At 42.3% G+C, this 72,089-nt stretch overlaps 3 protein-coding genes across 3 annotated transcripts in view; 1 reads left to right on the top strand and 2 right to left on the bottom strand.

Annotated features, from left to right (window-relative positions):
* The first annotated feature begins 43,312 nt into the window (after window positions 1-43,312).
* On the top strand, window positions 43,313-47,611 carry LOC306938190 (zinc finger protein 706). Its single transcript, XM_079522249.1, has 4 exons — window positions 43,313-43,413; window positions 44,307-44,442; window positions 44,737-44,864; window positions 45,088-47,611. The coding sequence occupies exons 2-3, from the start codon at window positions 44,308-44,310 to the stop codon at window positions 44,830-44,832; spliced, it is 231 nt and encodes a 76-aa protein (XP_079378375.1). The 5' UTR covers window positions 43,313-43,413; window position 44,307; the 3' UTR covers window positions 44,833-44,864; window positions 45,088-47,611.
* Window positions 47,612-47,920: 309 nt separating this feature from the next.
* On the bottom strand, window positions 47,921-63,680 carry bmp8a (bone morphogenetic protein 8a). The gene is made up of 7 exons (XM_079522248.1): window positions 61,884-63,680; window positions 54,885-55,077; window positions 53,249-53,397; window positions 51,337-51,516; window positions 50,835-50,914; window positions 50,461-50,571; window positions 47,921-49,249 (listed from the first exon to the last, which is right to left on the bottom strand). The coding sequence occupies exons 1-7, from the start codon at window positions 62,470-62,472 to the stop codon at window positions 49,100-49,102; spliced, it is 1,452 nt and encodes a 483-aa protein (XP_079378374.1). The 5' UTR covers window positions 62,473-63,680; the 3' UTR covers window positions 47,921-49,099.
* Window positions 63,681-68,258: 4,578 nt separating this feature from the next.
* macf1a (microtubule actin crosslinking factor 1a) overlaps window positions 68,259-72,089 on the bottom strand; it is a 270,236-nt gene continuing 266,405 nt past the window's right edge. The window contains 2 exon segments of the mRNA XM_079522797.1: window positions 68,259-71,096; window positions 71,334-71,436. Of these exon segments, the coding sequence (XP_079378923.1) occupies window positions 70,849-71,096; window positions 71,334-71,436 (351 nt within the window). The 3' untranslated portion in view covers window positions 68,259-70,848.

Here is a 72,089-nt window from a genome sequence, read left to right as displayed (position 1 = left end):
ATGATGAAAAACGGGATGCTATAGTAAGCCGTCCGAGGCCATGGGCTATAGCCCATGGTCTCGGAGGGTTTTTCATAATTTTTGAGGATTTGAAAAAAAGACGAAAATCACTCCGAGACCATGGGCTATAGTCCATTGTCTCGGAGTGATTTTCGTCTTTTTTTCAAATCCTCAAGAATTATGAAAAACGGCATGCTATAGTATGCCGTCCGAGGCCATGGGCTATAGCCCATGGTCTCGGAGTGTTTTTCATCATTTTCGAGGATTTGAAAAAAAGACGAAAATCACTCCGAGACCATGGGCTATAGTCCATTGTCTCGGAGTGATTTTCGTCTTTTTTTCAAATCCTCAAAAATGATGAAAAACGACATGCTATAGTATGCCGTCCGAGGCCATGGGCTATAGCCCATGGTCTCGGAGTGTTTTTCATCATTTTTGAGGATTTGAAAAAAAGACGAAAATCACTCCGAGACCATGGGCTATAGTCCATTGTCTCGGAGTGATTTTCGTCTTTTTTTCAAATCCTCAAAAATGGCATGCTATAGTATGCCGTCTGAGGCCATGGGCTGAACTTGAACCCACAACCTGTGGTTCACATAGACAGCAGCTTATCACAGAGGCCACCATGCTCTCTGAGAATCTCCTCAGCTTTCCATCTCTTTCCAGTTCTCTTCTGGATGTTATTCTCCAAAACATGCTGCAAAGTGAAATTAGCAGGAACTCAGCTGGATTTGAACTCACAACCTCTGCCTCACATGGACATCATCTTAACAAGGGTGCCACTGAGCTCTCGGAGATTTTTAGGTTGTAAGTTGTTCTTCTTGGTGTTACTTTTCAAATGGGGCCTTGGGATCATGTACAGAGCATTTGAATGGTGCTGTGCATCAAAGGTGTCTTTAGTGCTTTTAAGTGTTATCGTGGATGTTAATCAGATAATACAGAGGAGAAACCATGACAGGACACAGACAGCCTCCCCATTGGTGGATGTGATCCTGGCAGCCAGCCCAGGTGTGTTCTGGTCCTGTTGATTGAGCTGAGAAAAACTATATGGGCTATAGTCCATTGTCTCGGAGTGATTTTCATCTTTTTTTCAAATCCTCAAAAATGATGAAAAACGGCATGCTATAGTATGCCGTCCGAGGCCATGGGCTATAGCCCATGGTCTCGGAGTGTTTTTCATCATTTTTGAGGATTTGAAAAAAAGACGAAAATCACTCCGAGACCATGGGCTATAGTCCATTGTCTCGGAGTGATTTTCGTCTTTTTTTCAAATCCTCAAAAATGATGAAAAACGGCATGCTATAGTAAGCCGTTTGAGGCCATGGGCTATAGCCCATGGTCTCGGAGGGTTTTTCATCATTTTTGAGGATTTGAAAAAAAGACGAAAATCACTCCGAGACCATGGGCTATAGTCCATTGTCTCGGAGTGATTTTCGTCTTTTTTTCAAATCCTCAAAAATGATGAAAAACGACATGCTATAGTATGCCGTCCGAGGCCATGGGCTATAGCCCATGGTCTCGGAGTGTTTTTCATCATTTTTGAGGATTTGAAAAAAAGACGAAAATCACTCCGAGACCATGGGCTATAGTCCATTGTCTCGGAGTGATTTTCATCTTTTTTCCAAATCCTCAAAAATGATGAAAAACGGCATGCTATAGTATGCCGTCCGAGGCCATGGGCTATATAGCCCATGGTCTCGGAGTGTTTTTCATCATTTTTGAGGATTTGAAAAAAATACGAAAATCACTCCGAGACCATGGGCTATAGTCCATTGTCTCGGAGTGATATTTGTCATTTTTTTCAAATCCTCAAAAATGATGAAAAACGGCATGCTATAGTAAGCTGTTTGAGGCCATGGGCTATAGCCCATGGTCTCGGAGGGTTTTTCATCATTTTTGAGGATTTGAAAAAAAGACGAAAATCACTCCGAGACCATGGGCTATAGTCCATTGTCTCGGAGTGATTTTCATCTTTTTTTCAAATCCTCAAAAATGATGCCGTCCGAGGCCATGGGCTATAGCCCATGGTCTCGGAGTGTTTTTCATCATTTTTGAGGATTTGAAAAAAAGACGAAAATCACTCCGAGACCATGGGCTATAGTCCATTGTCTCGGAGTGATTTTCGTCTTTTTTTCAAATCCTCAAAAATGATGAAAAACGACATGCTATAGTATGCCGTCCGAGGCCATGGGCTATAGCCCATGGTCTCGGAGTGTTTTTCATCATTTTTGAGGATTTGAAAAAAAGACGAAAATCACTCCGAGACCATGGGCTATAGTCCATTGTCTCGGAGTGATTTTCGTCTTTTTTTCAAATCCTCAAAAATGATGAAAAACGGGATGCTATAGTAAGCCGTCCGAGGCCATGGGCTATAGCCCATGGTCTCGGAGGGTTTTTCATAATTTTTGAGGATTTGAAAAAAAGACGAAAATCACTCCGAGACCATGGGCTATAGTCCATTGTCTCGGAGTGATTTTCGTCTTTTTTTCAAATCCTCAAGAATTATGAAAAACGGCATGCTATAGTATGCCGTCCGAGGCCATGGGCTATAGCCCATGGTCTCGGAGTGTTTTTCATCATTTTTGAGGATTTGAAAAAAAGACGAAAATCACTCCGAGACCATGGGCTATAGTCCATTGTCTCGGAGTGATTTTCGTCTTTTTTTCAAATCCTCAAAAATGATGAAAAACGACATGCTATAGTATGCCGTCCGAGGCCATGGGCTATAGCCCATGGTCTCGGAGTGTTTTTCATCATTTTTGAGGATTTGAAAAAAAGACGAAAATCACTCCGAGACCATGGGCTATAGTCCATTGTCTCGGAGTGATTTTCGTCTTTTTTTCAAATCCTCAAAAATGATGAAAAACGGGATGCTATAGTAAGCCGTCCGAGGCCATGGGCTATAGCCCATGGTCTCGGAGGGTTTTTCATAATTTTTGAGGATTTGAAAAAAAGACGAAAATCACTCCGAGACCATGGGCTATAGTCCATTGTCTCGGAGTGATTTTCGTCTTTTTTTCAAATCCTCAAAAATGATGAAAAACGGCATGCTATAGTAAGCTGTCCGAGGCCATGGGCTATAGCCCATGGTCTCGGAGGGTTTTTCATCATTTTTGAGGATTTGAAAAAAAGACGAAAATCACTCCGAGACCATGGGCTATAGTCCATTGTCTCGGAGTGATTTTCGTCTTTTTTTCAAATCCTCAAAAATGATGAAAAACGGCATGCTATAGTAAGCTGTCCGAGGCCATGGGCTATAGCCCATGGTCTCGGAGTGTTTTTCATCATTTTTGAGGATTTGAAAAAAAGACGAAAATCACTCCGAGACCATGGGCTATAGTCCATTGTCTCGGAGTGATTTTCGTCTTTTTTTCAAATCCTCAAAAATGGCATGCTATAGTATGCCGTCTGAGGCCATGGGCTGAACTTGAACCCACAACCTGTGGTTCACATAGACAGCAGCTTATCACAGAGGCCACCATGCTCTCTGAGAATCTCCTCAGCTTTCCATCTCTTTCCAGTTCTCTTCTGGATGTTATTCTCCAAAACATGCTGCAAAGTGAAATTAGCAGGAACTCAGCTGGATTTGAACTCACAACCTCTGCCTCACATGGACATCATCTTAACAAGGGTGCCACTGAGCTCTCGGAGATTTTTAGGTTGTAAGTTGTTCTTCTTGGTGTTACTTTTCAAATGGGGCCTTGGGATCATGTACAGAGCATTTGAATGGTGCTGTGCATCAAAGGTGTCTTTAGTGCTTTTAAGTGTTATCGTGGATGTTAATCAGATAATACAGAGGAGAAACCATGACAGGACACAGACAGCCTCCCCATTGGTGGATGTGATCCTGGCAGCCAGCCCAGGTGTGTTCTGGTCCTGTTGATTGAGCTGAGAAAAACTATATGGGCTATAGTCCATTGTCTCGGAGTGATTTTCATCTTTTTTTCAAATCCTCAAAAATGATGAAAAACGGCATGCTATAGTATGCCGTCCGAGGCCATGGGCTATAGCCCATGGTCTCGGAGTGTTTTTCATCATTTTTGAGGATTTGAAAAAAAGACGAAAATCACTCCGAGACCATGGGCTATAGTCCATTGTCTCGGAGTGATTTTCGTCTTTTTTTCAAATGCAAGGTCATGGGCTATAGCCCATGGTCTCGGAGGGTTTTTCATCATTTTTGAGGATTTGAAAAAAAGACGAAAATCACTCCGAGACCATGGGCTATAGTCCATTGTCTCGGAGTGATTTTCATCTTTTTTCCAAATCCTCAAAAATGATGAAAAACGGCATGCTATAGTATGCCGTCCGAGGCCATGGGCTATAGCCCATGGTCTCGGAGTGTTTTTCATCATTTTTGAGGATTTGAAAAAAATACGAAAATCACTCCGAGACCATGGGCTATAGTCCATTGTCTCGGAGTGATATTTGTCATTTTTTTCAAATCCTCAAAAATGATGAAAAACGGCATGCTATAGTAAGCCGTTTGAGGCCATGGGCTATAGCCCATGGTCTCGGAGGGTTTTTCATCATTTTTGAGGATTTGAAAAAAAGACGAAAATCACTCCGAGACCATGGGCTATAGTCCATTGTCTCGGAGTGATTTTCATCTTTTTTTCAAATCCTCAAAAATGATGCCGTCCGAGGCCATGGGCTATAGCCCATGGTCTCGGAGTGTTTTTCATCATTTTTGAGGATTTGAAAAAAAGACGAAAATCACTCCGAGACCATGGGCTATAGTCCATTGTCTCGGAGTGATTTTCGTCTTTTTTTCAAATCCTCAAAAATGATGAAAAACGGCATGCTATAGTAAGCCGTCCGAGGCCATGGGCTATAGCCCATGGTCTCGGAGGGTTTTTCATCATTTTTGAGGATTTGAAAAAAAGACGAAAATCACTCCGAGACCATGGGCTATAGTCCATTGTCTCGGAGTGATTTTCGTCTTTTTTTCAAATCCTCAAAAATGATGAAAAACGGCATGCTATAGTAAGCCGTCCGAGGCCATGGGCTATAGCCCATGGTCTCGGAGGGTTTTTCATCATTTTTGAGGATTTGAAAAAAATACGAAAATCACTCCGAGACCATGGGCTATAGCCCATTGTCTCGGAGTGATTTTCATATTTTTTTCAAATCCTCAAAAATGTTGAAAAACGGCATGCTATAGTATGCCGTCCGAGGCCATGGGCTATAGCCCATGGTCTCGGAGTGTTTTTCATCATTTTTGAGGATATGAAAAAAAGACGAAAATCACTCCGAGACCATGGGCTATAGTCCATTGTCTCGGAGTGATTTTCGTCTTTTTTTCAAATCCTCAAAAATGATGAAAAACGGCATGCTATAGTAAGCCGTTTGAGGCCATGGGCTATAGCCCATGGTCTCGGAGGGTTTTTCATCATTTTTGAGGATTTGAAAAAAAGACGAAAATCACTCCGAGACCATGGGCTATAGTCCATTGTCTCGGAGTGATTTTCATCTTTTTTTCAAATCCTCAAAAATGATGCCGTCCGAGGCCATGGGCTATAGCCCATGGTCTCGGAGTGTTTTTCATCATTTTTGAGGATTTGAAAAAAAGACGAAAATCACTCCGAGACCATGGGCTATAGTCCATTGTCTCGGAGTGATTTTCGTCTTTTTTTCAAATCCTCAAAAATGATGAAAAACGGCATGCTATAGTAAGCCGTCCGAGGCCATGGGCTATAGCCCATGGTCTCGGAGTGTTTTTCATCATTTTTGAGGATTTGAAAAAAAGACGAAAATCACTCCGAGACCATGGGCTATAGTCCATTGTCTCGGAGTGATTTTCGTCTTTTTTTCAAATCCTCAAAAATGATGAAAAACGGCATGCTATAGTAAGCCGTCCGAGGCCATGGGCTATAGCCCATGGTCTCGGAGGGTTTTTCATCATTTTTGAGGATTTGAAAAAAATACGAAAATCACTCCGAGACCATGGGCTATAGCCCATTGTCTCGGAGTGATTTTCATCTTTTTTTCAAATCCTCAAAAATGTTGAAAAACGGCATGCTATAGTATGCCGTCCGAGGCCATGGGCTATAGCCCATGGTCTCGGAGTGTTTTTCATCATTTTTGAGAATATGAAAAAAAGACGAAAATCACTCCGAGACCATGGGCTATAGTCCATTGTCTCGGAGTGATTTTCGTCTTTTTTTCAAATCCTCAAAAATGATGAAAAACGGCATGCTATAGTAAGCCGTTTGAGGCCATGGGCTATAGCCCATGGTCTCGGAGGGTTTTTCATCATTTTTGAGGATTTGAAAAAAAGACGAAAATCACTCCGAGACCATGGGCTATAGTCCATTGTCTCGGAGTGATTTTCATCTTTTTTTCAAATCCTCAAAAATGATGCCGTCCGAGGCCATGGGCTATAGCCCATGGTCTCGGAGTGTTTTTCATCATTTTTGAGGATTTGAAAAAAAGACGAAAATCACTCCGAGACCATGGGCTATAGTCCATTGTCTCGGAGTGATTTTCGTCTTTTTTTCAAATCCTCAAAAATGATGAAAAACGACATGCTATAGTATGCCGTCCGAGGCCATGGGCTATAGCCCATGGTCTCGGAGTGTTTTTCATCATTTTTGAGGATTTGAAAAAAAGACGAAAATCACTCCGAGACCATGGGCTATAGTCCATTGTCTCGGAGTGATTTTCGTCTTTTTTTCAAATCCTCAAAAATGATGAAAAACGGGATGCTATAGTAAGCCGTCCGAGGCCATGGGCTATAGCCCATGGTCTCGGAGGGTTTTTCATAATTTTTGAGGATTTGAAAAAAAGACGAAAATCACTCCGAGACCATGGGCTATAGTCCATTGTCTCGGAGTGATTTTCGTCTTTTTTTCAAATCCTCAAAAATGATGAAAAACGGCATGCTATAGTAAGCTGTCCGAGGCCATGGGCTATAGCCCATGGTCTCGGAGGGTTTTTCATCATTTTTGAGGATTTGAAAAAAAGACGAAAATCACTCCGAGACCATGGGCTATAGTCCATTGTCTCGGAGTGATTTTCGTCTTTTTTTCAAATCCTCAAAAATGATGAAAAACGGCATGCTATAGTAAGCTGTCCGAGGCCATGGGCTATAGCCCATGGTCTCGGAGTGTTTTTCATCATTTTTGAGGATTTGAAAAAAAGACGAAAATCACTCCGAGACCATGGGCTATAGTCCATTGTCTCGGAGTGATTTTCGTCTTTTTTTCAAATCCTCAAAAATGGCATGCTATAGTATGCCGTCTGAGGCCATGGGCTGAACTTGAACCCACAACCTGTGGTTCACATAGACAGCAGCTTATCACAGAGGCCACCATGCTCTCTGAGAATCTCCTCAGCTTTCCATCTCTTTCCAGTTCTCTTCTGGATGTTATTCTCCAAAACATGCTGCAAAGTGAAATTAGCAGGAACTCAGCTGGATTTGAACTCACAACCTCTGCCTCACATGGACATCATCTTAACAAGGGTGCCACTGAGCTCTCGGAGATTTTTAGGTTGTAAGTTGTTCTTCTTGGTGTTACTTTTCAAATGGGGCCTTGGGATCATGTACAGAGCATTTGAATGGTGCTGTGCATCAAAGGTGTCTTTAGTGCTTTTAAGTGTTATCGTGGATGTTAATCAGATAATACAGAGGAGAAACCATGACAGGACACAGACAGCCTCCCCATTGGTGGATGTGATCCTGGCAGCCAGCCCAGGTGTGTTCTGGTCCTGTTGATTGAGCTGAGAAAAACTATATGGGCTATAGTCCATTGTCTCGGAGTGATTTTCATCTTTTTTTCAAATCCTCAAAAATGATGAAAAACGGCATGCTATAGTATGCCGTCCGAGGCCATGGGCTATAGCCCATGGTCTCGGAGTGTTTTTCATCATTTTTGAGGATTTGAAAAAAAGACGAAAATCACTCCGAGACCATGGGCTATAGTCCATTGTCTCGGAGTGATTTTCGTCTTTTTTTCAAATGCAAGGTCATGGGCTATAGCCCATGGTCTCGGAGGGTTTTTCATCATTTTTGAGGATTTGAAAAAAAGACGAAAATCACTCCGAGACCATGGGCTATAGTCCATTGTCTCGGAGTGATTTTCATCTTTTTTCCAAATCCTCAAAAATGATGAAAAACGGCATGCTATAGTATGCCGTCCGAGGCCATGGGCTATAGCCCATGGTCTCGGAGTGTTTTTCATCATTTTTGAGGATTTGAAAAAAATACGAAAATCACTCCGAGACCATGGGCTATAGTCCATTGTCTCGGAGTGATATTTGTCATTTTTTTCAAATCCTCAAAAATGATGAAAAACGGCATGCTATAGTAAGCCGTTTGAGGCCATGGGCTATAGCCCATGGTCTCGGAGGGTTTTTCATCATTTTTGAGGATTTGAAAAAAAGACGAAAATCACTCCGAGACCATGGGCTATAGTCCATTGTCTCGGAGTGATTTTCATCTTTTTTTCAAATCCTCAAAAATGATGCCGTCCGAGGCCATGGGCTATAGCCCATGGTCTCGGAGTGTTTTTCATCATTTTTGAGGATTTGAAAAAAAGACGAAAATCACTCCGAGACCATGGGCTATAGTCCATTGTCTCGGAGTGATTTTCGTCTTTTTTTCAAATCCTCAAAAATGATGAAAAACGGCATGCTATAGTAAGCCGTCCGAGGCCATGGGCTATAGCCCATGGTCTCGGAGGGTTTTTCATCATTTTTGAGGATTTGAAAAAAAGACGAAAATCACTCCGAGACCATGGGCTATAGTCCATTGTCTCGGAGTGATTTTCGTCTTTTTTTCAAATCCTCAAAAATGATGAAAAACGGCATGCTATAGTAAGCCGTCCGAGGCCATGGGCTATAGCCCATGGTCTCGGAGGGTTTTTCATCATTTTTGAGGATTTGAAAAAAATACGAAAATCACTCCGAGACCATGGGCTATAGCCCATTGTCTCGGAGTGATTTTCATCTTTTTTTCAAATCCTCAAAAATGTTGAAAAACGGCATGCTATAGTATGCCGTCCGAGGCCATGGGCTATAGCCCATGGTCTCGGAGTGTTTTTCATCATTTTTGAGGATATGAAAAAAAGACGAAAATCACTCCGAGACCATGGGCTATAGTCCATTGTCTCGGAGTGATTTTCGTCTTTTTTTCAAATCCTCAAAAATGATGAAAAACGGCATGCTATAGTAAGCCGTTTGAGGCCATGGGCTATAGCCCATGGTCTCGGAGGGTTTTTCATCATTTTTGAGGATTTGAAAAAAAGACGAAAATCACTCCGAGACCATGGGCTATAGTCCATTGTCTCGGAGTGATTTTCATCTTTTTTTCAAATCCTCAAAAATGATGCCGTCCGAGGCCATGGGCTATAGCCCATGGTCTCGGAGTGTTTTTCATCATTTTTGAGGATTTGAAAAAAAGACGAAAATCACTCCGAGACCATGGGCTATAGTCCATTGTCTCGGAGTGATTTTCGTCTTTTTTTCAAATCCTCAAAAATGATGAAAAACGGCATGCTATAGTAAGCCGTCCGAGGCCATGGGCTATAGCCCATGGTCTCGGAGTGTTTTTCATCATTTTTGAGGATTTGAAAAAAAGACGAAAATCACTCCGAGACCATGGGCTATAGTCCATTGTCTCGGAGTGATTTTCGTCTTTTTTTCAAATCCTCAAAAATGATGAAAAACGGCATGCTATAGTAAGCCGTCCGAGGCCATGGGCTATAGCCCATGGTCTCGGAGGGTTTTTCATCATTTTTGAGGATTTGAAAAAAATACGAAAATCACTCCGAGACCATGGGCTATAGCCCATTGTCTCGGAGTGATTTTCATCTTTTTTTCAAATCCTCAAAAATGTTGAAAAACGGCATGCTATAGTATGCCGTCCGAGGCCATGGGCTATAGCCCATGGTCTCGGAGTGTTTTTCATCATTTTTGAGGATATGAAAAAAAGACGAAAATCACTCCGAGACCATGGGCTATAGTCCATTGTCTCGGAGTGATTTTCGTCTTTTTTTCAAATCCTCAAAAATGATGAAAAACGGCATGCTATAGTAAGCCGTTTGAGGCCATGGGCTATAGCCCATGGTCTCGGAGGGTTTTTCATCATTTTTGAGGATTTGAAAAAAAGACGAAAATCACTCCGAGACCATGGGCTATAGTCCATTGTCTCGGAGTGATTTTCATCTTTTTTTCAAATCCTCAAAAATGATGCCGTCCGAGGCCATGGGCTATAGCCCATGGTCTCGGAGTGTTTTTCATCATTTTTGAGGATTTGAAAAAAAGACGAAAATCACTCCGAGACCATGGGCTATAGTCCATTGTCTCGGAGTGATTTTCATCTTTTTTTCAAATCCTCAAAAATGATGAAAAACGGCATGCTATAGTATGCCGTCCGAGGCCATGGGCTATAGCCCATGGTCTCGGAGTGTTTTTCATCATTTTTGAGGATTTGAAAAAAATACGAAAATCACTCCGAGACCATGGGCTATAGTCCATTGTCTCGGAGTGATATTTGTCATTTTTTTCAAATCCTCAAAAATGATGAAAAACGGCATGCTATAGTAAGCCGTTTGAGGCCATGGGCTATAGCCCATGGTCTCGGAGGGTTTTTCATCATTTTTGAGGATTTGAAAAAAAGACGAAAATCACTCCGAGACCATGGGCTATAGTCCATTGTCTCGGAGTGATTTTCATCTTTTTTTCAAATCCTCAAAAATGATGCCGTCCGAGGCCATGGGCTATAGCCCATGGTCTCGGAGTGTTTTTCATCATTTTTGAGGATTTGAAAAAAAGACGAAAATCACTCCGAGACCATGGGCTATAGTCCATTGTCTCGGAGTGATTTTCGTCTTTTTTTCAAATCCTCAAAAATGATGAAAAACGGCATGCTATAGTATGCCGTCCGAGGCCATGGGCTATAGCCCATGGTCTCGGAGTGTTTTTCATCATTTTTGAGGATTTGAAAAAAAGACGAAAATCACTCCGAGACCATGGGCTATAGTCCATTGTCTCGGAGTGATTTTCGTCTTTTTTTCAAATCCTCAAAAATGATGAAAAACGGCATGCTATAGTATGCCGTCCGAGGCCATGGGCTATAGCCCATGGTCTCGGAGGGTTTTTCATCATTTTTGAGGATTTGAAAAAAAGACGAAAATCACTCCGAGACCATGGGCTATAGTCCATTGTCTCGGAGTGATTTTCGTCTTTTTTTCAAATCCTCAAAAATGATGAAAAACGGCATGCTATAGTAAGCCGTTTGAGGCCATGGGCTATAGCCCATGGTCTCGGAGGGTTTTTCATCATTTTTGAGGATTTGAAAAAAAGACGAAAATCACTCCGAGACCATGGGCTATAGTCCATTGTCTCGGAGTGATTTTCATCTTTTTTTCAAATCCTCAAAAATGATGCCGTCCGAGGCCATGGGCTATAGCCCATGGTCTCGGAGTGTTTTTCATCATTTTTGAGGATTTGAAAAAAAGACGAAAATCACTCCGAGACCATGGGCTATAGTCCATTGTCTCGGAGTGATTTTCATCTTTTTTTCAAATCCTCAAAAATGATGAAAAACCGCATGCTATAGTATGCCGTCCGAGGCCATGGGCTATAGCCCATGGTCTCGGAGTGTTTTTTATCATTTTTGAGGATTTGAAAAAAATACGAAAATCACTCCGAGACCATGGGCTATAGTCCATTGTCTCGGAGTGATTTTCGTCTTTTTTTCAAATCCTCAAAAATGATGAAAAACGGCATGCTATAGTATGCCGTCCGAGGCCATGGGCTATAGCCCATGGTCTCAAAGGGTTTTTCATAATTTTTGAGGATTTGAAAAAAAGACGAAAATCACTCCGAGACCATGGGCTATAGTCCATTGTCTCGGAGTGATTTTCGTCTTTTTTTCAAATCCTCAAAAATGATGAAAAACGGCATGCTATAGTAAGCCGTTTGAGGCCATGGGCTATAGCCCATGGTCTCGGAGGGTTTTTCATCATTTTTGAGGATTTGAAAAAAAGACGAAAATCACTCCGAGACCATGGGCTATAGTCCATTGTCTCGGAGTGATTTTCATCTTTTTTTCAAATCCTCAAAAATGATGCCGTCCGAGGCCATGGGCTATAGCCCATGGTCTCGGAGTGTTTTTCATCATTTTTGAGGATTTGAAAAAAAGACGAAAATCACTCCGAGACCATGGGCTATAGTCCATTGTCTCGGAGTGATTTTCATCTTTTTTTCAAATCCTCAAAAATGATGAAAAACGGCATGCTATAGTATGCCGTCCGAGGCCATGGGCTATAGCCCATGGTCTCGGAGTGTTTTTCATCATTTTTGAGGATTTGAAAAAAAGACGAAAATCACTCCGAGACCATGGGCTATAGTCCATTGTCTCGGAGTGATTTTCGTCTTTTTTTCAAATCCTCAAAAATGATGAAAAACGGCATGCTATAGTATGCCGTCCGAGGCCATGGGCTATAGCCCATGGTCTCGGAGGGTTTTTCATAATTGTTGAGGATTTGAAAAAAAGACGAAAATCACTCCGAGACCATGGGCTATAGTCCATTGTCTCGGAGTGATTTTCGTCTTTTTTTCAAATCCTCAAAAATTATGAAAAACGACATGCTATAGTATGCCGTCCGAGGCCATGGGCTATAGCCCATGGTCTCGGAGTGTTTTTCATCATTTTTGAGGATTTGAAAAAAAGACGAAAATCACTCCGAGACCATGGGCTATAGTCCATTGTCTCGGAGTGATTTTTGTAATTTTTTTCAAATCCTCAAAAATGATGAAAAACAACATGCTATAGTATGCCGTCCGAGGCCATGGGCTATAGCCCATGGTCGGAGTGTTTTTCATCATTTTTGAGGATTTGAAAAAAAGACGAAAATCACTCCGAGACCATGGGCTATAGTCCATTGTCTCGGAGTGATTTTCGTCTTTTTTTCAAATCCTCAAAAATTATGAAAAACGACATGCTATAGTATGCCGTCCGAGGCCATGGGCTATAGCCCATGGTCTCGGAGTGTTTTTCATCATTTTTGAGGATTTGAAAAAAAGACGAAAATCACTCCGAGACCATAGGCTATAGTCCATTGTCTCGGAGTGATTTTTGTCATTTTTTTCAAATCCTCAAAAATGATGAAAAACGACATGCTATAGTATGCCGTCCGAGGCCATGGGCTATAGCCCATGGTCTCGGAGTGTTTTTCATCATTTTTGAGGATTTGAAAAAAAGTCGAAAATCACTCCGAGACCATGGGCTATAGTCCATTGTCTCGGAGTGATTTTCATCTTTTTTTCAAATCCTCAAAAATGATGCCGTCCGAGGCCATGGGCTATAGCCCATGGTCTCGGAGTGTTTTTCATCATTTTTGAGGATTTGAAAAAAAGACGAAAATCACTCCGAGACCATGGGCTATAGTCCATTGTCTCGGAGTGATTTTCATCTTTTTTTCAAATCCTCAAAAATGATGAAAAACCGCATGCTATAGTATGCCGTCCGAGGCCATGGGCTATAGCCCATGGTCTCGGAGTGTTTTTTATCATTTTTGAGGATTTGAAAAAAAGACGAAAATCACTCCGAGACCATGGGCTATAGTCCATTGTCTCGGAGTGATTTTCGTCTTTTTTTCAAATCCTCAAAAATGATGAAAAACGGCATGCTATAGTATGCCGTCCGAGGCCATGGGCTATAGCCCATGGTCTCAAAGGGTTTTTCATAATTTTTGAGGATTTGAAAAAAAGACGAAAATCACTCCGAGACCATGGGCTATAGTCCATTGTCTCGGAGTGATTTTCGTCTTTTTTTCAAATCCTCAAAAATGATGAAAAACGGCATGCTATAGTAAGCCGTTTGAGGCCATGGGCTATAGCCCATGGTCTCGGAGGGTTTTTCATCATTTTTGAGGATTTGAAAAAAAGACGAAAATCACTCCGAGACCATGGGCTATAGTCCATTGTCTCGGAGTGATTTTCATCTTTTTTTCAAATCCTCAAAAATGATGCCGTCCGAGGCCATGGGCTATAGCCCATGGTCTCGGAGTGTTTTTCATCATTTTTGAGGATTTGAAAAAAAGACGAAAATCACTCCGAGACCATGGGCTATAGTCCATTGTCTCGGAGTGATTTTCATCTTTTTTTCAAATCCTCAAAAATGATGAAAAACGGCATGCTATAGTATGCCGTCCGAGGCCATGGGCTATAGCCCATGGTCTCGGAGTGTTTTTCATCATTTTTGAGGATTTGAAAAAAAGACGAAAATCACTCCGAGACCATGGGCTATAGTCCATTGTCTCGGAGTGATTTTCGTCTTTTTTTCAAATCCTCAAAAATGATGAAAAACGGCATGCTATAGTATGCCGTCCGAGGCCATGGGCTATAGCCCATGGTCTCGGAGGGTTTTTCATAATTTTTGAGGATTTGAAAAAAAGACGAAAATCACTCCGAGACCATGGGCTATAGTCCATTGTCTCGGAGTGATTTTCGTCTTTTTTTCAAATCCTCAAAAATTATGAAAAACGACATGCTATAGTATGCCGTCCGAGGCCATGGGCTATAGCCCATGGTCTCGGAGTGTTTTTCATCATTTTTGAGGATTTGAAAAAAAGACGAAAATCACTCCGAGACCATGGGCTATAGCCCATGGTCTCGGAGTGTTTTTTATCATTTTTGAGGATTTGAAAAAAAGACGAAAATCACTCCGAGACCATGGGCTATAGTCCATTGTCTCGGAGTGATTTTCGTCTTTTTTTCAAATCCTCAAAAATGATGAAAAACGGCATGCTATAGTATGCCGTCCGAGGCCATGGGCTATAGCCCATGGTCTCAAAGGGTTTTTCATAATTTTTGAGGATTTGAAAAAAAGACGAAAATCACTCCGAGACCATGGGCTATAGTCCATTGTCTCGGAGTGATTTTCGTCTTTTTTTCAAATCCTCAAAAATGATGAAAAACGGCATGCTATAGTAAGCCGTTTGAGGCCATGGGCTATAGCCCATGGTCTCGGAGGGTTTTTCATCATTTTTGAGGATTTGAAAAAAAGACGAAAATCACTCCGAGACCATGGGCTATAGTCCATTGTCTCGGAGTGATTTTCATCTTTTTTTCAAATCCTCAAAAATGATGCCGTCCGAGGCCATGGGCTATAGCCCATGGTCTCGGAGTGTTTTTCATCATTTTTGAGGATTTGAAAAAAAGACGAAAATCACTCCGAGACCATGGGCTATAGTCCATTGTCTCGGAGTGATTTTCATCTTTTTTTCAAATCCTCAAAAATGATGAAAAACGGCATGCTATAGTATGCCGTCCGAGGCCATGGGCTATAGCCCATGGTCTCGGAGTGTTTTTCATCATTTTTGAGGATTTGAAAAAAAGACGAAAATCACTCCGAGACCATGGGCTATAGTCCATTGTCTCGGAGTGATTTTCGTCTTTTTTTCAAATCCTCAAAAATGATGAAAAACGGCATGCTATAGTATGCCGTCCGAGGCCATGGGCTATAGCCCATGGTCTCGGAGGGTTTTTCATAATTTTTGAGGATTTGAAAAAAAGACGAAAATCACTCCGAGACCATGGGCTATAGTCCATTGTCTCGGAGTGATTTTCGTCTTTTTTTCAAATCCTCAAAAATTATGAAAAACGACATGCTATAGTATGCCGTCCGAGGCCATGGGCTATAGCCCATGGTCTCGGAGTGTTTTTCATCATTTTTGAGGATTTGAAAAAAAGACGAAAATCACTCCGAGACCATGGGCTATAGTCCATTGTCTCGGAGTGATTTTTGTAATTTTTTTCAAATACTCAAAAATGATGAAAAACAACATGCTATAGTATGCCGTCCGAGGCCATGGGCTATAGCCCATGGTCGGAGTGTTTTTCATCATTTTTGAGGATTTGAAAAAAAGACGAAAATCACTCCGAGACCATGGGCTATAGTCCATTGTCTCGGAGTGATTTTCGTCTTTTTTTCAAATCCTCAAAAATTATGAAAAACGACATGCTATAGTATGCCGTCCGAGGCCATGGGCTATAGCCCATGGTCTCGGAGTGTTTTTCATCATTTTTGAGGATTTGAAAAAAAGACGAAAATCACTCCGAGACCATAGGCTATAGTCCATTGTCTCGGAGTGATTTTTGTCATTTTTTTCAAATCCTCAAAAATGATGAAAAACGACATGCTATAGTATGCCGTCCGAGGCCATGGGCTATAGCCCATGGTCTCGGAGTGTTTTTCATCATTTTTGAGGATTTGAAAAAAAGTCGAAAATCACTCCGAGACCATGGGCTATAGTCCATTGTCTCGGAGTGATTTTCGTCTTTTTTTCAAATCCTCAAGAATTATGAAAAACGGCATGCTATAGTATGCCGTCCGAGGCCATGGGCTATAGCCCATGGTCTCGGAGTGTTTTTCATCATTTTTGAGGATTTGAAAAAAAGACGAAAATCACTCCGAGACCATGGGCTATAGTCCATTGTCTCGGAGTGATTTTCGTCTTTTTTTCAAATCCTCAAAAATGATGAAAAACGACATGCTATAGTATGCCGTCCGAGGCCATGGGCTATAGCCCATGGTCTCGGAGTGTTTTTCATCATTTTTGAGGATTTGAAAAAAAGACGAAAATCACTCCGAGACCATGGGCTATAGTCCATTGTCTCGGAGTGATTTTCGTCTTTTTTTCAAATCCTCAAAAATGATGAAAAACGGGATGCTATAGTAAGCCGTCCGAGGCCATGGGCTATAGCCCATGGTCTCGGAGGGTTTTTCATAATTTTTGAGGATTTGAAAAAAAGACGAAAATCACTCCGAGACCATGGGCTATAGTCCATTGTCTCGGAGTGATTTTCGTCTTTTTTTCAAATCCTCAAAAATGATGAAAAACGGCATGCTATAGTAAGCTGTCCGAGGCCATGGGCTATAGCCCATGGTCTCGGAGGGTTTTTCATCATTTTTGAGGATTTGAAAAAAAGACGAAAATCACTCCGAGACCATGGGCTATAGTCCATTGTCTCGGAGTGATTTTCGTCTTTTTTTCAAATCCTCAAAAATGATGAAAAACGGCATGCTATAGTAAGCTGTCCGAGGCCATGGGCTATAGCCCATGGTCTCGGAGTGTTTTTCATCATTTTTGAGGATTTGAAAAAAAGACGAAAATCACTCCGAGACCATGGGCTATAGTCCATTGTCTCGGAGTGATTTTCGTCTTTTTTTCAAATCCTCAAAAATGGCATGCTATAGTATGCCGTCTGAGGCCATGGGCTGAACTTGAACCCACAACCTGTGGTTCACATAGACAGCAGCTTATCACAGAGGCCACCATGCTCTCTGAGAATCTCCTCAGCTTTCCATCTCTTTCCAGTTCTCTTCTGGATGTTATTCTCCAAAACATGCTGCAAAGTGAAATTAGCAGGAACTCAGCTGGATTTGAACTCACAACCTCTGCCTCACATGGACATCATCTTAACAAGGGTGCCACTGAGCTCTCGGAGATTTTTAGGTTGTAAGTTGTTCTTCTTGGTGTTACTTTTCAAATGGGGCCTTGGGATCATGTACAGAGCATTTGAATGGTGCTGTGCATCAAAGGTGTCTTTAGTGCTTTTAAGTGTTATCGTGGATGTTAATCAGATAATACAGAGGAGAAACCATGACAGGACACAGACAGCCTCCCCATTGGTGGATGTGATCCTGGCAGCCAGCCCAGGTGTGTTCTGGTCCTGTTGATTGAGCTGAGAAAAACTATATGGGCTATAGTCCATTGTCTCGGAGTGATTTTCATCTTTTTTTCAAATCCTCAAAAATGATGAAAAACGGCATGCTATAGTATGCCGTCCGAGGCCATGGGCTATAGCCCATGGTCTCGGAGTGTTTTTCATCATTTTTGAGGATTTGAAAAAAAGACGAAAATCACTCCGAGACCATGGGCTATAGTCCATTGTCTCGGAGTGATTTTCGTCTTTTTTTCAAATCCTCAAAAATGATGAAAAACGGCATGCTATAGTAAGCCGTTTGAGGCCATGGGCTATAGCCCATGGTCTCGGAGGGTTTTTCATCATTTTTGAGGATTTGAAAAAAAGACGAAAATCACTCCGAGACCATGGGCTATAGTCCATTGTCTCGGAGTGATTTTCGTCTTTTTTTCAAATCCTCAAAAATGATGAAAAACGACATGCTATAGTATGCCGTCCGAGGCCATGGGCTATAGCCCATGGTCTCGGAGTGTTTTTCATCATTTTTGAGGATTTGAAAAAAAGACGAAAATCACTCCGAGACCATGGGCTATAGTCCATTGTCTCGGAGTGATTTTCATCTTTTTTTCAAATCCTCAAAAATGATGAAAAACGGCATGCTATAGTATGCCGTCCGAGGCCATGGGCTATAGCCCATGGTCTCGGAGTGTTTTTCATCATTTTTGAGGATTTGAAAAAAATACGAAAATCACTCCGAGACCATGGGCTATAGTCCATTGTCTCGGAGTGATATTTGTCATTTTTTTCAAATCCTCAAAAATGATGAAAAACGGCATGCTATAGTAAGCCGTTTGAGGCCATGGGCTATAGCCCATGGTCTCGGAGGGTTTTTCATCATTTTTGAGGATTTGAAAAAAAGACGAAAATCACTCCGAGACCATGGGCTATAGTCCATTGTCTCGGAGTGATTTTCATCTTTTTTTCAAATCCTCAAAAATGATGCCGTCCGAGGCCATGGGCTATAGCCCATGGTCTCGGAGTGTTTTTCATCATTTTTGAGGATTTGAAAAAAAGACGAAAATCACTCCGAGACCATGGGCTATAGTCCATTGTCTCGGAGTGATTTTCGTCTTTTTTTCAAATCCTCAAAAATGATGAAAAACGGCATGCTATAGTAAGCCGTCCGAGGCCATGGGCTATAGCCCATGGTCTCGGAGGGTTTTTCATCATTTTTGAGGATTTGAAAAAAAGACGAAAATCACTCCGAGACCATGGGCTATAGTCCATTGTCTCGGAGTGATTTTCGTCTTTTTTTCAAATCCTCAAAAATGATGAAAAACGGCATGCTATAGTAAGCCGTCCGAGGCCATGGGCTATAGCCCATGGTCTCGGAGGGTTTTTCATCATTTTTGAGGATTTGAAAAAAATACGAAAATCACTCCGAGACCATGGGCTATAGCCCATTGTCTCGGAGTGATTTTCATCTTTTTTTCAAATCCTCAAAAATGTTGAAAAACGGCATGCTATAGTATGCCGTCCGAGGCCATGGGCTATAGCCCATGGTCTCGGAGTGTTTTTCATCATTTTTGAGGATATGAAAAAAAGACGAAAATCACTCCGAGACCATGGGCTATAGTCCATTGTCTCGGAGTGATTTTCGTCTTTTTTTCAAATCCTCAAAAATGATGAAAAACGGCATGCTATAGTAAGCCGTTTGAGGCCATGGGCTATAGCCCATGGTCTCGGAGGGTTTTTCATCATTTTTGAGGATTTGAAAAAAAGACGAAAATCACTCCGAGACCATGGGCTATAGTCCATTGTCTCGGAGTGATTTTCATCTTTTTTTCAAATCCTCAAAAATGATGCCGTCCGAGGCCATGGGCTATAGCCCATGGTCTCGGAGTGTTTTTCATCATTTTTGAGGATTTGAAAAAAAGACGAAAATCACTCCGAGACCATGGGCTATAGTCCATTGTCTCGGAGTGATTTTCATCTTTTTTTCAAATCCTCAAAAATGATGAAAAACGGCATGCTATAGTATGCCGTCCGAGGCCATGGGCTATAGCCCATGGTCTCGGAGTGTTTTTCATCATTTTTGAGGATTTGAAAAAAAGACGAAAATCACTCCGAGACCATGGGCTATAGTCCATTGTCTCGGAGTGATTTTCGTCTTTTTTTCAAATCCTCAAAAATGATGAAAAACGGCATGCTATAGTATGCCGTCCGAGGCCATGGGCTATAGCCCATGGTCTCGGAGGGTTTTTCATCATTTTTGAGGATTTGAAAAAAAGACGAAAATCACTCCGAGACCATGGGCTATAGTCCATTGTCTCGGAGTGATTTTCGTCTTTTTTTCAAATCCTCAAAAATGATGAAAAACGGCATGCTATAGTAAGCCGTTTGAGGCCATGGGCTATAGCCCATGGTCTCGGAGGGTTTTTCATCATTTTTGAGGATTTGAAAAAAAGACGAAAATCACTCCGAGACCATGGGCTATAGTCCATTGTCTCGGAGTGATTTTCATCTTTTTTTCAAATCCTCAAAAATGATGCCGTCCGAGGCCATGGGCTATAGCCCATGGTCTTGGAGTGTTTTTCATCATTTTTGAGGATTTGAAAAAAAGACGAAAATCACTCCGAGACCATGGGCTATAGTCCATTGTCTCGGAGTGATTTTCATCTTTTTTTCAAATCCTCAAAAATGATGAAAAACCGCATGCTATAGTATGCCGTCCGAGGCCATGGGCTATAGCCCATGGTCTCGGAGTGTTTTTTATCATTTTTGAGGATTTGAAAAAAAGACGAAAATCACTCCGAGACCATGGGCTATAGTCCATTGTCTCGGAGTGATTTTCGTCTTTTTTTCAAATCCTCAAAAATGATGAAAAACGGCATGCTATAGTAAGCCGTTTGAGGCCATGGGCTATAGCCCATGGTCTCGGAGGGTTTTTCATCATTTTTGAGGATTTGAAAAAAAGACGAAAATCACTCCGAGACCATGGGCTATAGTCCATTGTCTCGGAGTGATTTTCATCTTTTTTTCAAATCCTCAAAAATGATGCCGTCCGAGGCCATGGGCTATAGCCCATGGTCTCGGAGTGTTTTTCATCATTTTTGAGGATTTGAAAAAAAGACGAAAATCACTCCGAGACCATGGGCTATAGTCCATTGTCTCGGAGTGATTTTCATCTTTTTTTCAAATCCTCAAAAATGATGAAAAACGGCATGCTATAGTATGCCGTCCGAGGCCATGGGCTATAGCCCATGGTCTCGGAGTGTTTTTCATCATTTTTGAGGATTTGAAAAAAAGACGAAAATCACTCCGAGACCATGGGCTATAGTCCATTGTCTCGGAGTGATTTTCGTCTTTTTTTCAAATCCTCAAAAATGATGAAAAACGGCATGCTATAGTATGCCGTCCGAGGCCATGGGCTATAGCCCATGGTCTCGGAGGGTTTTTCATAATTTTTGAGGATTTGAAAAAAAGACGAAAATCACTCCGAGACCATGGGCTATAGTCCATTGTCTCGGAGTGATTTTCGTCTTTTTTTCAAATCCTCAAAAATTATGAAAAACGACATGCTATAGTATGCCGTCCGAGGCCATGGGCTATAGCCCATGGTCTCGGAGTGTTTTTCATCATTTTTGAGGATTTGAAAAAAAGACGAAAATCACTCCGAGACCATGGGCTATAGTCCATTGTCTCGGAGTGATTTTTGTAATTTTTTTCAAATCCTCAAAAATGATGAAAAACAACATGCTATAGTATGCCGTCCGAGGCCATGGGCTATAGCCCATGGTCGGAGTGTTTTTCATCATTTTTGAGGATTTGAAAAAAAGACGAAAATCACTCCGAGACCATGGGCTATAGTCCATTGTCTCGGAGTGATTTTCGTCTTTTTTTCAAATCCTCAAAAATTATGAAAAACGACATGCTATAGTATGCCGTCCGAGGCCATGGGCTATAGCCCATGGTCTCGGAGTGTTTTTCATCATTTTTGAGGATTTGAAAAAAAGACGAAAATCACTCCGAGACCATAGGCTATAGTCCATTGTCTCGGAGTGATTTTTGTCATTTTTTTCAAATCCTCAAAAATGATGAAAAACGACATGCTATAGTATGCCGTCCGAGGCCATGGGCTATAGCCCATGGTCTCGGAGTGTTTTTCATCATTTTTGAGGATTTGAAAAAAAGTCGAAAATCACTCCGAGACCATGGGCTATAGTCCATTGTCTCGGAGTGATTTTCGTCTTTTTTTCAAATCCTCAAGAATTATGAAAAACGGCATGCTATAGTATGCCGTCCGAGGCCATGGGCTATAGCCCATGGTCTCGGAGTGTTTTTCATCATTTTTGAGGATTTGAAAAAAAGACGAAAATCACTCCGAGACCATGGGCTATAGTCCATTGTCTCGGAGTGATTTTCGTCTTTTTTTCAAATCCTCAAAAATGATGAAAAACGACATGCTATAGTATGCCGTCCGAGGCCATGGGCTATAGCCCATGGTCTCGGAGTGTTTTTCATCATTTTTGAGGATTTGAAAAAAAGACGAAAATCACTCCGAGACCATGGGCTATAGTCCATTGTCTCGGAGTGATTTTCGTCTTTTTTTCAAATCCTCAAAAATGATGAAAAACGGAATGCTATAGTAAGCTGTCCGAGGCCATGGGCTATAGCCCATGGTCTCGGAGTGTTTTTCATCATTTTTGAGGATTTGAAAATAAGACGAAAATCACTCCGAGACCATGGGCTATAGTCCATTGTCTCGGAGTGATTTTCGTCTTTTTTTCAAATCCTCAAAAATGGCATGCTATAGTATGCCGTCTGAGGCCATGGGCTGAACTTGAACCCACAACCTGTGGTTCACATAGACAGCAGCTTATCACAGAGGCCACCATGCTCTCTGAGAATCTCCTCAGCTTTCCATCTCTTTCCAGTTCTCTTCTGGATGTTATTCTCCAAAACATGCTGCAAAGTGAAATTAGCAGGAACTCAGCTGGATTTGAACTCACAACCTCTGCCTCACATGGACATCATCTTAACAAGGGTGCCACTGAGCTCTCGGAGATTTTTAGGTTGTAAGTTGTTCTTCTTGGTGTTACTTTTCAAATGGGGCCTTGGGATCATGTACAGAGCATTTGAATGGTGCTGTGCATCAAAGGTGTCTTTAGTGCTTTTAAGTGTTATCGTGGATGTTAATCAGATAATACAGAGGAGAAACCATGACAGGACACAGACAGCCTCCCCATTGGTGGATGTGATCCTGGCAGCCAGCCCAGGTGTGTTCTGGTCCTGTTGATTGAGCTGAGAAAAACTATATGGGCTATAGTCCATTGTCTCGGAGTGATTTTCATCTTTTTTTCAAATCCTCAAAAATGATGAAAAACGGCATGCTATAGTATGCCGTCCGAGGCCATGGGCTATAGCCCATGGTCTCGGAGTGTTTTTCATCATTTTTGAGGATTTGAAAAAAAGACGAAAATCACTCCGAGACCATGGGCTATAGTCCATTGTCTCGGAGTGATTTTCGTCTTTTTTTCAAATCCTCAAAAATGATGAAAAACGGCATGCTATAGTAAGCCGTTTGAGGCCATGGGCTATAGCCCATGGTCTCGGAGGGTTTTTCATCATTTTTGAGGATTTGAAAAAAAGACGAAAATCACTCCGAGACCATGGGCTATAGTCCATTGTCTCGGAGTGATTTTCATCTTTTTTTCAAATCCTCAAAAATGATGAAAAACGACATGCTATAGTATGCCGTCCGAGGCCATGGGCTATAGCCCATGGTCTCGGAGTGTTTTTCATCATTTTTGAGGATTTGAAAAAAAGACGAAAATCACTCCGAGACCATGGGCTATAGTCCATTGTCTCGGAGTGATTTTCGTCTTTTTTTCAAATCCTCAAAAATGATGAAAAACGGCATGCTATAGTAAGCCGTTTGAGGCCATGGGCTATAGCCCATGGTCTCGGAGGGTTTTTCATCATTTTTGAGGATTTGAAAAAAAGACGAAAATCACTCCGAGACCATGGGCTATAGTCCATTGTCTCGGAGTGATTTTCATCTTTTTTTCAAATCCTCAAAAATGATGCCGTCCGAGGCCATGGGCTATAGCCCATGATCTCGGAGTGTTTTTCATCATTTTTGAGGATTTGAAAAAAAGACGAAAATCACTCCGAGACCATGGGCTATAGTCCATTGTCTCGGAGTGATTTTCATCTTTTTTTCAAATCCTCAAAAATGATGAAAAACGGCATGCTATAGTATGCCGTCCGAGGCCATGGGCTATAGCCCATGGTCTCGGAGTGTTTTTCATCATTTTTGAGGATTTGAAAAAAAGACGAAAATCACTCCGAGACCATGGGCTATAGTCCATTGTCTCGGAGTGATTTTCGTCTTTTTTTCAAATCCTCAAAAATGATGAAAAACGGCATGCTATAGTATGCCGTCCGAGGCCATGGGCTATAGCCCATGGTCTCGGAGGGTTTTTCATCATTTTTGAGGATTTGAAAAAAAGACGAAAATCACTCCGAGACCATGGGCTATAGTCCATTGTCTCGGAGTGATTTTCGTCTTTTTTTCAAATCCTCAAAAATGATGAAAAACGGCATGCTATAGTAAGCCGTTTGAGGCCATGGGCTATAGCCCATGGTCTCGGAGGGTTTTTCATCATTTTTGAGGATTTGAAAAAAAGACGAAAATCACTCCGAGACCATGGGCTATAGTCCATTGTCTCGGAGTGATTTTCATCTTTTTTTCAAATCCTCAAAAATGATGCCGTCCGAGGCCATGGGCTATAGCCCATGGTCTCGGAGTGTTTTTCATCATTTTTGAGGATTTGAAAAAAAGACGAAAATCACTCCGAGACCATGGGCTATAGTCCATTGTCTCGGAGTGATTTTCATCTTTTTTTCAAATCCTCAAAAATGATGAAAAACCGCATGCTATAGTATGCCGTCCGAGGCCATGGGCTATAGCCCATGGTCTCGGAGTGTTTTTTATCATTTTTGAGGATTTGAAAAAAAGACGAAAATCACTCCGAGACCATGGGCTATAGTCTATTGTCTCGGAGTGATTTTCGTCTTTTTTTCAAATCCTCAAAAATGATGAAAAACGGCATGCTATAGTATGCCGTCCGAGGCCATGGGCTATAGCCCATGGTCTCAAAGGGTTTTTCATAATTTTTGAGGATTTGAAAAAAAGACGAAAATCACTCCGAGACCATGGGCTATAGTCCATTGTCTCGGAGTGATTTTCGTCTTTTTTTCAAATCCTCAAAAATGATGAAAAACGGCATGCTATAGTAAGCCGTTTGAGGCCATGGGCTATAGCCCATGGTCTCGGAGGGTTTTTCATCATTTTTGAGGATTTGAAAAAAAGACGAAAATCACTCCGAGACCATGGGCTATAGTCCATTGTCTCGGAGTGATTTTCATCTTTTTTTCAAATCCTCAAAAATGATGCCGTCCGAGGCCATGGGCTATAGCCCATGGTCTCGGAGTGTTTTTCATCATTTTTGAGGATTTGAAAAAAAGACGAAAATCACTCCGAGACCATGGGCTATAGTCCATTGTCTCGGAGTGATTTTCATCTTTTTTTCAAATCCTCAAAAATGATGAAAAACGGCATGCTATAGTATGCCGTCCGAGGCCATGGGCTATAGCCCATGGTCTCGGAGTGTTTTTCATCATTTTTGAGGATTTGAAAAAAAGACGAAAATCACTCCGAGACCATGGGCTATAGTCCATTGTCTCGGAGTGATTTTCGTCTTTTTTTCAAATCCTCAAAAATGATGAAAAACGGCATGCTATAGTATGCCGTCCGAGGCCATGGGCTATAGCCCATGGTCTCGGAGGGTTTTTCATAATTTTTGAGGATTTGAAAAAAAGACGAAAATCACTCCGAGACCATGGGCTATAGTCCATTGTCTCGGAGTGATTTTCGTCTTTTTTTCAAATCCTCAAAAATTATGAAAAACGACATGCTATAGTATGCCGTCCGAGGCCATGGGCTATAGCCCATGGTCTCGGAGTGTTTTTCATCATTTTTGAGGATTTGAAAAAAAGACGAAAATCACTCCGAGACCATGGGCTATAGTCCATTGTCTCGGAGTGATTTTTGTAATTTTTTTCAAATCCTCAAAAATGATGAAAAACAACATGCTATAGTATGCCGTCCGAGGCCATGGGCTATAGCCCATGGTCGGAGTGTTTTTCATCATTTTTGAGGATTTGAAAAAAAGACGAAAATCACTCCGAGACCATGGGCTATAGTCCATTGTCTCGGAGTGATTTTCGTCTTTTTTTCAAATCCTCAAAAATTATGAAAAACGACATGCTATAGTATGCCGTCCGAGGCCATGGGCTATAGCCCATGGTCTCGGAGTGTTTTTCATCATTTTTGAGGATTTGAAAAAAAGACGAAAATCACTCCGAGACCATAGGCTATAGTCCATTGTCTCGGAGTGATTTTTGTCATTTTTTTCAAATCCTCAAAAATGATGAAAAACGAAATGCTATAGTATGCCGTCCGAGGCCATGGGCTATAGCCCATGGTCTCGGAGTGTTTTTCATCATTTTTGAGGATTTGAAAAAAAGTCGAAAATCACTCCGAGACCATGGGCTATAGTCCATTGTCTCGGAGTGATTTTCGTCTTTTTTTCAAATCCTCAAGAATTATGAAAAACGGCATGCTATAGTATGCCGTCCGAGGCCATGGGCTATAGCCCATGGTCTCGGAGTGTTTTTCATCATTTTTGAGGATTTGAAAAAAAGACGAAAATCACTCCGAGACCATGGGCTATAGTCCATTGTCTCGGAGTGATTTTCGTCTTTTTTTCAAATCCTCAAAAATGATGAAAAACGACATGCTATAGTATGCCGTCCGAGGCCATGGGCTATAGCCCATGGTCTCGGAGTGTTTTTCATCATTTTTGAGGATTTGAAAAAAAGACGAAAATCACTCCGAGACCATGGGCTATAGTCCATTGTCTCGGAGTGATTTTCGTCTTTTTTTCAAATCCTCAAAAATGATGAAAAACGGGATGCTATAGTAAGCCGTCCGAGGCCATGGGCTATAGCCCATGGTCTCGGAGGGTTTTTCATAATTTTTGAGGATTTGAAAAAAAGACGAAAATCACTCCGAGACCATGGGCTATAGTCCATTGTCTCGGAGTGATTTTCGTCTTTTTTTCAAATCCTCAAAAATGATGAAAAACGGCATGCTATAGTAAGCTGTCCGAGGCCATGGGCTATAGCCCATGGTCTCGGAGGGTTTTTCATCATTTTTGAGGATTTGAAAAAAAGACGAAAATCACTCCGAGACCATGGGCTATAGTCCATTGTCTCGGAGTGATTTTCGTCTTTTTTTCAAATCCTCAAAAATGATGAAAAACGGCATGCTATAGTAAGCTGTCCGAGGCCATGGGCTATAGCCCATGGTCTCGGAGTGTTTTTCATCATTTTTGAGGATTTGAAAAAAAGACGAAAATCACTCCGAGACCATGGGCTATAGTCCATTGTCTCGGAGTGATTTTCGTCTTTTTTTCAAATCCTCAAAAATGGCATGCTATAGTATGCCGTCTGAGGCCATGGGCTGAACTTGAACCCACAACCTGTGGTTCACATAGACAGCAGCTTATCACAGAGGCCACCATGCTCTCTGAGAATCTCCTCAGCTTTCCATCTCTTTCCAGTTCTCTTCTGGATGTTATTCTCCAAAACATGCTGCAAAGTGAAATTAGCAGGAACTCAGCTGGATTTGAACTCACAACCTCTGCCTCACATGGACATCATCTTAACAAGGGTGCCACTGAGCTCTCGGAGATTTTTAGGTTGTAAGTTGTTCTTCTTGGTGTTACTTTTCAAATGGGGCCTTGGGATCATGTACAGAGCATTTGAATGGTGCTGTGCATCAAAGGTGTCTTTAGTGCTTTTAAGTGTTATCGTGGATGTTAATCAGATAATACAGAGGAGAAACCATGACAGGACACAGACAGCCTCCCCATTGGTGGATGTGATCCTGGCAGCCAGCCCAGGTGTGTTCTGGTCCTGTTGATTGAGCTGAGAAAAACTATATGGGCTATAGTCCATTGTCTCGGAGTGATTTTCATCTTTTTTTCAAATCCTCAAAAATGATGAAAAACGGCATGCTATAGTATGCCGTCCGAGGCCATGGGCTATAGCCCATGGTCTCGGAGTGTTTTTCATCATTTTTGAGGATTTGAAAAAAAGACGAAAATCACTCCGAGACCATGGGCTATAGTCCATTGTCTCGGAGTGATTTTCGTCTTTTTTTCAAATCCTCAAAAATGATGAAAAACGGCATGCTATAGTAAGCCGTTTGAGGCCATGGGCTATAGCCCATGGTCTCGGAGGGTTTTTCATCATTTTTGAGGATTTGAAAAAAAGACGAAAATCACTCCGAGACCATGGGCTATAGTCCATTGTCTCGGAGTGATTTTCATCTTTTTTTCAAATCCTCAAAAATGATGAAAAACGACATGCTATAGTATGCCGTCCGAGGCCATGGGCTATAGCCCATGGTCTCGGAGTGTTTTTCATCATTTTTGAGGATTTGAAAAAAAGACGAAAATCACTCCGAGACCATGGGCTATAGTCCATTGTCTCGGAGTGATTTTCATCTTTTTTTCAAATCCTCAAAAATGATGAAAAACGGCATGCTATAGTATGCCGTCCGAGGCCATGGGCTATAGCCCATGGTCTCGGAGTGTTTTTCATCATTTTTGAGGATTTGAAAAAAAGACGAAAATCACTCCGAGACCATGGGCTATAGTCCATTGTCTCGGAGTGATTTTCGTCTTTTTTTTAAATCCTCAAAAATTATGAAAAACGGCATGCTATAGTATGCCGTCCGAGGCCATGGGCTATAGCCCATGGTCTCGGAGTGTTTTTCATCATTTTTGAGGATTTGAAAAAAAGACGAAAATCACTCCGAGACCATGGGCTATAGTCCATTGTCTCGGAGTGATATTTGTCATTTTTTTCAAATCCTCAAAAATGATGAAAAACGACATGCTATAGTATGCCGTCCGAGGCCATGGGCTATAGCCCATGGTCTCGGAGTGTTTTTCATCATTTTTGAGGATTTGAAAAAAAGACGAAAATCACTCCGAGACCATGGGCTATAGTCCATTGTCTCGGAGTGATTTTCGTCTTTTTTTCAAATCCTCAAGAATTATGAAAAACGGCATGCTATAGTATGCCGTCCGAGGCCATGGGCTATAGCCCATGGTCTCGGAGTGTTTTTCATCATTTTTGAGGATTTGAAAAAAAGACGAAAATCACTCCGAGACCATGGGCTATAGTCCATTGTCTCGGAGTGATTTTCATCTTTTTTTCAAATCCTCAAAAATGATGAAAAACGGCATGCTATAGTATGCCGTCCGAGGCCATGGGCTATAGCCCATGGTCTCGGAGGGTTTTTCATCATTTTTGAGGATTTGAAAAAAAGACGAAAATCACTCCGAGACCATGGGCTATAGTCCATTGTCTCGGAGTGATTTTCGTCTTTTTTTCAAATCCTCAAAAATGATGAAAAACGGCATGCTATAGTAAGCCGTCCGAGGCCATGGGCTATAGCCCATGGTCTCGGAGGGTTTTTCATAATTTTTGAGGATTTGAAAAAAAGACGAAAATCACTCCGAGACCATGGGCTATAGTCCATTGTCTCGGAGTGATTTTCATCTTTTTTTCAAATCCTCAAAAATGATGAAAAACGGCATGCTATAGTATGCCGTCCGAGGCCATGGGCTATAGCCCATGGTCTCGGAGGGTTTTTCATCATTTTTGAGGATTTGAAAAAAAGACGAAAATCACTCCGAGACCATGGGCTATAGTCCATTGTCTCGGAGTGATTTTCGTCTTTTTTTCAAATCCTCAAAAATGATGAAAAACGGAATGCTATAGTAAGCTGTCCGAGGCCATGGGCTATAGCCCATGGTCTCGGAGTGTTTTTCATCATTTTTGAGGATTTGAAAAAAAGACGAAAATCACTCCGAGACCATGGGCTATAGTCCATTGTCTCGGAGTGATTTTCGTCTTTTTTTCAAATCCTCAAAAATTATGAAAAACGCTATTCTATAGTATGCCGTCCGAGGCCATGGGCTATAGCCCATGGTCTCGGAGTGTTTTTCATCATTTTTGAGGATTTGAAAAAAAGACGAAAATCACTCCGAGACCATGGGCTATAGTCCATTGTCTCGGAGTGATTTTCATCTTTTTTTCAAATCCTCAAAAATGATGAAAAACGGCATGCTATAGTATGCCGTCCGAGGCCATGGGCTATAGCCCATGGTCTCGGAGGGTTTTTCATCATTTTTGAGGATTTGAAAAAAAGACGAAAATCACTCCGAGACCATGGGCTATAGTCCATTGTCTCGGAGTGATTTTCGTCTTTTTTTCAAATCCTCAAAAATGATGAAAAACGGCATGCTATAGTATGCCGTCCGAGGCCATGGGCTATAGCCCATGGTCTCGGAGGGTTTTTCATCATTTTTGAGGATTTGAAAAAAAGACGAAAATCACTCCGAGACCATGGGCTATAGTCCATTGTCTCAGAGTGATTTTCATCTTTTTTTCAAATCCTCAAAAATGATGAAAAACGGCATGCTATAGTATGCCGTCCGAGGCCATGGGCTATAGCCCATGGTCTCGGAGTGTTTTTCATCATTTTCAAATAAGGCAATTATACTAAGGTCCCCTGACCCTACATACTTACACCTAGAATCCCCATTCAAACGTATTTAGGTTCATCTTACGGTGGACATGTTTGCCTGAAAAGGAATCTTTGAAATGTTTCATCGTTTTAGAAATATAGTGCTTTAAATTTGAGAAATTTATAATGGCAGATAGTGGCACGTCAAAAAATCATTCACCTAGAAACTCCATTCACACTTTTTATAATTCAGCTTTCTGTGGAGACACATGCTGGAACTTTTTACTTTGAAATGTTTTGTAGTTTCTGAGTTATTTAAGTTAAACGCCCAATGCATTCCCAATGGCAATAGCACAAACTTTGGCATGCTACTAGTCCTACATACTTACACCTAGAAACCCCATTCAAACCTATTTAGGTTCATCTTACGGTGGACATGTTTGCCTGAAAAGGAATCTTTGAAATGTTTCATAGTTTTAGAAATATAGTGCTTTAAATTTGAGAAATTCAGAATGGGGGTCAATGGCAGATTTTGGCAAGTAAAGATTTGAGTGGGGTTTGAACCCACAATCTCCAGATCATGCAGCCAGTGTGCTAAGTCACTGATCTACTTGCTACCTGCCACAACACAGTCTGCTGTGCCCTTTGAGTACAACATTGATACAAAAATAAAATACAAAAAATAAAATAACAGGAGATTTGTGTATTGTTTCTTTTGCTGTTGTTTATCTCTAGACGTTTGAATGTTTATGAACCACAATGGAAACAAGTCTCTGGCTCTTCTGTCATTATCTATTCGGCCTTTTAAGGACAGCATGCACAGTGGCTCACTGGGTACAGAGCCTGCCTGGGAATCAGGAGGCTGCAGGTTCAAGTCCTGGCTCTGACAATGTCCCAAAATCCCTCCGAGACCTTGGACTATAGCCTTTCGTATTCCGGAATTTTCTAATTTTCTTCAAATCCTCAACAATGATGAAGAATCACGCACTATAGCGTGCTGCTCAATGACCTTGAGCAGTATAAATGACCTTCATAAGACTAGTAAATGACCTTGAGAGTATAAATGACCTTCACCAGTATAAATGACCTTGACCAGTATAAATGACCTTGACCAGTATAGATGACATTCAGAAGACTAGCAAATGACCTTCACCAGTATAAATGAAAGGATTTTCACCTTTTTTTCAAATCCTCCGAAATCGGGGAAAAATGGCACACGATAGCATGCCCTCCGAGACCATGGACTATAGGGAAATAGCGAGGTGACGAGATGGTTGTTTATGGCATTTTCAGACCAGGTATAAGTTAGAATCCAAACATTAATGCTACACGCTGTTGTTTACATATAATGTGGTTCTAGCCTTTGTTTATACAACTGGGCTAGCCTAGATTGGCTCATGAGACAGCTCATGTCCCGTTTACTTATTCAGTGACTCCTGCATGGATAATAATCCCATGATAATAATCAGTACTTGAGATAAACTCTGTAGTGTTTATGTAGCCAAAAAAACCAAAAACAATTATCAGCGATATTGTTTGGTTGTTGTGGTTCTAGCCATGGTTCAATGGTTCTAATGCTATCGATGCACTGAAAGGGACAACATCACGTTTAATCAGATCATTGCACTGCAGTAGCTACACTAAATCTAACCAACTCTAACGTCATTATTAAACGGCCACGTAAGTGGTTCATGAGAGACGTGAGGCCTCATGCCCCCTACTACACGAAATAATAATGATAATATGCACTCGAGATTACTTTTGTTTTGTTATTTTGGTTACACAACTAAGCAACAAAACTGTGACATGTTATGCTGTAAGGATGAGCAGATCAACTACTACATGTTGGCTGAGGAAAGGCGATTATTTTTGTCTGCACCAAATTGAAGTACTTCTGACTCAGTTGTTTTTAATCCATAGCAGTTGTCTTCTTATATTGCCTGGAGACTGACATTCAATTAATTAATTTTGTCTGCATGTATCACTGAAGGTACAGCAAATGCATGGGACGAGGATCTGTAAACATTAGCTGATAATAATGACAGCCAGTGACACAAATTAAGCTAATTTCCCAAATTATTAGCACAGTTGAAAATGGCAGATCTACAAGCTCACAAACTGAAGGTGGTGGTGTTTTGACAAGTTTTGGTAAGTGTTCAGTTTGAGTGAACAAATAATGGTCTGTAAAGTTGCCACATAGATTTATTTACAGAAAGTACAACGTATTGATATTGTATTTATGAATAAAATCTGTGTTAGTCATGCAAATAAAGTAAAAAAAAAGTGAACTTGGCATTAAAGACTGCAAATAATAATAATAAACAACATCAGCAGCAACTACTATGTCTGCTTGTCAAGCCACCATATCACCATGTCCATTATCTGGCTTGGTTCTGGCTGTTTTGTTGTTAAAGTCAACAAGGGTGCAAAACCTCATTCCATAAACAAGATAGTGATAAATTGCTCGATCCATCTTCTGTCATTACCAATGAGTATTAATCTGTTGTGTCGTGAGTCTAGCTTTCAATGGTGTCACTGGTCGCTAGCTGTACTAAACACTGTAGCCTCAGAGCAAGCCAACAAACAACATGGTGCCCAGAACGAGTCCTTCTAAGGCAGGCTCTGCCCAAACTCCGCCCATTTCTCTTTCCCTATAGCCTTTTGCTTTCCACGATTTTCACCTTTTTTTCCAAATCCTCCGAAAAATCGTGCAAAACGACATACCTTAGTATGCCCTCCAACACCATGGACTATAGCCTTTTCGCGTCCCAACGCGGCGCTCAATGACCTTGACCAATATCAATGACCTTGAGCAGTATACATGACCTTCGTAAGACTAGTAAATGACCTTGACCAGTATAAATGACATTCATAAGACTAGTAAATTACCTTGACCAGTATGCCCTCCGGGACTTTCACCTTTTTTCAAATCCTCCGAAATCGTAAAAAACAACATACTATTGCATGCCCTCCGAGACCATGGACTATAGCCTTTCGCTTTTCACCTTTTTTTCAAATCCTCCAAAATCGTGAAAAACGACATACTATAGTATGCCCTCCGAGACCATGGACTGTAGCCTTTCGCTTTTCCGCGATTTTCACCTTTTTTTCGAATCCTCCGAAATCAGGAAAAACGACATACTATAGTATACCCTCCGAGACCATGGACTATAGCCTTTCGCTTTTCCTTGATTTTAACTTTTTTTCAAATCCTCAACAATGATGAAGAATCGTGCACTTTAGCGCGCCGCTCAATGACCTTGACCAGTATCAATGACCTTGGGCAGTATAAATGACATTGAGCAGTATAAATGACCTTCATAAGACTAGTAAATGACCTTGACCATTATAAATGACCTTGAGAGTATAAATGACCTTGACCAGTATAAATGACCTTGACGAGTATAAATGACCTTGACCAATATAGATTACCTTGACCAGTATAAATGACCTTGACCAGTATAGATGACCTTCATAAGACTAGTAAATGACCTTCACCAGTATACATGAAAGGATTTTTCTATAATCCTCCGAAATCGGGAAAAATGGCACACGATAGTATGCGGTCTGAGACCATGGACCATAGCATGCCCTCCGAGACCATGGACTATAGCCTTTCGCTTTCTGTGATTTTCACCTTTTTTTTTAAAATCGTCCGAAATCGTGAAAAACAACATACTATAGCATGCCCTCCGACACCATGGACTATAGCCTTTCCCCATTTTTTCAAATCCTCAACAATGATGAAGAATCGCTCACTATAGCGAGCCGCTCAATGACCTTGACCAATATCAATGACCATGAGCAGTATAAATTACCTTCATAAGACTAGTAAATGACCTTGACCAGCATAAATGACCTTGACAAGTATAAATTACCTTGACCAGTCTAAATGACCTTCACCAGTATAAATTACCGTGACCAGTATAAATGACCTTGACCAGTATAAATTAACTTAATAAGACTAGTAAATGACCTTCACCAGTATAAATGACCTTGACCAGTATAAATGAACTTCACCAGTAAAAATGACCTTGACCAGTATGCGGTCCGTGACCATGGACTATAGCCTTTCGCTTTTCCGCGATTTTCACCTTTTTTTCAAATCCTCCGAAATCGTAAAAAAACGACATACTATAGTATGCCCTCCGAGACCATGGACTATAGCCCTTCGCTTTTCCGCGATTTTCACCTTTTTTAAAAATCCTCCAAAATCGTAAAAAACAACATACTATTGTATGCCCTCCGAAACCATGGACTATAGCCTTTCAGTTTTCCTTGATTTTCACCTTTTTTTAAATCCTCAACAATGATGAAGAATCACGCACTATAGCGCGCCGCTCAATGACCTCTGAGACCATGGACTAATGAACCATGTAAATACAACACATTGAGCAGGGCACTGCAAGGAGTTGAACCCCGTTCCGGTAAACCAGAAGTACGACACCAGTGCCTTAGTTTTTGTGCTGTCATTTACAGGTCCTTTCGTTGACAGTAAAGTAATATATAAAGAAGAAAAACACAGAAGCACGAAAATAACATTTTCGAATTACCGGTATTTGCTTTGATTTTTTTTCTTTCTCTTGTCGACCTCCCACATTTCATTCGATGATAAACAAAAAACAGTGTTGGATCTGTAAGGATCCATTTGGTTACACGTGCGTGCGTGTGTGTGTGTGTGCACGCTTCGATAACCAGTGTTGGACCTGTAAGGATCCATTTGGTTACACGTGTGTGTGTGTGTGCACGCTTCGATAACCAGTGTTGGACCTGTAAGGGTCCATTTGGTTACATGTGTTACACTCTCAGACTTACAGACATGGACCAAATGGTCAATTTGGTTACACTAGACCTGTACGTGCCCGTCGGCCACCATATATACTATACTGCGCCTGTGCGTGTGTAGGTGCATGTGTGTGTGCGTGCGTGTGTGTGTGCACACTTCAATGACCACTGTTGGACCCCTCAGGGAGCCACCCATAATCAAAACGGTCACAGCAAACTGTTGCATCAGAACTGGTGGCCAACAGTCGTAACCAACACCGCCGCCGACCCACAGGAGAATACCATCGCACAGTGGTATCAGACCAACCACAATCAGCCAGCCCTCAAACCAAACCCTTCGACCTAGAAGAACTCAAAACTGCAATGGGAAAGTTGAAACCCGGAAAAGCAGCAGGGATTGATGACATACTGACAGAAATGATACAGCACCTGGGACCTAACGCAAAGACCTGGCTTGTGGGGATGCTGAACACATGCATGGCACAGAAAACCATCCCTTCTGTCTGGAGAAAGGCCAAAGTGGTTGCAATCCCCAAACCTGGCAAAGACCCATCATCCCCAAAGAGCTACCGACCCATTTCCCTCCTCTGTATCACCTACAAGCTCTATGAGAGGCTGCTACTCCAACGCCTCATGCCACTCATAGACACCAAGCTGACTAAAGACCAAGCTGGTTTCCGTCCCGGCCGCTCCTGTGCTGGACAGAGCTCAACCTCACCCAACACATTGAGGATGGGTTTGAGGGAAAACAAATAGCTGGAGCAGCATTCAGAGATCTCTCTGCTGCCTACGACACTGTCCAACACCGCACAATGGTCAGGAAAAGCCTCCTCAACAACAGGCACTTCTATGTCCAGTTAAATGACCAGAGGAGTAAATGGAAAGCCCAAAAGAACGGCCTCCCACAAGGTAGCGTGCTCGCCCCCCTCCTTTTCAATATCTACACAAAAGACCAGCCACTACCAACAGAATGCCAGCGTTTCATCTACGCCGACGACCTCTGCATTACCACCCAACAAGCAGACTTCCAGAAGATTGAGTCTGTCCTTGAAAGTGCCCTCCAAGAAATGTCAAGCTACTACAATACAACCACCTGAAACCCAACCCATCAAAAACCCAACTATGCAGCTTCCACCTGAGGAACCGAGACGCGAAAAAAGAACTGAGCGTCACTTGGGATGGTCACAAACTCTCCAACCATACCCACCCCATGTAACTTGGAGTTACACTGGACAGGACACTCTCCTTCAAAAAACACCTGGAGAACACAAAAGACACAGTAAACACCCACAATAACATCCTGTGAAAACTAGTGAACTCCAAGTGGGGCGCAGACCCACAAACAATCCGTGCAACTGCCATGGATGGCCCTGTCTTTCTCTACAGCAGAGTATGCCTGCTCAAGCTGGAGCCGATCACATGCCTTTATGCGGTCCCCCCCGCACATCAGACGACTGTGTATCGCTCAAGATGAATGGAGAACACAGGAGATAGACAGTGAAGTTGGGGATGAACGGAGGAAAGTCTGGAAGGAAATGATAGAGAACACCAACATGACAATAAACAGCAGGAAGGCATTGGCCACAATACGCCTTCTTGGCAAAGACCACACCACCCATAATCACAATGGTCACAGCAAACTCTGGTGGCCAAAAGTCGTAACAAACACCGCTGCCGACCCACAGGAGAACACCATCACACAGTGGTATCAGACCAACCACAATCAGCCAGCCCTCAAACCAAACCCTTCAACCTAGAAGAACTCGAAACGGCAATGGGAAAGTTGAAATTTGGAAAACATAATGGCAGAATGATACAGCACCTGGGACCTAACGCAAAGACCTGGCTCCTGGGGATGCTGAACACATGCATGGCACAGAAAACCATCCCTTCTGTCTGGAGAAAGGCCAAACGCCTCATGCCACTATAGACACCAAGCTGACTAAAGACCAAGCTTGTTTCCGTCCCGGCCGCTCCTGTGCTGGACAGAGCTCAACCTCACCCAACACATTGAGGAAAAACAAATAACTGGAGCAGCATTCATAGATCTCTCTGCTGCCTACAACACTGTCCAACACCGCACAATGGTCAGGAAACTAATGGACATGACTGGTGACCTGGACCTGTGTCAAGTCATCAAAAGCCTCCTCAACAACAGGCGCTTCTATGTCCAGTTAAATGACCAGAGGAGTAAATGGAAATCCCAAAAGACCAGCCGCTACCCACAGAATGCCAGCGTTTAATCTACGCCGACGACCTCTGCATTACCACCCAACAAGCAGACTTCCAGAAGATTGAGTCACCCATCAAAAACCCAACTATGCAGCTTCCACCTGAGGAACCGAGACGCGAAAAAAGAACTGAGAGTCACTTGGGATGGTCAAAAACCTAACCATACCCACCCCATGTAACTTGGAGTTACACTGGACAGAACACTCTCCTACAAGAAACAACTGGAGAACACAAAAGCCACGGTCAACACCCACACCCGTAAAATAAGTGTTTACACACCTCATTCAAGTTGCAGGCAGGCAGGCAGGCAGGCAGGCAGGCCGGCAGGCAGGCAGGCCGGCAGGCAGGCCGGCAGGCAGGCAGGCAGGCAGGCAGGCAGGCAGGCAGGCAGGCAGGCAAGCATGCAGATAAGCAAGCAGGCTGAGGCAGGCATGCAGGTAGGCCGGCCGAGGCAGCCAAGGGTTAGGGTTAGTCAGCTCAGCCAGGCCTCTCTCGAGGCCTGGCTCTCTGTCTGCCTGGCCCGGTCAGCCCCGCCCTGCCTTGCAGCAACAGAACCAGCCGGCCTGGCAAGCCAGCCAGCTCAGAATGCGAGCTCAGCAAGCCAGCAAAGCGAAGATTTTTACAAGCCCAGACTCAGAAAAACCCAGTTTCAGGCCAGGACAGGACAGACAGTTTGTGGCAGACCTTGGCAAGCAGGAAGGGTCGCAGGAAAGCATTGGCAGCTGGCAGGAGGCCCGGGCAGCCAAACCCTACCCTTTGGCTTGGATGACTAATCAAGGGCACTGCACTGGGCCCGGGCAGTCAAACCCTACCCTTTGGCTTGGATGACTAATCAAGGGCACTACAGGCCTGGGCAGTCAAACCCTACCCTTTGGCTTGGATGACTAATCAAAGGCACTGCACTGTTAGGGCTGAGAGCCTGGCTTGCTGCAAATGCGGGTCTGGTTTGGCTGACTGTTGGCTGTCAGGTAGGAGACCCTGGCTGTCTGCTGGGCATCCTGAGTCTGGGCTTGTAAAGATTTTCGCTGCGCTGGCTTGCTGAGCTCGCATTCTGAGCTGGCTGCCTTGCCAGGCCGGCTGGTTCTGTTGCTGCAAGTCAGACCGGGCCAGGCAGACAGAGAGCCAGGCCTCGAGAGAGGCCTGGCTGAGCTGACTAACCCTAACCCTTGGCTGCAATGGCTGAAGTGCGCTGGCTTGGCAGCCTGACTTTCTACACTGGCTGACTGGCGGGGCTGGCTGGCTGCGTTGGCTGACTGAGCGGGCTTGCTGGCTAGAGCCTTCCAACGGTGTCTACCTTGATCTCCGTCCTAAGAAAGAAAGACAGAAAAAGAAACACACAAATTCAGAACGACTTAAACCCTCTAATAAAACAATTCTGGACAGGAATACTGTATTGCAGGGGTGCCCAAAAGGTACATCGTGATCTACCAGTAGATCACAAAGGCTGTGCAGGTAGACCACATGGCATGCCCCTGTATATAATCTATCACTTGAATTAAGGTGACTTGATTGATTGACATAAAAAAGGCTTGTCAGCTCAAATGTTGCACACAAACATCAGTAGCATTACAAAGTTATTGTGACAGTAATAATTGCTATAGTGTGTGTTCACTAGTAACAGTGTTAAATAGTTCTATATTGTGCAGTAATGATTGCTATAGAGTGTGTTCAGTAACAGTGTTAAATAGTTTTATATTGTGACAGTAATCATTGCTATAGAGTGTGTGTTCAGTAACAGGAATATTCCTGTCTCTCCAGCTCTTTAATAAATAGAATAGGTTTAAACAAAAAGAATCTTCAGGTAGGTGACACATTTCAGCCAATCAGGAGAAAGTAGCTATTTATGAGCTTAATGTTCCAGTTCTAATTGTGTCTGTTACATTACAATCTCACTTGTTTAATCTGTATCCTGACTGCGTTCCTGATTGGATAAAATTGCAGTTTCAGAAAATGCTTTTTCTGTTTAACAAAAAGCTGGAGAGACCGGGAGACCTCTGTTACTGAACAAACACTATAGCAATGATTACTGTCACAATATAGAGCTATTTAACACTGTTACTGAACACACACTATAGCAATGATTACTGTCACACTATAGAGCTATTTAACACTGTTACTGAACACACACTATAGCAATGATTACTGTCACACTATAGAGCTATTTAACACTGTTACTGAATACACTATAGCAATGATTACTGTCACACTATAGAGCTATTTAACACTGTTACTGAACACACACTATAGCAATGATTACTGTCACACTATAGAACTATTTAACACTGTTATTGAACACACTCTATAGCAATGATTACTGTCACACTATAGAGCTATGTAACACTGTTACTGAACACACACTCTATAGCAATGATTACTGTCACACTATAGAGCTATTTAACCCTGTTACTGAACACACACTATAGCAATGATTACTGTCACACTATAGAACTATTTAACACTGTTACTGAACACACACTCTATAGCAATGATTACTGTCACACTATAGAGCTATGTAACTAGGGTGACCAGATCCCAACTAACCAGATGTGGGACAAAGAGTGTGTTTGTGTGGGAAAATGTGGGACACATGCAGGGTTGTGTTGTGCACGGACAATACACCAGCCAACCAACCAATACAACTGGACAATACACCAACCAACCAACCAATACAACTGGACAATACACCAACCAACCAATACAACTGGACAATACACCAACCAACCAATACAACTGGACAATACACCAACCAACCAACCAATACAACTGGACAATACACCAGCCAACCAACCAATACAGCTGGACAATACACCAACCAACCAATACAACTGGACAATACACCAACCAACCAACCAATACAACTGGACAATACACCAACCAACCAACCAATACAACTGGACAATACACCAACCAACCAATACAACTGGACAATACACCAGCCAACCAACCAATACAACTGGACAATACACCAACCAACCATCCAATACAACTGGACAATACACCAACCAACCAACCAATACAACTGGACAATACACCAACCAACCAACCAATACAACTGGACAATACACCAGCCAACCAACCAATGCAACTGGACAATACACCAACAAACCAACCAATACAACTGGACAATACACCAACCAACCAACCAACCAATACAACTGGACAATACACCAACCAACCAACCAATACAACTGGACAATACACCAACAAAACAACTGGACAATACACCAACCAACCAATACAACTGGACAATACACCAACCAACCAACCAATACAACTGGACAATACACCAACCAACCAATACAACTGGACAATACACCAACCAACCAATACAACTGGACAATACACCAACCAACCAATACAACTGGACAATACACCAACCAACCAATACAACTGGACAATACACCAACCAACCAATACAACTGGACAATACACCAACCAACCAATACAACTGGACAATAGACCATCAAAACCACTGGACAATACACCAACCAACCAATACAACTGGACAATACACCAACAAAACAACTGGACAATACACCAACCAACCAATACAACTGGACCAACCAACCAACCAACCAACCAACCAACCAACCAAGGGGCTTTGATTTGATTGTGAAGGCATGAATTACAACCAACCAATACAACTGGACAATACACCAACCAACCAACCAATACAACTGGACAATACACCAACCAACCAACCAACCAATACAACTGGACAATACACCAACCAACCAACCAATACAACTGGACAATACACCAACCAACCAACCAATACAACTGGACAATACACCAACCAACCAATACAACTGGACAATACACCAACCAACCAATACAACTGGACAATACACCAACCAACCAATACAACTGGACAATACACCAACCAACCAACACAACTGGACAATACACCAACCAACCAACACAACTGGACAATACACCAACCAACCAACCAATACAACTGGACAATACACCAACCAACCAACCAATACAACTGGACAATACACCAACCAACCAACCAATACAACTGGACAATACACCAACCAACCAATACAACTGGACAATACACCAACCAACCAATACAACTGGACAATACACCAACCAACCAATACAACTGGACAATACACCAACCAACCAATACAACTGGACAATACACCAACCAACCAATACAACTGGACAATACACCAACCAACCAATACAACTGGACAATACACCAACCAACCAACACAACTGGACAATACACCAACCAACCAACACAACTGGACAATACACCAACCAACCAATACAACTGGACAATAGACCATCAAAACCACTGGACAATACACCAACCAACCAATACAACTGGACAATACACCAACAAAACAACTGGACAATACACCAACCAACCAATACAACTGGACCAACCAACCAACCAAGGGGCTTTGATTTGATTGTTAAGGCATGAATTACAACCAACCAATACAACTGGACAATACACCAACACTTAACTTGTAACTTGACTGGGCTCGAGTAGAGGGCTCAGCCCCTATATTTAAGTTGGTTGGAAACCCAGCAACTATCGTTATTAGTCTGTACAGGTTGTCTAGATAGAAGGATATAGCTATATATATATATATATATATATATATATATATATATATATATATATTCCCATATTATATATATATTCATACTATTGTATTGATTGCATATATACCTTCTGTCTATTGTATATATAAACCTTATTGAAGCACTGTGAATAAACAACAGTTCACTTGCCAGCCTTGTTGCATCCTTTAATTACCCCTAGACATATAAAAGAATGTAACAGTAGAATATTTAAGATAAAGGTGCATAGTGACACTATTGTACAGTAGGTGGTGGTAGGCACCTTTACGTTGGTTGCGATCATAAGAGAAGAAGAAATCATTCTAGTCCAGAAGCAGTGTTGCCATGTCCGCTTATTATAGGCGACTTTGGGCTTGTTTTTCTGTAATGTTACTTGTAATAATTATGTGTAGAGCTTGTTTGTTTCCTAATAGCTGGGGGCGAACTCGTAAGAAATCACCACAATTTGGCTCTTGTTGACTAGTTTTTTAATTTTGGTGTGGTGTTAGGTATGGGTATAAGGTTTTCAAAAAGCTGTGCAAACGCGTTGGGTGTGCCCCCTAGTGGCCTGTTTGCACAGACTCAAATATTAGATACGTATAGCTATGGTTGTAAACCAAAATAATTGATAAGAGATTTTTCAATGGATTCTGTTACTATTGGGTGTGCTAAATAACATACTAAAATCTTAGGAAAAACGAACAACCAGAAAGGCATCGTTTTAAAGATGGCGTCCATGGTGGCTAAAATTAGCTAAAATGCCTATAAACTGGGATTTAATATGTAAAAAATCACAACAATTATGCACTTCGTAACTACTTTTTGAATTTTGGCATGGTGTTAGGTATGGGCATAAGGTTTTCAAAAACCATTGCAAACTAATTTGGCTCGCCCCCTAGTGGTCGGTTTGCAATGAAACCACTATTTGATATGTCAGTATATGGGTGGAACCCCAAATAATTGATAGAAGAGATTTTCCAATGGATTCTGTTACCATTGGGTTACTACCAATAGTAACAGAATCCATTGAAAAATCTACCAATGGTAACAGAATCCATTGGAAAATCTCTTCTATCAATTATTTTGGTTTTCAACCATACCTATTACCTATAAGTGAGTCTGTGTAAACCAGTGTAAACCCACTAGGGGCGCTCCCAATACGTTTGCACAGCTTTTTGAAATCATTATACCCATACCTAACATCTATGCTCTAACACCACACCAAAATTCAAAAACTAGTCACCAAAAGCCAAATCTTTACAAGTGCGCCCCCAGATATGATTTAAATCAGGGTTACATTTTCAAGTCAAGGATCCCCATATACTGCGACGGGTTGTGAGCTTGTAGATCTACTATTTGCTTGTTTCTTTTGAGCTTGTTTTCATAGACCTGGTTGCTTGTTTCTCTCACACAATCTGGCATTGTGGCAACAACACAGTCCAGAAGAGAAACGACAGAAGAGCAAGGAGAGACACAACTCGAAGGTAAATATGATTTTTAAAAAGAGTGCCGGCCCGTTCCTACGTTTAATTTTGTTTGTGTGATACTTAACTCACCGCGCAGACATTTGATTTAATCGTAGTTCAATATTGTTTTAAAACATCGGTAAAATTGTAGTCACTTGTTAACGTAGCTGCTAAAACGGCTAAGGTTAGCGAGCTTAGCAAGGCGGTGCCGGTAGAGAAAGGCCCAATATATTAATAGTTTATCCATAGTCCTTACCGTTATGTCAGTGGTTCTCTACATTCCTAATCCTAATGCCCTCCCAGTTTTCTGGTATGGAGAACCGGTCCACTTGGTTCCTAGGCTAAACCTCCCAGTCCTATTCCTAACATCATTTTCATTTTGTCAGGCAAATGATGAGGCAATGTATGGTCCACCCACGGACCCCGCTTTGAGAACTACTAATGTTCTAGCAATCTATCAATGTTCCTGAGAGGCAAGCTCAGGCGGGAGTTCCGACGATAACTATAATCGACTATTTAACAAAGACTGGAGGATTGGAATTTAAGTTTCACAAAGTTAATTCCCATTTAAAAGTGTACATGGCAATGGTGAGAGGTATGTCTAGTCCACAGCTGTGTGTGTGTGTGTGTGTGTGTGCGCGCGCGTGCGCATGCATATATATGCACACACACACACACACACCGGTATATGCAAGGCATATGAAGAAAGCTAAGCTTACAATTTGCAAACATCGCATCAGCTCAAAAATATTTAGTGATCTCATGAGTCAGAAGCGGTTCACTCTGTGATTTTTTTTGTGTGTGTTGTCGCCATTCAGCAAGTGATATATCTATGGGTTAGTTTTACCTCAAGTGGAAACTCTTTAGAATTTGATTGGTAACATTGCTAATCTTGTGTTTCCAATCCGCAGCATGGCACGTGGACAACAGAAAATACAGTCCCAGCAAAAGGCTGCCAAGAAGACAGCAGACAAGAAAAAGGGGCAGGCTGCTGATCAAAAGACTGCGGCCATGGCGGCCCTAGTACACACCTGTCCCGTCTGCAGGGTGAGCAACATTACTAATAGTTGTGAAACATTAGTTTCACAATTAGGATTAAGTCAATCATTGTGTTTTTGAATATCATACATTATTTTCATGATAAATAGCAGTTATTGCTACAGAGGTGAAAGGATTGACAGGATTATCTATTCTGTAACGCAGTGATTTCCAATGTAAATATGAAGTCAAGCCTTTCAGCGGAATACTGTCAACTTTGTATCGTATGGGCTCAGGCTGTTGCTTAAACAGCACCTGGGAAGATTGCATACAATTCTATGAGTCTTCTCTCTTCCAATCCAGACACAGATGCCTGACCCCAAGACATTCAAACAGCACTTTGAAAGTAAGCATCCCAAGTCCCCCATGCCCCCTGAGCTGGTTGATGTTCAAGCATAAACAACCACTGCCTAGATTGGACCAAAAGCTCGGTAAGAAGACTGACTGTACTACTAGAGTAGTTGTTTTATATATCGTTGCTGTTGGTAGGATACCACTTAACTCCATTTGAGGTTTTTGATTGATAAACCAACGCTATTAAACACCCTTTACGTCTGTGTGTTTTGAAAATATTGATGAAAAGTATCAAAAACTTCTCAACTCCATTGCAGCTGTCTTCACAGACAGCTTAACGCTTTAACTCTCATTTTCCAGATACAGTGACCATGGCTTGAAACACAATGAAGATGGGAAGGATGTTGGCAATGAACACTGGGACCTGGCAGTTTTAGTGTGGGGGGGTATGCATGTGTGAATGTGACTCGTGAGCATGAATTGAATGAAGGGGAGACGTACACCAGCACCCTGTTTTTATATTTATTTTGTGTATAACTACCCATAATATTCCAAGAGTGGTTGGTCCAGAAAGTAAGTGTGTGTGTGTGTGAGAATTTATAGTAAGTTGTGCGCTGGGATATAGCCAATCTACAAGCTCTCAACACATCGCACTCGCAAGTTCGCAACTACATACATATCAGGCTTCAGCCTGCTAACTATGGAGATAATTCTAGTAAAGTTTTAACAAAACCCCAGCTTTTGGCATGGAGGAGTTCACATTGAGCATTAGTCGAATGGGACAGCTAAAAGTGTCAGAGTGTGGGTAATGACCTTATTTTTGTCCATGACAAGGTATAAATGGCACATTTCTGAACCCTTGACCACAACAGATATAATGCTGCTGTTGGACAAAAAACTCAACTCAACCTGTTTTTCTTCTCCCCACCCTGTTCATTTGAATAAGAGTTGATCATCTGTGTATTAAAGTAACCATCATGGTATCAAAACTTAGAAACCCACACTGCTCTTAAAGTAGCTCTTCATTCCTGGAAAACCTGCCTTTTGGAGCTACATGTTTTTTTTTTGCCGTCGGCAGTAACTGATTTATACTTCGCAGGTGTCACGCACAACAATTAGATGATCTACAAGCTACAGTAACACTGGCCCTGAGACCCACTGAGCTTGTAGGTCAGCTATTTTGGCTCCACAACACCGGCATGACACTTAAGCATAAATTAGGCTCAACATATAGCCTCTGCTGCTTGTTCACATTCAATACCACCTAGACAAAACAGTACCTCACGTTGGACCACATGTTGCAAGTTTCCGTCGTCTGACATTTTTGCGTACTCTTTGTTGTAGAGCTGGGCGATAAGAATCACATATTTTTTTACCTAATCAATAATGTGATGATATTTTGGGAATGACTATTGGTTGTGTGTTTACAGAAAGCCTTAGAGCTGCCACTGCCTTTCTGTGGCAAATATGTACTAGAAGCGGTCCCCTTCACAGTGCCACACGTTGTGGTCTGTCACTCTCGGTGTCCAGAATTTAGGGCACTTTGCTCGGGTACCCGAGTAGTTGAAGTTCAGCTTTTGGAGAGAAGCGCCGCTCATCAATGCCACCTTCCTATTCAGGGGGTTGGAGGGACATGCTCACAAGGGGCAAACATTGAGTGGACGCATTGGTGCATGTGTAGCATGATTTCCAAAGTGTTATGCAGCTCAAAAGATGCTTTCAGTGGACATGACCCCTATTGATGCTTTCAGAAGATATTTACACACGACATATAAAAAATAAAAGATCATCAGTAATGTGATTATGGTAACCAAGCAGCGTGTTGACTGGGTGCATTGCTCAACCAACCATTGTAGTTATATATCACAATATTGATATATTGCCCAGCTCTACTTTGTTGCAAAAGTTTTCCCCAAAACTGTCTTGGCACTAAGATCACCTTTTGTTACAAAAGAAGCAAGTGTAATCATATTGTCAGCATATTTTGGTTCCCGTCTTCAATTTCTGATGAGTACTTGTATAGGCCCCAAACCTGATCCTTCTTGATCTTTTCAGTCGTTACTTAAAATGTATAAATAAATAATTGAAGGGTTTCATTCCAAAAATGATAGGACTTCATTTCAGATCAACCAACATTACTTAAGTAAGTGCAGATACCGGTAGTCAAGTACGATCAATGTGATTAATCCTGTTGTGGAGATACTTAATTGCACGAAGCATGTGGTAAACAGAGTTTGGCAATCGGCTGCTCCAATTGTTTATTCAACTTCACCCTTTCAAATTATTCTCCACCCTCCATTAGGTGCAGTACGGTGTAATAAGAATCTTAGGTCTCGTAGAACTTCTGTCTTGATAAGACAAGGATGATCAATTGGATTTATTGCAATATCAGGCCTGTATTTGCATTTTATACGATAGGTAAGGACGCCATTATGGAATAATGGCCTAATATGGGAAATTGTTTGAATATGTGTTAAAATATTATGCACAATGTTGATGAAGATCATGTCAATTATGCTATAACGCTAACACTTTTCTAGAATGTGTCCTTTGTCTGCACACAGTGGAACCTAATTTAGTAAAAATGTGAAGATGCCACTTCTTTTCATAGTACTGGTACATTAGCTATTTGCCAGTTATTCTCGTGAGTATTAGGGTTAATTCAATATGTTGTCCATTTCATTTTAGATGATGAAACTTTTCAATTGTTAATAGCCCCAAGGACTGATATTTTGCAACTTGTTTAGCATCTGCCAAAACGTAGCTGTGTTTTGGTTCAGGATATATTTGCTAGCATTGGGCAAACAAAATTGACTTCATGTTTGTACTGTTGTTATTTTTTGTTGCTTTTTACCCTTTTCAATAAATTGAACTATGTATTTAATGTTGCAATCCTGCTCTTTTCATCTTGTACATGGGGAAAATTTGATGGGCAATGTAGTTAAATGACACGAGAAGTTGTAATTCCTGACCTGTATTGAGTTATTCTGTTATGTGAGCCAATTTCTACAGTATGCAAGTAGCCTATGCTACCTAAATGTTCCAAATCTGACTCATGACTTGTGTCACAGATCACCTCCTTTCTGTCTAGAGTAGTTGTTCAGGACAGGTGATGCAGAAATCCCTTAATTGTGTCATACACAACACTGCTTCTCTAGGTGCAATGCTGTTATACACACATTAACAAACGTAACACATTCCAAAAAGAAACTTTACTTAAATAAAACAGACAAATATAACATAGGATTAACATTGTTACCAACTTATTTGTGAGCAGAAAATACAATAGATATTTAATTGAACTGATGTGATGAATGACATCTAGACAGAAATTGCTTTGTACAAAATTACACAAATGCTACGAATCTGTAGGTCTACTACTGATAATAAATGCTCTGAAAAGAAATAGATGGATAAATGATTCAGTGACGATACCTCATCGGTCTGATATAGATTCTTTGGGACCTGCATTGTGTTGACCAAAAGATTAGGACCCGGACCCAGTATGAAGACAATAATACGTTTAAAGCTTATGTAAGCAACTACCTGGGTATTTCAATTTAGAGCCATAGTTTGGCTGAATCTGTGCCAGCACAAAACAAACCCTGAATATTAATTTAACCCTTAATGTCTATTGTCTACAAATGTATTCGCTCCGTTTGGAACCTCAATATATTCCAAACGGAGCTACAAATGTATATGGTTCCATTTATTACAGGATTTTACTTTGTAAGTCAGGCAAGCAAATAGAAAAAGCATCTGAATCTTTAACCCACTGTGGCACAGATCTGATCTCTTCCCTAGAGGAAAAAAACAAACAGATATGGGAAATTAATGTCTGTGATGACTTGGAATAGAGTGACAACTATAGTCTCTCTACAGTCTACACAATTATAGTTGTCACTATATACAGTTGTAGAGTAGCCTATAGTAAGAAGAATAGTGACCATCACTAACTGTTAACAGCATTATGTTACACAGAATACCAAAAATAAATGTATCTAGTGACATTATGTCTAGAAAAAGGTTGATAGTGCAAATTTTGACCTTTGTTTGAACTGATTGGTCATTGAACCCACAAATCCTACTCTAATTGGCTGCGAATGTGGTGCTGGTGCAGGTTCACTCTTCATATCTATACCACAACGATTTCAATATTTTTGTGCTTTAATACATACAGACCCAGATATGTCCCGCAAGGAGTTAAATATTTGATTTGGTTTAAATTTGTTTCTGACTCTGTAAGCGCATTTGCCCAATCTTGGATGGTTTCTTATAGTCCATATTAAAGTATTGACTTCGTTTTGGGCTGGGACTTGGCTCACCCTGTGTCCTGGCCACTGGGCTTGGTTAGTGGCTTTCTTGTGAAGCATCATAGACATCCACATGTTTTGACCACCATGTTGCGGTGTTTTTTGAGGATGACATTGTTGTTGTCGTCGTAGAAGAGCACAGAGATGGGGCTGAGCTTTGTGGGGGCACAGCATGCCTTGGGAACCTCGTCCGGTTTCAGGAGGTGCACCTGATGAACAGATTGGATAATATCCATTAAAACCAAGAAAGAATCTGTGTCATTTTAGCTATACAGTATAGCACATAGGTTGGCTATTTAAAAATAGATCTACGGTCGCAGTGCAGCAAAAAATTAAATAATTTTAACTCCAATCTTTGCTTCTGGGATCACTGGCACAAAATATTTTGAGATGGGGTCCGCAGTCAAATTCATATAATTTTGGGGGTCCTTGACATGAAAAAGTTTAAGAATCAATGATTATCGCAACATACATTTTTCAGAAAACTGTTAGGATTTAGAAGACATTTTCATTATCGGCCTCAAGTCTTAATGGGTTAACTTAATATATTAAAACATGAGCTTATACCTTTAATTCCTACAAAAAAAATTAAGCAGGCAATATTGCAATAATGTTACAAGAAGTAGTAGCAATTTTATCAACAGTACAGCAGATGGAGCCCTTATACTGTAACAAATTGAGGTAAACTTAAGGGTGCCTCCACTGCTCTCCTACTAGTTCAGAAGGATTTATTAATATTTGCAGCATTTCTTGTGTACAACTATCTTCTTGTATAATACACTTAGCCATAACGCTGTGACAAAGTTTAAACAAATCAGTTGATAAATCTAGTTCATTGCGACGGTAGGTCACAGAATACTATGAAAACCTGTCTGTCTGTTAGTCAGTCCGTCCGTCCGTCCGACACTGACCTCACCAAACCCTGGATAGCCATACATGGAGAAGACTGGATCATCACCTAGATCTGCATATATGGAGACGGCCAGCAATTAGCCCTTCACTAAGTCCCTCCCCAACCCATCCTTGTCCAATAGGCACGTTAGCAGCGAAGAAAGCTTGACCTGCATAGCAACCATTGCTAAACTATTTGGATTGGCATTGGACTATCGCTTTTTGGAGCTGATCAGTTCTGACATTAATATGATGATCCTTCCCCAACCATCCTTCCTCCCTTTTGTCCATTCAAACTCTAGACGGGCCTGCCCCAAAGTTATCAACGCAGCCGCGCCCGGCAGCAGGCGAAAACTACAACAGGCCCGAAAATTAAGGCCCTTCCTAGGCCCTAACTGGGCTGGCCCGAGGTCGCTCCTGGCCTTACTAATTAGCACACATTTTACGCCCTACCTGGCCCCAAAACGTAAAAAAGGTCATATATGGGGATTGCACTGTAAGTCAATAATGTAGTTGACCAGGTACTGACCACTTGTTGGATGAGGGCATGGTTGGTAGCGTTCATGCAGGAACCCAGGGGGTAGAGGCATTCTCCATCACAGTAATACGCAGAATAGCCTGTAGGAGCCAACACCCAGTCCTGAGAAGAAACACAAATGATAATAAAAACTAGAAAATAGGCTCAGTCAAGCAAGTCCCGGAGGGGCAGTTTGTTTATAAGGAACTAAAGGAAGCATAATGAGTCTTTTTCAGACAAGCAATTGTGAGACAAAAACACAGAATTCTGAAATCAAGTAACGAATGTGCGTGAAAAAATAAACATGCAATTCAGGTCTTTTTAGATAAGAGACGTAAATCCAGCTGTGAAATAGCAGAATAGATAAAAAATATAATGCTGCTGACCTTCCATCCCAGATCACTGAAGCTTACATACAGTTCATGCTTTTTACATGCCTGCCGTCCACTGTTGGCATGACTGTGGTCTAGGACAACACAAAATACATTTTACATAAAAGTTAGGCTAGTTTAGAGCTGACATCCAGAGAGACATAATCGAGTAGAAATGTATAGTAATATACAGTATAATAATTCCCAAAATAAAATTACAAGCTAAATAATCCTGAGACATTGCTCCTGTTGTACTCTTTGTTTACATCATGCAATTGTTGCAGATTTGCATATCAGAATCTGTTTTTATTGTCAACAATAGACACATTAAAAGTAGAGAGAGAGAGCAGACATTGGTCAAATAATAATAATAATAATAATAATAATAATAATAATAAATAATGTGCTGATGCATTCAAAGTGCAATTTTGATACAGTACTATTCAAAAAGATGCTATTCATCTCTCAAGATGTTTTGGGGGCAATATGGCGATCATTCAGGGTTCTGATGCCATACCTTGAATGCTGGGGACAGGTAGGTCGTACTTGGTTTTCTTCTTACGGGGGTGTGGTTTTAGGGCCCGGGGTGGGCGACACGGTGCCTGGGTGGCCCTGAAGAAGGTCACCATGAACGGCTGTTTGGAACGAGGACCCCGGCGACCCACCAACCCCACCCAGCCTGCAGATAAGGAGCGGTCTGAAAGACAAGCAATTGCTATAGTATTAACTATCAAAAGTGTTGGAAACTATTTCCGCTTGCTACTCTTTAATGTTGGCAAAGTTCAACAATTTGGACTACTGCTGCCATGGTTTAAATTCAACAACTATGCTCATGATCTGTCCTATGTAAGCATATAACTGTATCTTTAGTATAAGTTGTCACGCTTGTGCCTCCAATTTATCTGTCACCACCCTGATTGATCGATTGATTGAAAATTGGATTCACAGTATGTAGAATGGGTACATTTCAAGTCAATACATAAACTGCTACGATCACGAAACCATGAAAAGCACTAAGGAATTTACACTCCATTTATCAATGGAGTGTAAATTCTGCCTTAAATTCGAGCGTGGGTTTTGGCATGTGCTCACATCTTAAGTGATCGTAAATAGCTGATCCTGGCGTAAATTTGGTCGCAGCTTTGATAAATGTCACGGTTGAAACCGATCGTCTTTAAATAACACGCCCTTAAATATTCTCGAAACGCCCCGATCTTACGACATGAAGTGCATTTTGGCACACTGGAAAGAAACGCCAGATTATTCCATGAGAGGCTACAACCTTTGTCAAGTATATTAATCACATATCACAGTTACATCATCATGAATGCAATAGGTTTGTAGGATATTTATTTAACCCATTCGTAAGAAGTGCGCAGTGCACTGCATGTTAAAGCAACCCCCCGTGAGTCGGACTGCTGTGAGTGACACCACGTTAATGACAGATAGCTGGCAACAGTGACAAGGCAGCCAGAAACTCATAATCAATGTTTATGGCGTGATCACTGATTGATGAATGAATGGCATGCATAAACATACTGGATGAGGATGATGAAGGCTGGTGTTCCACAGTGTGAAGATATCACCTGTATCCTGCACAGGTTTGGAGCGTGTGGTTTCTATCCTTAACGCAGACCGCTGTTACACATACTGTAACACCAGACATACTGTAGCCTATTAGCCTATATAAGTTTGCCAGTTTGGAGACCTCACTGTCCATGACAGCCGCCGGTCCCGACTCCCAAAAATGCTCTCGCATATAAGCAGCTCAGGCTCAGCCTACTGCAGGTCTGATGATCTGAATGACTGATAAAGCACTTATTTAATTATGTGAAGTACCTAACTTAGCCTATAATATAATTTCAAATAGGCAGGCTATATGCATGTCTTTGTCACACAAAATAGGCGTGCGTGTCCATTTATGCCAAAATCAAAAAGTTATTTTATCACAAGTTTTATTTATAGGTGTGACGGAGTCTCATCTCCCGTCGCTGTCCCGCGGTCAAAATCATCTCGCACATATGCGCTCGCATGTTTTAACAGATCCAGTAAAGCACTGTTTGATTAAGCATCTAACTTAACATGTTAAGCCTATATTGTTTTTAATTGTGCGGTTTTAATTGCTTGTACAGTTGGAAATATCCTACCAATTTCATATTATACGTCGTTATGCCTTTACAATGTTTTTCCTCACATATATAGGCCTAATATTTATTAGTTTATATACATTTTAGGAGTGAATACATATGTTTAAAAGCCTGTACAGCCTGTCAACTGGTCAGTCAATGCTTCTCCGCTTGTCTACGACAGAAAAACAGGTTTAGGACAAAGGCTACGACAGCTCCCGACCCGACGTGAGTTTTGGCGTGGTGTACGCCCAAGTTCAAAGTCACGCTGGAATTTAATCCCTTGTTTGAGCCGAGACCCACCTTCCTCGGTCTCCACGTAGAGCCGTATGCCCAGGTTGCTGCGAGGGTGGAGGAGCCAGCGGTTGGATGCAGAGGTTACGTCAAAGGCCAACCAGCCCTCCTGTCCTGCAGGTGTCGACTGCATGTCCAGCAGCACCAGTTCTGGTTCTCTGGGGAAACAAGACAACGTTGGGTTTTGATTTTGCATCCACCATCTGCTGAATGTGTTGACCAATTTCCATCTCCTTGCTTTCATATACAGTATTTCACTGATTCTAGGTCAGCTGTCATGGATCAACACAGTTCCATTCGAGCCGCTCTCAAAGTGTGAGACACAACATTCGCTCTGGAGACAAAGCAGGCTCACTACAGCCCCACCGGGAAAACAGTGAGAAGACTGAGACACGGCAAGTGTCAACAAGTGATGACCCACGTGTAGTACATGACGAGGAACTACACACACTATCTTATTTTAACTTGTTCCATGCCAACCTCGAGATATCTCGTGGATAGCTATTTGATCGATATATGCCAATCACGAGATTACGAGACTTGATTAAAGAACATTAATCCAGCATTAAAAATTATATATATTTATTTTTTTGTACTCACAACAGCCTGATCGTCTGTGCACACACACGTGTGCAGGGTTATTTGATGCTTTTTGTGCTCAGAATGGGATAAAGTACTTTAGAGCCTAAACATTAATCGCGCTAAGAATATTAATCGTCCGGGCGTTAGTCCACAACTTGGAGTGAGTCTAGACTACAGGCAGCTACACTGTATAGGCCAGTCAATCTAAGATTTTTCCCAAAAGCAATTAAAATAGTAATCATTCAAGGTTTTGTATTGGGTCACGTTTTTAGCTTCGATTGACTGGCCTACTATGGAGGGCAATCACTTCCGGGTCGGGCGGATGTGGCTCTTCTTCTTTGCTTATTTCACACATTTCACTGGCACTGGCCTCACGATCCCGCATATGGTAACATGAGGGAATGTGTTTAAAGGGAGACCCAGGTGTGCAGCCAAAGTTGCTGCAGCCCAATAAGCTGAACATTTTGTATACCAAATTCAAGGTTATTTAATATTTACACCAACCACTGGATGGAGCCCCCACGACCACCGACGCAAATGGCACGCTGATCATTACAGAGGCCAAAGTGAACGAGCCATTTGAGCGCGACAAAAGCCTTGCGGCCAGATGGCATCCCAGGGCTGGGTCATTAGAGTGTGCACAGCCCTGGCTGGCTGGTGGCTCACTGACTTATTTAACCTCTTCCTTTGCTTGTGTGTAGTCCCTCCTGCTTCAAATCCTCCACCAATCGTTTCGGTGCAAAAAAGAATTAGCAAGGTAACATCATTAAATGATTGGGGTCCCGTTGCCCTCACATATATTCTTTGAGAAGCATGTTCCAGGACATTTTCTAATTCCACCAGAAATCCAGGATTATGAACAATTGACACTAACGGCCTATTGCCTGTCTGCCTGTTATCGCAAACACGCACACACGCACATTATGCACATTTATTAAAGGCAACACACAACACCTTACGCACAAGACCACACATTCTGTATTTATAGTTAAAAATTCCACACCCGTCAACAAACATAATACTATAAAATATATAAGATATACACCAGCGATTCTTTGAGCACCTGTGTCTGTTTTCTCGTTGTATCTCGTAGACGGAGATGTGCAGGGTGCGGTTGGCTCTCTGTCCCAGAGTCAGGGTCTTATAGATGCGAAACTCTGCGGCCGTCACAGTCTCGCCCTGAGGGAGGGGAGTCAGGTCGAAGCGAAACTCCTTCCAGTATGGACGAGGCTGCAGCAGGTCTCGCTCCTGCTCCACTGATAGAGACAAGGGAGGTAGAGGAGGGTACATTTACATTACACCCAGTGGACAGTAACAAAGGACATTTACTTGGGCACTGTGCATTTTTTGAGTGTCTACACTCAAAAAAACAGTGACAGGGGCAGTGACAAAATGAGGTTGGCAAGATGAAAAATGTAATAAATCTTTCAAAATCTTATTTTAAAGGTATGTATCAGGTGTGTTAAAATGTACATTTTGCAGTCATGTTGGTTTCCAAAGAAGCTTCAGAAGACAAACAAAAAGACCATAGAGCCCCATTGTGAACCTGGACATGTTGAGTACACCAAGGTTTTATGTTAGAAATGTTGAGTATGGGTCCCCAGCAGGTAGAAACTGCCGGATGCTAACTTGCAACTTGGTGACAACAAAATAGTTAAGCTCATAGGATTTATTTGAGAATTTAAAACAAATTCCAAGCAATGGTATCAAACTAAGAGCCTTGTTGTGCTTACAAACCACACACACCCCACTATTGCCCTGCAGAAGCTTGGAAGACAGAGATGACAACAAAGTACAAGTGCAAAATAGATGCATTATAAAAATAAATCAAGCTCTGGTTACAAGCAAGCTTCTTCAAATACAGTATAGTTAGTTTGATATGTTCATATTTTTTCCAAACTCGTAGTGACTGGCAACACTAGGCTACTGGTATTCGGCATTCACGTGGGTAAACGATAACATTGTACTGATTAGTTGAGGTTGAATTCCCCAACTAATATCCATATCTGGCTTAGACTGCAGTCACTTCATCATCCCCTAGCAAAACTATCATAAAAAAGAAGATCTACAAGCACTGTGTTGTGTTGTGAGCTTGTAGACCTGCTATTTTCGGTGTGCAACACCGGCACGCAGATCAGTATAAGTCAGGCCTTACACGTAAATGGGTGACATTATCTGTCGCACTTCAAATATCTGTTCCTATTGAGCCTGCACTAAGAAGTGATTATTTTTTATGTTACAGTATACATTTCTACAGGACAATAGACAGAGGTGCATAGATGAGACAGGAAAAGAATAGTATAGTAGGCTATAATAGATATTCTATTTCTTTACAGATGCTGTATGTTCCTGAGTGGCGCAACTGGTTTGTCAGTGTGTATCATTCACATAACATGAGTCATGTCCCCACCACCAAATCTGAATTTAAAACAACATTTTATCTGTTCCACAAGCTAAACATTTTGATGAATTGCATCAAGGTAACCATGAGCTATGAGGGTTCTGGTGCATAGCACATGAGCGCAACGCTCTGATTAGTAGAACACTGCGGTGACAACAAGTGACAGATCTAATATAGTACAATATTAATTAAAAAGTTGACAGGAGACACACTTATGTGTGCACACCCACGCGTACGCGCACAATACCGCGTGCAACCAGAGCATCAGCACCCTGTGTGTCCTTGTGGAGCCCCACAGCTTGAAACACCAATGGTTTGACACACACACACACACACACACACACACACACACACACACACACACACACACACACACACACACACACACACACACACACACACACACACACACACACACACACACACACACACACACACACACACACACACAGGCACGCGCGCACACACACACACACACACACACGCAGGCATGCACGCGCGCTATGTTGAATAGAGACAATAAGGGTTTAGTGGACACCCTGGCTATCACTATCATGCGTGTGCATGCACGCATACACACACACACACACACACACTTGACACACGCAGAGCACACAGTGGAGTGTACAGTAATTAGAGACGCTAAGGGCTTTGGACCACAGCAGCTGCTCAGCACACATACCACTAATTACAGCATAGGCTCATATTTTTAGATTTGCTCCCTCCACAGCAGTATTTTCATCTCCTTTCCAACCGTTAGTTTTTTTCAGCGTGTGTCAGAAGGACCTTTAATTCTAACCAGCTGTGTCTCCTATATCCCTCTACGCTCATACAGTACGTGGGCACACGCGTGTACACCCACGGTGATCCAAACTAATTACACATTGGGGAATATATGTTATGACTAATTATCAATTTGTTTACAATTTTCAAGCAATGTATATGGCCATTGATACAGCGCAAAGTACTAGACATTGTTAAGGCAAAATGCTTTGAGCGTTATCACAACCGCAAATACAATAGACCGAGCCCGAGGCCTACACAAGACAATGAGGATCATCACTTATGTTGGTGCTTGAAAGTTTTTTGAAAGTTTGATTTAATCTAAATAAGTTGTACATAATTCTCACATGCAATGTTTGTGGAGCACACTAATATTGCAAAAGCAAATATTTCAAAAACTAGCAAAAACAGTGGCACATTGTGACCTTGTAGATAAGATTTTCCTAGCCATCATACGAGTAGATAAGATATCTTTAGAAAGACAGATCTTTATTGTTAATCAACATATACATAAAACAAATTTCATTCAATTATTAGTATAGGGTGTAAGTGGTTAAAATGTTTGAAAAACACACGCTCATGCGTGTGGGGTGTCTCAGGTTTGTCAGACGTAAGAAGGGGGGCTCCAAGGAAAAGGCTGGGAAACACTGATATAATTCATCATCAAATTTTCACATAAGTTCTAAAAGTAGATAAAGGTAACCCGATTAATGAGACAGAAATATAACTTACAAAGGCAGAACAGGCATCACCAGGGCTCATCATGCTGCATATTGAAATGGTACATTTTGATGTCGTGACCCTAATCACCACCTCTGGTACTGTATGAGACACACAGGATTACTCAAAACGTTGTGCAGTTAAACAATGGGGTTCCAACACACAAAAGGCCCAACATGTCATATCAAAGCAAATCTAGTATAAAAAGGCTGATGTTAGGTTTGTACCACCAGACAGGTGCAAGTGTATAATCTGGCCCTGACTAGCAAATTGATTGGGGAGGCTTTTGAGCATATTTTATGCTGGAACAGTGGAACCCCATTATTGGCCCGACCACATTTTGGCGTTATCCTAACTGTTAACGTCTCATACCAGAGGTGGTGTGTAGCGGTCAAACCATCAAAATGTATCATTATAGCATGCATGGTGAGCCATAGTGTATAGGCTCAGCTGCTGTTTTCCTCCTCATTGTTTTGTTTTTGTTTTCTTGGGGGGGGATTGAACTCCTGACTCTAATTTCACCTTAAAAGTTACTGCCAGTCCTAAAGGTTACTTTTGCCTCTCACAGAAATATTGCATTCACCATGAATAACATTTTTGTCTCATTTGTTTAATTGGGGTTTCTTTATCACCTTTTTAGGACTTGTGTGAAAGATGACATTTTATGTAACATTCATCATGGAGCAATATCTGAATAGAGTTGTTCAGTATTATTAGTGTTCTAATTTCGGTGTTTTCACATTAGCCCTGTCATGATATTATTATTATTATTATTACTCTTACGACTTTGCTCTGAAATGCAGCATTGAGACAATATAGGCACTTTAGACCAAATTTAATAACATAAGTGCGAGCAATCGAGCATCCCTATTCGGAGGTGAACATTCTTACAAGGCTTTGCGTTGTGAGCTTGTAGATCAACAAAATGATTTGTGTAGAGGGGAAAAAAGGAGTGTACTATTAGTACTTAGGTTTAAGTGGATAATCAACTGCAGAGGACAACCAATTGACAAATAAATGTGTTGCATAATTTGTATGAATAAAACAACATAAATGGTAAGTAAACATGCACAATGTCAAGTATTCAGAGGCAGTGAGTTTAATGTCGTTTAACGGCCAGAAAAAAGTGTTTTGCCACTCTGATGACATACCCTCTCTATACTATCCACAATAACCCTCAAAAAGAGACATGAAATGAATACTTGACAAATTATGCAACACTTCCTCTGCAGTTGATTATCTACTTAAACCTACGTAAGTACACTTCTTTTCCCCCTCTACACATACTCTGCAACCCAATGCTGTGAACATATAAATGGGCTATTTTTGCATTTGTCATGACGTACAGTATATAGGCCAGGCTTAACACAGAGCCCGCCAGAAGCATAGAAAGCGTAGAATTACTTTTGCCTGGCAGCCCGCCAGAACCGTAGCCTACGTTTTCTAGGATTTATATTCTTTAATCCATGTTTTGATCGGATCGAATCGATAGCTGCCGCTCGTTAGCGTCACAGTGTAAGTGGGACAGTGGCCGCGGCCATTTGAAGATCCACTAAAGCAGCACATAAAGGCCTGTATCTCCAAATCGGCGCAATGATCTGTCGTTTCTGGTGAAAACAAGGTTTTTCAACGGCCAACAGCAGGCGCTGTGATACTCGCGGTCGGGTTTTTTCTGCACCGAGCGAGAGAACAACAACCGGTCAAGACACCGCCACACACAGCATTATGTCATCGTAACACCCGGTTACGGATATTTGGCTCTTCAAAATAAAAGGTTGAAAGGCGAAAAACCTTGGCAATGTGCGATAAATAGATGAATTAATCCTGGTGGTCAAACCCATTCTGGGCGGGAACCAACCCCTTTTGGTGTTTTACCCCTTCAGGCCGGGAACCCATTTTGGGGTTCTGTACAGTATGTACAGTATTCAAAAATTACAAAAAATGTATGCTGCTATATAAATATAGCTACGTTTTTCAGAAAATCTAGGTCAGGATTTAGAAGGATTTTTAGAATCGACCTCAGGCCTAAATGGGTTAAGTGGTTAACTGCTATCTAGAATAGCAGTTAACTATGCTTTATTAATAATCATAATAAACTTTATTTGTATAGATAATACAGACAGTAAAGAATCAGGTAATCTAGCTCAAAAGGTTTGCCAGAATTGTCAGTTTCAAGGGAGTTTCAATAGGATTCTTTTGAATGCACAAGAAAAGATCTTGGACATGTACGAAGAAAATGTAAATTTTCCCACGGTAAATTGAGGGAGGTTCGACAGTCCATTCCAGGAGAGGTGGAGGAAGGAAGCGATTGAGAAAAGGATGTTTAATTTTTATGCTCTCACAGATAAGTATCAGTCAGACTACTGTGTGCTTATGTTGGGAGAATATCTCGCTGTCGACTGGAAACCAATTGCATGTCCTAAGCAGTGTTGCCATGTCTTCCTATTATAAGCGACTTTGAGTTTATTGTCCTGTAAAGTTGTTTGTAAGTACTGGTTGCAAAAATTTGGCAACACTGGTCCAAAGCTGCCACTTCAGGAAATGGAAAAATAACCAGTGTTCCAATGGGTCCAAAGTAGTTTAGTTGTTATTTAGTCACAAAGCTCTCGTTACATTATTTTAATTTGTTCAATATGTATAAAACCCACAGCCAGACTTCACCACTTTAACTTCAATCTTTCTAAATGTTTGTAAACGTAGTGAAAATATCAGATGTTCAAGCTCATATAAGAAGTTGAAATATAGAGAGGTTTCTGCCCGACAGTGAAAATGTGTTTTCTCACACATGGTTGAGAAAGCTACTTTAAAATTGACTAACTAGACCGGTGCCCGGCTGTAGAGCACCGAGTCAGTAACGATGGAAGTTGGAGATCCATGCCCCACCCGGCTATGCAATACCGACAGATGAACAGAGATGTGGTGCATTTATAGATACTAGAGCAGTGCCCGTTGGAGCCTCTACAGCGGTGCACGTTGGGCACTGGCCTACTTGGAACCATGCAAGTTGGAAATGCATGCCACACCCAGATATTATGTCTGTGTCCCTTTTATGACCATATATTAGTTCTTTGTCAGGCATGCCCAAATATGGAGTCTATGCAGACGCCAGACGTCAGAATGATGTCAGAACAGGCCAGCTCCATATATGGACACTGGGCAGGGGCCCTGTCCAGAGCCCGGGTAGAGGCCTTTTTTGGGCGGTTCTAGATAACCGTGGGTCCGACCTACTCGACACCGGGCACTGCACCCCCTGTGGTCGGGTGGAACGCGTGTGTCGAATTTAAAGTCGGTGGGGCGAACGGTTCTCGAGTTAAGTGGATTACAGACGTACATACTGTACACACAGAGACTTGGTGCATTTATAGTTAGATATATATATGAATTGTAAAAACACTTTGAATCATATACAGTTTATAATGCCACTTTATAATGCAATTTGCATTATCACGACCAAGTTGTGCACGGATTACACTGCCTATAGGCCTACAGTATGTTCCCCTAAATAATCTAGATTAGATCATTAAATTCACACCATAATACATGATGTGTATTATGGAAGTTGGAGTAAAGGATTATATAAATTAGTGACTGCTTCTCTCTGTGACAGATAGTGCTAGTATCAAAATGTATTCATTAACTTTATTCTTAATGTCTGTTAAAATACTTAGGCTACTTAATCCCTCTTTCTATCCTCATATATGACATATATGACATGAACATTCTTGAATGAAAGCATGGGGTTTTAAACTGTCAAATGCAATACATTTGAAAGCAATAACATCTCATTTAAATTGAATTCTCTAAAAGCCCACAGGAAAAAAAGGAAACCCAAGGTCGTGTTTCACAACAAGCCAAAATACAATATGATTGTATAAAATTCAGTATCCAATACACTATGATTTGAAATGAGTTTAGTCACGTGTTTCATTGAAAATCACTTACTGTACAACAATACACTGTGAGTCTGTGACACAAACATAACCAGTGAAATAAGGAAGATCATCTCTAAATGTGAAAAAAGAAAAAAAAGAAAACATTTAAAACAAGTTCAAATGATGTTTTCTCAACTTTCCAGTCCCAACCACAAGGGGCCGACATAATGGCTTTGCCCCCCTCCCCTCCCATCAGCTGACGCATCCCACCATCACCATCACTCACCTAGGTTGACGAAGCTCATCACTGTGTCCGCCTCACTGATCACAGTGCCCAGCGGTGGCGTGTGCGTGCTGATCGTGGGCAGCGCTGCGTGACTGACGTGCCCGAGGCCGTCCGCCCCGCCGAGCCTCCACGCCCCGGCGCCGTTCCCCACTTCCTCGTCGCCCTCGGCCGCCACGGCGTGGTACAGGTCCAGCATGAAGAGCGGCGCCGAGGAGGGCGGCCGGAGGGGAGGGTGGGGTCTGGGCCGCCCCGGCAGGCCCAGGATGGACAGGATCTCCTTCTGCATCTCCTTCTTCTCGCGGCCGCTGAGGCGCCGGAAGCTGGAGTGGACGACGGCCTCGGCCTGCGGGCCCCAGAGGGACAGCAGCAGGAGCAGTGGCAGGAGGAGGAGCAGCATGGTCCTGGGTTGGAGCAGAGGCAGACGGAGGCTGGGCAGTGACTCGCTTTGCTGTTGGGGGAGAAGGCGGCCGCCGTTGTCGTCACTGTGCGGCCGTCTTCCTTCATAGCGAGGGCAGGAGTGTTTGTGGGTTCTCCAGCTGTCTGAGGAGAATCCTGAGTCCCCAGAGGGATAGGAGATGACTGAGGCCATGGCTGTGGTCCCACTCCTGAGCCCCTCCCGGTTGTTGTCTTCTCCTGTGGTGTTGATCGTTCCTCTGCCCTCGGGATATTCGTTATTACTCTTACTATAATAACTGTCCTTTTGGTCAGCCACCAGTGTCTTCTCACACCAGAGCAGCCAGTCCAGTGTGAATGACTGAACGTCAGAATGTCTCCTACGTCTAGTCTGTTGGCGCAGGACTGCCAACACTGTTTGTCCTTCTGACTCAAAGAGCAACCACAGACAAACGTTTGATTTATGTCTGCTGTGTTTGGAGGGAAGCTGGCCGCGTGCAAGATGTGTTTACCGCCTTTAACTGCCTCTGTTTATCTGTCCCTCCTTCTGTTGCCTTCCCCCTCCTTCTACTCCTCTCTCTCTTTCTTTACTACCTTTAGGTCTTCCACTTCTCCACTGCTCCCCTACTCTCTGTACTAATGAAAGATAATCAAAGCAAAGGGCATAATTAGAAGCAGAGGCGTATTTGATGTGTTTTGAATATAGACAAAACAATGCCGCTCTGGAAAATTGTCTCTCCTCTTTGAAGTCCTTAAACTCGGTGTTGGTTAAAATTCGGGATAAGTACAGAGCAGGTGTCGCTGAGATTGGGGTGAAACTCGAGAGCTGTATTATCAGATCGCTTTTCAATCTCTCTTTTCAGTTGGACTTCAAAAGGAAGCAAAGGGGCGGGTGGTGGGGCCTTCACACCTGCTGCAAGTCCATGTTCCATGAAAACCAGACGAAGCCACACAAGAAGACTAGTTCCACCGCGGAACAATGAGAAATCTCTCCTGTCCCCCTTCTGGAAGCTGTTATCCAATTATTCTTGAAGACTTATTTATCCATTCAAGATGATCTTCTCCCCCCCACCCACGCAACTCTCTCCCTCTCTCCCCTCCAGATGTCCTCTTTAATCCTATTGAAATAGAGATGTCTCCAGAAAATCGCTCCCTGATTGTAATCCTGTGAAGAGATGAGATGAGTTATTAATCCAGACGGGGGGTTCTTCTCCAATCCAGAGGCAGGTTCTCTGCAGTTCTTCAACATGTAGCAGACTGTCATCCACACATTCAGTGTCTGCTGAGAAGTATGTTGTGCACAGTATGGATGTGTGCGTGCCCTTTGAATGTGTCCCTCAACTAACTGAAGCTTGGGAGCATGTATAAGTTGTCCATCACCACGAGGGAGTGTCTGACCAACCACCCCCCCTCTCTCTCTCAACCTCTCTCTCACTCTGTCAAACTCTTTCAACCCGCCTCTCTCTCCCTGCCTGCCTCTTTTGAAAGTCTCTCTCTCAACCTCTTTCCTTCCTTTCCTTACATCCCCCTCGCCCCTCCCAACCGGTCTCCTTGGGAGACTTCATCTCTCTGTCCCTCCCTTTAGCCTCCACCCATCTATCTTTTCATCTTCTCATGACTGCTTCCTTTCATGGCTAAATGCCGTTGAGTCTCAAACGGCTTGGTTGAAGGGACATCTTGATTTCCCAGATACTGTAAAAAAAATATATATATATATATATATATATATATATTTTTTGTATAATCACTAGTATACACAAATTTGTGCCTCGTGACTAGGTTTTAAAACACTGTAGATGTGATAACCACTTGATGTTCATTATCTGACTTCATATTATACAAATGGTGAAGCTCCCAAGTTGCAACATGCCTCCAGCATCAGTGCATCACTGTGGTACCTGTGGTTTTGGGTAATAAAAAAAATGAATAAAGAAAAAAAGAAAGAAGAAAGGTGAAATAGCTAGGCAAGGAAATTCAACTGCAAGTCTACTTTGAGCTAACAGTGCAGGAAACATCCAGGAAAAAGACACAAAACAAACTGTCACGGCCACTTTTGTTGCAGAGTGAACACATTTCATGTTACGGTATCTAATATTCCTCATCCCATTTCCCGTTACGCTCTGACTTTCGTTTACTTTGGGCAGTAGGTACTCAATGCAGGCATACTGTGTGCGCATGCTAGTGAAGAGAGAGCACATGTGAGTGAAGAGTGTGTGTGTGTGTGTGTGTGTGTGTGTGTGTGTGTGTGTGTGTGTGTGTGTGTGTGTGTGTGTGTGTGTGACTGAGAGGATTTGGAGGGAAGAGATGACTGGGCCGACTCAAATATAGTAGCGGGGCTCAGGCCTGTGCCAGGCCGTGTTTGTGTATGCTTAGCTTCAAAGCAGACTGGTACTTGTGGTCACTTTGAAAAAAAGAGAAAAAAAGCACGAATAACACTGACCAAACCGAGCTGACCACTGTTCATTTTTCTCCTGGCCGAAAGGGCGAGTCCGAAATGCCAGGAATTAGAGTCCGACCTGCTTTTTTCCCCCTCTCTTTCTGTCTGTCCTACAGTATGTACACTGCTGAGGGAGTTTCCACTGGAGAGATTCTGGGGGTGCGAAGGGGTGATATTTACAGTATGCTAGCGAGGAGGAGGAAAAGTCACTGATGGAGACAGAACCATTAGAAATAAATGGGAGATGAGGACCAGTGTGATGATAACATGAGGCAGGGTTCCAGTTGTAAAAACATTTAGAACATTTGCTCAAAATAGGGACGACATACATTTCAAATAAAATGATAAAAAGGGGATATTATCAGACATATTTATCAAATATATCAGACATTTCGTAAAAGGAAATCCATGTATTTAATTCCTTCTGACCAAAGGCTGGGATATCAAAAGCAGAAGCATGGAGCCCCCCACCCCAGCGAACCAAACCCTGGGAAGAGGCTTGTGTGGATGGATTGCAGGAAAGGCAAACGACAAATGGGCGGAAAGTGGACAGAAGAGAGGAGTGGAGAAGGTTGGCCTGTGTGTGTGTGCGCGTGGGTGCGTGCGTGTGTGTGTGTGTGTGTATAGTAAACACAGCCTCACAGCTGCATGAGGGTGGAATCTCAAAGACTAAACTCATCATCTCCGGTGGAACCACCATGAAGTAAAACCAGGACAATAAGCCTCACGCACGCTTTGTGGCACGACGGTGTCGCTGGTAAAAAATAACTGATTCCCAAGTGATGAATGTGATCTGAAATCCTCCGTTTCCCCCAAGGGTCCTTGCCCCCCCTCAGGCCAAGGTCACAAAGTTGATGGAGCCTGCGTGTCCCGAAAAGCCTGGAAACATGAGGAATCCTGAAAAATCACATGCCCCGATGATACACACGTGGGATGAAAGAGGACAAATCACTCTCCACATGGTTTAAAACTAGGAACAGCCGAGCCAGATAGCTCATCAAGCCACAAACCACAGCTGGGAACACCTCCTCCTCTCTCCTCCATCTTTTACCCCCCCCCCCCCCCCCCCCCCCCTCTGAGCAGAAGCGAAGTTCCTAGGGGTGTGTCCTTATCTCTCTGCATGCTGAGGGTAATTGTACCCTAGTCTCAATTAGCAAGCATGTCCGGTAGGCTGTGGTCTGCCGTCAGGCATGCATGAACAGAGATCTACGCAGCAAAAATCCTAAGCGTGCCTATTCTGGGTGAACATTTAGCAAAAATAGCTACAAGCTACAAGCTCATATAGCGAAAGCTGGTTAGTTAATTGGCTATTTTTGGTGAAGAGATTGGTGTAGAGGGGGTAAAGGAGCGTACCAAGTATAGACCCCTGGGGGACTCCAGTCAACTATCTAGTGTTGATTGGTTTGAAGTGGTTTTAAAGTCCATGCAAAGGAAATTAAAGGAGTAGCTCACCCCAAAAGTACTTATATTCTATCAATTAAACACCCCATAAAGCCTTGAATTCAAGGAGATTTTTCATTGTTGCATTCCTGAGCCAATCATTTAAGGCTTCGTGAGGGTTTTAATTGATAGATTTGCCATTTTTCGGGGTGAACTACTCATTTAAATGGTGTGTTGTTTCAGTGCCTTCAGCAGACAGCATTCAGAGCAGAGACTGAGCAGAGAAAATCCTTATTTTCGTTTATACTGTAATATACTTTGAATTATTTTTTAATCATTCAGTGAATTATTCTGTGGTGACAAACTTTGGAGAAGAAAATTGTGACAGCTTTTACCTATAGGCTAATGACTGACACAGGGATGATAATAACTCTGCTCCAGAGCGTTAGCCAGTTCTCTGTAAGCATCTGCCAGGAGCTGTGTATATCCCATAGACTATAAAGTGTGATGTAAAACAAAGAATATAATTTTGCTACTCACCAAAACAGGCAGTTTTATGATGTTGAAACTTGAAAGCCTCCGTTGTGGAAAGCCTCTCAGAACCAAAGAAAGGTGGGGACCTTTCGTTGTGTGTATACTGGATACTGGTATATGTCTATAGAGGATATGAGCATGCATAAAGTGAGCGGCAAACCGAGAGGCAAATCAAGTGGCAAAGTGAGTGGAAAAGTGAATTTAACTTCATTTAAAGCAATCACATAGGACTTTTTTTCTGTTTGGATGTATGGGCTGTCAAGGCCAGAAAGTAGTCAGCCACTCAGAAGCGTTCTGCATAACTTCCGGGTATGATGATTGTCACGTGCAACCCGTGCCCTGTAGACACTAAAAAAAAAACAGTGTAAAACTGAACATGACAAACACACTACACAGCTGCTTCTATTAATTGACTGTCATCAAGCTGGCTTGGACTAGGTGTGTCTGCATGTAGCAGCCAGGGTTGTTTGTTGCCTAATTTTATTTTAAGTGTTTTGGGATATATTTGATGCCTTGAAATACATTCAGTGTCTGTTAAAAGGACACTTCACCCTTTTTGCAAAAAATATATTTTAATGACGTTTAGAAGATTTAGAACACTTTCCTGGGGGTCTAAGTTATGTGTGTAACTAATATGTGGTTTTAGATATTTTTGATTTAAGCAGTGAGCCCAGTGCCTCTGATGTCATGGACACTGGGCTCACTTACTTCCTGGACTACATCAAGGACTATCTAAAGAGGACGAGAAGCGAAGACGGTGGACACCATGTTGCTCCATGGAAGGAAAGAAACATGCGCAGTTGAGACCAGGAAGTTGTACATGCCCAAATTTGTGCATGTACAACTTCCTGGTCTCAACTGGGTATGTTTCTTTCCTTCCAGGGAGCAACATGGCGTCCACTGTACGGTCTTCGCTTCTCGTCCTCTTTAGATAGTCCTTAGACTACATGTTGTCTCAGTAAGCCCTCCCCCTATCCACAATAAGGAGCAGTGCGCCAAAGCATTATGGGAATTGTAGTCCAGGAAGTAAGTGAGCCCAGTGTCCATGATGGAGACACTGGGCTTGAGAAATGACAGAGTTACCATGTGGGGGTCCCTGGGGGGTCCCCGGAACATCCAGACCACCATGAACGTGCCCAGGGGGTTGGCTCGGTTCCGGCGAGCCGCCCCGCGTCTGAAATGGTCCAGAAATGACAGTTACCGTGTGGGGGTCCCCGGGGGTCCCTGGAACATCCAGACCTCCAGAAATGCGGCCAGGGGGCCAAGCCGTTTCCGGCGAGCTGTTCGGCGTCCGAAACGGGCGAGTTACCATGTGGGGGGCCCAGGGGGTCCCTGGGGGTCCCCGGAACATCCAAACCACCAGGAACGTGCCCAGCGGGCTGGCCCAGTTCTGGCGAGCCGCCCTGCGTCCGAAACGGTCGAGAAATGACAGTTACCAACCAAGCTATTTTCGTGCTTGGACAGACAGACAGACAGACAGACCGACCCAGGGACACCGACAGACAGACCCAGGGACACACATAGCTGTGTAATGGAGTGGTTGCACCATTAAAAAAAAGTGTGTTCAGCACTCGGGGAAAGAAAAGCATTTCCTTCATAAAACTCCAAACCAGTCAAACACAGGACACCGGTTTACTGCAAGCATATTTTTTAATACAAAAACAGAACAAAAAAAGTTTATAATTTTAGTTTTTTTTTCTCTCATTTTACTTTTACACAATTGACTTCAAATAATGCCCCCCTCCCCATTCTCTTTTTAATCACATTGAGAATAGGACAACATCAAAAGGTGGTGGTCTAGTCCCCGTCCCCAGCAAAAATATCCCACCCGTTGAAGACAATAAATAAATAAAATTCACCTTTAAGATGTTTCTCTTTCTGTTTCATTTCATAGAGCTTCATCTCTTCACTGAGATAACACACAGACAAATGTATGTCCTGTTGGAGACAGGACAATAAAACAGAAAAAGTACAGGAAAAAAAGCCTATAAGGAGACACTGCGGGGGCGAGACGTGAGAGAGGCAGAAAATGACCCCCTCACTGGTCTGGCTCCGCTCAGGTCCCCCTGTCATTCATATTTGTAGTTCTTATTTTTCTCTCTCTACACGAAGGGCAACCCCCTTTGGTCATGATCTTGGGAATTGTAGTCATTAGCAAAAACAAAATAAAAGAAATTGCAACAAGGCTGCCACTGGGAACAGTGTTCCTAGTGAATAAATGTAATGTAATGTTACCAAGATGTAGAAACACACTTACACACTCTCCCTCAGACAGACACACACACACACACACACACACACACACATACACACGCGCGCACACGCGCACACACACACACACACACACACACACACACACACACACTCACACACAATGTCAAAGGAGCGTGTTTCCTCTGTACAAAAGACGATCATGATTTGTTAATTTTGTAATACTAGGTCATTCTCCAAGGTGATATGGAACGAATGAAAAATAAATAAGATTCTCCTTTTAAGCTAGACTCGAGAACAAACATACATGTGGATTATAAATTAAACCAGAACGAACGAGATACAAAAAAAAACAAGAGACATTCGTAAATGAAAACATTTTTGCATACAGTGATTTCATGACCTTTATAATTGTAACATTTGACAAAGACACACGGTACACGGTACACACAGAGCTTTCCATACTGTATGTGTGTGTGGTGGGCTGTGCTCCTGGGGCTGCTGAGGGCAACACACAAGGGGGGCATTTGGGCTCAAGGTGGAGTTAAGAGAGAGATGTTTAGTGTGCGCTGGTTGTGAAACTCTTAACCGCAGAGTATCTGGTATCAGACGTTAGGGTTACACTTGATGTGCACTGAGTTTAATGTGCTGTTAGTTGAGTGTCAGACATTTAATGACAAAAAAAAGTTAGTTGGGAGACTCCGTTGTTTTCGCCTTGTAGAAGCAAACGCACACTGGGAGAGAGCTTCCAAACGTTCCAGCGGTCGAGGGGATTTTCTCCCTGCGCGTCTGTGTGCATGTGTTCCCTCCTCAGCTGTAGCACCCCTGCCACCTCCGCCGCTACCGCAGCCCCTCTGGGTTTGAGGTTAGTTGGGTCAGTCGGACGCGGTCAGACAGAAATAAAGAGAGACAGCTCCTTTTCCTCTGAGAGTTCTTGTGTTAGTTCTGTGTTCTTTCTGCCTTTTCCGCAATCCACACACGGTGTCTTGCCATGGCATGCTCTCCGCACCCACAGATATGCTGAGGTGTCGTCGTTTTTCTTTTTTTTCTCCTTCCTGCCTCTGCCAACCGATCCCAAGGAGCTGACACGGCAGTCGTTGCATATCAGACCACCACATACCAAAATAATAAACCAGAATTCATTTGTTATTTTTTTCCTTCCTGAATGTCTTTTTATTTCAATCTATTTATTGTATTTGTCGTCATTGTGGTGTGGTGACACCTCCCCTCTCCTCCACCCTAACCACCTCTGTGTAAAAAATGTGTTGCGTATCGTTTTCTTTTCACGGCATGTGTATTTGTGTGTCAGTGTCGTAGAAACATAAAGCAGTTTCCATAGAAATCTCTCTTTCCTCTCCGGACCTTCCCTCACGGGAACAGAAATGTTGTAACACTAAAGTAAGGCAGCATCATGTCAAGTTGGTTGGTTATTTTCTCAGTTCTCCACAGCCATGGAGGCCCCAGCATGAGTCTCTATAATGTCTCTTAGAACCTTCACAAACGGCTCCAATAGGAGAGAGAGAACGCAGAAGACAGGGAAGGCATACTCGGGTCTGTTCTCAAAGGGGACAAACAGTCTTGCTTGTGATTTGAGCCTGTCGTTTTACGTGCACAAACCTTGGCTCGTGGGGCAGACCCTCCTCCCCACCACTGACTCCTCTGTTGTGTGTGTTTATTTGTAGTGACTATAAGGAGAAAGTTCCCCCTTATCCTCCGACCACTTTTTGATGTCATTGTCCATTAATGCATCAGTGCCACCTGTGCCCTATTGATGGTACATTTGGATCAAATGTTGCTATGTTGCGTTGACATTGCACCATCATTGTCTGTCTCTGTGCATGTCTGACCATATTACCATGTCTGGCTTGGGCAGGGGGGTGGGGGGTAGGGGGGTTAGGTGGTCTTATGTGAAGGGGGTATCCACATTCAAATCTTTGTGGCTGAATGGACGACATACCCCCTCTGTCTTTCTTTGTCTCTCTTTCTACCTCTGTTTCTCTCTCTAGGTGCTTATTTCTTCCCAGAACCGGGGGTCTTGGGGCTGGGGACTTTCTTGGAGATGGTGGGGATCTTGGAGGGCTTGGCGCCGCCACCAGGGCGTCGCGGCGTGTCCGAGGTGTCCGAGCAGACCGAGTGCGACTCCTGGAGCTCGGAGTTGTCCGAAGCGTCACTGCCCCGCCGGCTGCTGGCGCGGCTGCCCGCCCTGCTGCCTGCCCGGCTGGCAGGCCCGCTGGCTGTGGCGGCCGCTCGCCTTGGGTCTGGAAGGAAGAGGTGGAGGAGGGATTGAATAAATTACGGGAATAAATAATTACACCTAAAGCCGTGTGTGCGGTTTTTGCAGTGTTCACAACTATTACCTGCACTTACAAGCTCAGACAAAACTAAAACAAACACAATGTGGTCATTAACCACATTATACCCGTCACTATATTGGGCATATCATTATAGGTGACATGTGTGTGAGTGTAATGTTTATATAGTGTCTCTCAAGTCACCAGTGCGTTTGGTGCTGGTGTGTGAAGTTCCATTTTCTCCTGTCAGCGAGCCTCTGCTGGAGTGGAAGGTTGGTCTCTTCAATTTGGACCCAGATGCTGCCCCCTAGAGGAGAACATGGGAAACTCCACAAATTAGACAACAACCCAGAGTGGGAGTTGCACAAGAATACAGTATTGTCCCGAATATAAGACAACTCTGATTATAAGACGACCCCCATTTTCAAGACTCATTGTGGAAAAATAACATTGAATGTCAAATAGTCTAGTCCCCGATTATAATACGACCCCATTTTTAGGATATTTCCATTGGAAAAAAACGTAGTCTTATATTCAGGCCAATAGGGTACTTTATACTTAAAGTCATATCAAGCACGCACACACGCACACGTACGTACACGTACACATGTGCGCACGCACACACACACACACACACACACACACACACACACACACACACACACACACACACACACACACACACACACACACACACACACACACACACACACACACACACACACACACACACACACACACACACAGATGAATAAACATACAATATCTATCTTGGAGGGCTAATCAAAGATCAAACACTGTACCACTGAACCACTTAACCCATTAAGACCTGAGGCCGATTCCACAATGCCTTCTAAACTTTCCTGGAAAAACTTGCTCTATATATATATATATATATATTATAATATATAATAAAATGACACTGATCCTTTCCCGGTTTTAATGGGTTAAATCTAGATG

The sequence above is a fragment of the Electrona antarctica genome, assembly GCF_951216825.1.
Source record: "Electrona antarctica genome assembly, chromosome: 15".
Classification (NCBI taxonomy): Eukaryota; Metazoa; Chordata; class Actinopteri; order Myctophiformes; family Myctophidae; genus Electrona; species Electrona antarctica.
The sequence above is the reverse complement of the archived record's forward strand: the minus strand, read 5'-3'. Positions and strand labels throughout refer to the sequence as shown.

What these genes read in the sequence shown, in the direction of transcription:
- LOC306938190 (XM_079522249.1), top strand. Translation starts at nt 44,308, where the DNA reads ATGGCACGTGGACAACAGAAAATACAGTCCCAGCAAAAGGCTGCCAAG. An exon ending in ACACCTGTCCCGTCTGCAGG is followed by an intron (nt 44,443 to 44,736) that starts GTGAGCAACATT and finishes CTTCCAATCCAG; the next exon opens with ACACAGATGCCTGACCCCAA.
- bmp8a (XM_079522248.1), bottom strand. Translation starts at nt 62,472, where the DNA reads ATGGCCTCAGTCATCTCCTATCCCTCTGGGGACTCAGGATTCTCCTCA. An exon ending in TCAGTGATCTGGGATGGAAG is followed by an intron (nt 50,572 to 50,834) that starts GTCAGCAGCATT and finishes GTTTCTTCTCAG; the next exon opens with GACTGGGTGTTGGCTCCTAC. An exon ending in ATGCCCTCATCCAACAAGTG is followed by an intron (nt 49,250 to 50,460) that starts GTCAGTACCTGG and finishes TCTGTTCATCAG; the next exon opens with GTGCACCTCCTGAAACCGGA.